Source organism: Sceloporus occidentalis, unplaced genomic scaffold (assembly GCF_023333645.1).
Source record: "Sceloporus occidentalis isolate IW3139 unplaced genomic scaffold, rSceOcc1.0.p SCAF_17, whole genome shotgun sequence".
Classification (NCBI taxonomy): Eukaryota; Metazoa; Chordata; class Lepidosauria; order Squamata; family Phrynosomatidae; genus Sceloporus; species Sceloporus occidentalis.
The window spans coordinates 16,106,955-16,179,043 of NW_028316997.1; the positions used below are offsets into that span (position 1 = coordinate 16,106,955).

At 42.1% G+C, this 72,089-nt stretch overlaps 1 protein-coding gene across 1 annotated transcript; it reads right to left on the bottom strand.

Annotated features, from left to right (window-relative positions):
* Positions 1-38,301: 38,301 nt before the first annotated feature.
* LOC149302901 (LHFPL tetraspan subfamily member 3 protein) lies at positions 38,302-58,223 on the bottom strand. Its single transcript, XM_089482098.1, has 2 exons — positions 57,821-58,223; positions 38,302-38,576 (listed from the first exon to the last, which is right to left on the bottom strand). The coding sequence occupies exons 1-2, from the start codon at positions 58,221-58,223 to the stop codon at positions 38,302-38,304; spliced, it is 678 nt and encodes a 225-aa protein (XP_089338224.1).
* Positions 58,224-72,089: the final 13,866 nt, after the last annotated feature.

Genomic DNA, 72,089 nt, shown 5'->3' on the forward strand with positions numbered 1-72,089 from the left:
GAAAATGTTTCACATTGCATACCCCATGTTATGTTTCCATGTTACATCACATTTAATGTACTCAGTTTTATGGCATTTGAGTATTGACTGTAGCACATATCTGGGACAGTAACCCTAAACATGCTTTAGTGGCATAAGTTGTTTTAAGCATTTTTTTGTTATTTTAAGTTGTTCAATGGGCTGACTGAGGACCACAATTCTGTTTGGTGACAGCAGCCTCTATGCTTCACAACCTATGCCTAGATTATCACAAGGCTGTTTGATGCCATCTAGTGTTTGTTTGTGTAAGTACATAGAACATAAGTTGTGAAGTCAAATGCGCTACCGTTGTGCCACAAGGTCAAATAACATAAGTTGTGGTGGGGTAAAGGTGATAGGAAAACCCCTCCACTTAACCTTAAGAGGGAAGAAGGAAGGGGCAATATTAAACATTTATCTGCAACCACCAGACTTGCTGTTCCCACAGAAATCTTGTAGTGCTGCCGCCGCTGCAAGGTATTCTCGGTAGGTCTGTTGGTGAAATTCTTTATATATCATACTGATTCTTGGCTTGGTCTGGCAGGACTATACCCTGTTGAGTCAATCAGGAAGTATAAAAACCTTTTATGTTTTTTACAAAAAAAATCTCAAATATCAAGATTTTGCACTATGGCATTTATTTGCAATGTAAGTCTTACCTGGTGTCACATATGGGTTGGTCCTAGGTTTTATTGGGATTAATAATTTAGAGGAAGCCATGCACATATAAGTGCACCCCTATCATGTACTATAAAGATGTTTTACAGCAGACTTAAATATAGCCTTAAGAGGGCGTGTCTGACCGCCGAGGAAGATGGCCGCATGATTTGACTGCTCCGCCGCCGCTCGCACATTTTTATTGCATTATTGCTCCGAATCTGCCATGGGCCGCTCACGGAAGGTTGCCACCGACCCCTCCACCCCGGGTGAGCGTTCCCGGTCGACCTCGGCGTCCTTGAGGGAATATTTCCGGACCCCTGCGGACTTGGCCTCGCAGGCCCCGGACGACCATGAGGCTGCATCGCCTGCCAGTTCCTCCTCTGTGGATGACTCGGCCTCTGCGGCTCGACCGCTCTCTTCATCTCATCCTCCGGAGGTTCTGCAGCTCTTCTCCTCCGCACCCTGGAAGTCAGACTTCTCCTTGCTCATCACGGAGTTAAAACAGGTGGTGCGTGATGAAGTTTCGGCTCTTCGCTCTGACTTGTCTTCGCTGGCACAGAGGGTCCTGGCCCTAGAGGACTCCTCTTCCCGCCATCTCCGCGCCACGACAAATGCTCAGCAGGCGAGTGACCGCCACACGGCTTACCTGCGAGAGCTTCGTCGTCGTGTAGAGGACCTAGACAACCGGGGCCGCCGGCAGAATATCCGTGTCCGCGGGGTGCCTGAGTCGGACACCCCTGAAGACATCCTGGCGATACTTACCGAGCTGTTCAACGGTCTCCTGAACCGGTCGCCTGATACTCCAGTGCCGATAGACAGGGCACACCGTGCTCTTCGTCCTAGAGGCGGACCAGGAGCGCTGCCGAGGGATATCATTTGCCACCTTTCTGACTTTCGCCTGAAGGAAGCCATAATGGCTAAAGCACGGGACCTTGGCACCTGGCCGCTGCAAGGTCACCAGATATCCTTCTTTCAGGACCTGTCGGACCTTACCCTGCAGGCGCGGCGGGCCCTGGCACCGTTGACGTCCGAATTACGGAGGCTCCAGATCCCGTACCGTTGGGGTCATCCCTTCGCCCTCGTGATCAGGTTTGACAACCGGTCCCTTACCATCAGACACCATCACGACGTCCCTACTGTTCTCCAACACCTTGGCATGCCAGACCTGCAGATCTCGGACTGGGTCGACTTGGATGCGGCCCTCGGTGCGACCTTGCTCCCCCGACCGCGACCTCAACGGCCTCCTCGCCCTGATCCCACACGACGGAACTCCCCTCGCGGTGCTCCCGCTCCCATTCCCATCTCTCGCCGCCTGGGCGCCATAGAGGAATAGGTGGTCGTGAGTAACTCTGTTTATTTGTAAACGCTGCGACCTTATACATCACGCTGCATACCTCGCACCGCGACTACAAGTGTTCCGGACGGATCCGCTGCTGTTATCATGGTTACTCTCTCACCTGCGTAACTACTCTTCACTGGACTGCCGTTCGCTGCTGGCCGTTACTGCTAGTTAGCATGTTAGTTATGTGTACGCTCTCCATTACGTACTTTGTTTTGCGGAGTTTCGTGCCGGCCTGGCGTTCTATGTTGTTTCGCTGGTATGCGGTCTGTGCTGTTTCCCTGGTATACCCTTATATTATTTTTTTTTTTTTTTTTTTTTTTTTTTTTTTTTTTTTGTTTTTGTTTTTGTTTGTTTGTTTTTTGTGTGGCATTTGGGTCTCTATCTTGCCACCTGGTGGCTGCTGCCGTGCATGGTTTCTCTTGCGCGCCGCCCCGCTGCTGCGACGCTTGCTCTTTGTGGCGGACCACACTCACTTCTGCACCATCACACTTCTACACCTCTGTCCCATCATTATACTTTTGCACGCATAGGTGTTTTTTTTTTTTTTTTTTTTTTTTTTTTTGTGTTTTGTGGCATCTGAATCTCCATCTTGCCGCCGCGTGGCTGCGGCCCACGCTCACTTCTGCACCATCACATTTCTCTGCATCTGGCCCATCATTATACTTTTTCGCACATGGGTTTGGGGATTATTTATTTATTTATTTATTTATTTTTATTTAATTTTTTTTTGTTTTATAGCGACCCACGTTCACTGATACACCACCACACTTTTCCGCATTCGTCACATTACTATGTCTCTTCACATATGGGTGTCGCTGTTCGTTATATGGCCTTATTGTATTGTTGTGTTCTTGGGGTTTTTTTTTTTTTTTTTTTTTTTTTTTTCTCTTCTTTTATTTGTGTTGCCTGGTTTTGTGTATGCTGTCTTGGTTGGAGGTACTCGGGGCTCTGCGGTCTCTTCAGCACATTACACCTCCTGTTTGATTGTATTTCACCCATGGGCTGTTGTACTTCTCCGCGTCTGTCTCATCCTACGGACGCATGGTTTCTTCCTACGTATGGGTTTGGTTTTATCGGCGGTAGCGGCATGGCCGCACTTCTGCACTCTTACACGCTACTTCACACCCGTCTGTTTGCCGCTATCCGTTTGTATTCTATTGTATATTGTGCTTCTACTATCTACTGCTGTGTGTATCACAACGGATGCATGGTTTATTCCTGTATATGGGGTTTTACCTTCTTACTTGTACCAGCGTGGACACGCTTGTGTATCATTCCTCACTACTTCACACCCGTCTGTTTGCCGATATCCGTTTGTATTCTCTGGTATACTGTGCTTCTATTATCTAACGGTGTGTGTATCGCAACTGGCGCATGGTTTCTTCCTATTTATGGGGGGTTTTGCCTTCCTATTTGTGCCAGTGTGGATACGCTTGTGCACTGTTACACACTACTTCACACCTCGTCTGTTTGCCGGTATCTGTTTGTACTCTCTGGTGTATTGCGCTTCTACTATCTACCGATGTGTGTATCACGGCGGGCGCATGGTTTATTTCTATCTCTGGGGGTTTTGCCTTCCTACCTGTAACAGCATGGACTCACTTGTGCACCATTACCACTTACTTCACACTCGTCTGTTTGCCGATGTCCGTTGGTGTTCTCTAGTATATTGTGCTTCTGCTATCTACCGATGTGTGTATCACAACGGACGCATGGTTTATTCCTATATATGGGGTTTTCCCTTCCTACTTGTAACAGCGTGGACACCCTTGTGCACCATTCTGTGCTACTTCACACCCGTCTGTTTGCAGTTATCCGTTTGTATTCTATGGTATATTGTGTTTCTCCTATCTAACGGTGTGTGTATCACAACAGACGCATGGTTTATTCCTCTAAATGGGGTTTTGCCTTCTTACTTGTAGCAGCGTGGACACGCCTGTGCACCATTCCACACAACTTCACACAGCCCCCCCTTTTTTTTTTTTTTTTTTTTTTTTTCTCTTTCTTTTCGCCTTTCTCACTTTTGTGATGTTTGGTCGTCTTTTGTTGGAGCGCCCTTTCACTGTTGCTGCTCTCCTATTTTGATTTTTTCTCACTCTGTGTTCTTTTGCACTGCGAGCGGCGGCTCGCGCTTGACTGTTTCTTCTTACGGTTCTTGTTTGTCCTTGATTGCGGCTCTACCCAATCGGTTGTGGTAGACCCTTCCCCTACACAGTGACGCCATTGGTTGCCAGGCAGTGGTCCCTGGCAGGCGTAGTTTGTGTCTACTTTGTCCCTTTCCTCTCCCTTTCCCCCTCGTTGCTGTTCCCTTCCTCTCCCTACGGGCCTTGTCCTCATTCTTCTCCCTCTCCCTTCTTTTAGCCCCTCCTCCTCTCCCCCCCCTTATTTATTTATTTATTTATTTATTTATTTTTTTTTTTTTTCTTTCCCTCCTTCTCTCTCTCTCTCTTCTTTTCGTACTTCCTCTCTTCTTTTTCTTGCTTTGCTCCTCTTTCCGCTATGTCGACTCCGGCGCCTGGCGAGCTGACTCTTCTCTCTATTAACGCCCGTGGTCTGAACACTCCTGAGAAACGTTCCACCCTTTTTCGGGAGCTCAAAAAGCAACGAGCTGATATCGCGTTTGTGCAGGAAACTCACTTTTTTGGGCCTAAGGCTCCCAGGCTTCACAACCGGCTCTTTCCTACCGTGTATCTGAGTAACAACCCTCTCGCTAAAACTAAAGGGGTGGCGATGCTTTTTTCCAGTCGGATTCCTTTCCAGGAACTGGATTCTCGGGTGGATCCGGAGGGGCGGTTCTTGTTCGTGAAAGGCACGATTTTGCAACAGGTCTACACCTTTGCCAACGTTTATCTGCCTAATCGGGGGCAACATCTCGCCCTGCGTGCCGTTCTTCGTGAGCTTGATGGCTTTCAGGAGGGGTTGCTGATCCTTGGGGGAGACTTTAATGTGGCTTTGCACCCTGCCTTTGACACCTCCACGGGCTGCACGAGGACTCCTCGTCATGTCACGAAGAGAATTGCCTCTCTTCTCACAGATCGCAAACTGGTTGACTGTTGGAGGGCTCTCCACCCTGCCGACCGTGATTATACCTTTTTCTCCACGCCCCATCGCTCCTACTCCCGTATTGATTACTTTTTCCTCCCCTGTCACTTCGCACCACTTTTGCGCCGGTCCACTATCGGGATCTCTACTTGGTCCGATCACGCTCCCCTCTCCATCTCCTTAGCTTCTCCTCTGACCCGTCCCTCCATGCGTTCCTGGCGCCTTAACGAGTCCATTCTCTCTGATGCGGCGTTTTGCGCTGACACTTCTCAGGTCCTTGAAAATTTCTTTAAGGACAACCTGACCCCCGAGACCCCCAGGCTGACTGTCTGGGAGGCTCACAAATGTGTGGTCAGGGGACACTTCATTAGTGCCTGCTCTCTGCGAAGGCGCTGCGAGACGGAGCGGGTAGAGGGACTCTACCAGCAAATAGCTCTGGCTGAACAGGCACACAAATCCTCTCTGTCTAGTGTTGATCTTCAGCTCCTTTTATCCCTGCGCAGCGACCTGGCCACTCTTCTCAACTCTAACATGCAGCGCTCCTTTCTGAAATCCAGGGCCTTGTTCTATGAACATGCCAATAAGACGGGTAAATACTTGGCCCGTGCGCTTCGTGTGGGTCGGAGATCCACGTATGTCTCCAAACTCCGCTCTCCTGATGGCCTCTCCCGCTCTCTGCCCTCGGATATCACCAACTGCTTTCGGGATTACTATGAGGGGTTGTACAGCCTCCGATCTGCTGCGCCCTCCCAGCCCCCGCTGGGGGTCTCGCCAGACCTTCATTCATATCTAGATAGGACGATCGGTAGGAAATTGACAGTTGACGAGGCTGCCCTTCTTGACGCTCCGATCTCTTTACCGGAGGTTGTCCTGGCCCTTAAATCCTCTAAGTCTGGGAAATGTCCCGGCCCTGATGGGCTCTCCTTGAGATACGACTCGGTGTTCCGTGAGCTTTTGGGTCCCCACTTTGTAGAGGCTTTCAACTCCATCTTGGATGGTGGTCGCATCCACGAACACACTCTGGCGGCTTCGATAGCCCTGGTGCCCAAGGAGGGTAAGGATCCTGAGCTGTGTGGCAGCTATCGTCCCATTTCTTTGCTGAATGTGGACCTGAAGCTTTTCGCGAAGATTCTGGCCAATCGGTTGAAGCCTTTAATGTCTTTTTTGGTCCATCCTGACCAAACTGGCTTCGTGCCTGGCCGGGAGGCTCGAGACAGCACTATCAGGGCCTTGAGCCTTATGCACTATGCAAAGCATACCTCCGCTCCGACTCTGCTGTTATCCACCGACGCGGAAAAGGCCTTCGATAGGGTGGACTGGTCCTTCTTGCTGTCCACCCTGTCCCATATGGGTTTTGGCCCTGGCCTGCTCGCCTGGATAGGGTCTTTGTATACCACTCCTTCGGCTCGTGTCCGTGTCAATGGTTCCCTCTCCGATCCCTTCTATATCCGGAATGGGACTCGACAGGGATGCCCGCTTTCCCCGCTTCTCTTCGTGCTTGCTCTGGAGCCGTTCCTTCAGGCCGTCAGGATGAACCCGGATATCAGCGGGCTTCAGGTTGGGAGGACTCATCATAAGGTTCTTGGCTACGCTGACGACCTTTTGTTTGTTGTCACCCGGCCCACCATCACCCTCCCCAATCTTCTCCGGGAATTTTCGGTCTATGGTAAGCTTACCAACTTCAAAATCAATGCCTCCAAATCAGAGATCCTCAACATAAATTTGCCCCCTGCTGTTGCTTCTCCTCTGAAATCCTCGTTTCCCTTCTCTTGGTGCTGCCCCAAGCTTAAATACCTGGGTGTGTGGCTATCTCCCGACTTCACCCAGCTCTTTTCGTATAACTTCGTGCCTCTGCTGACTGTTATTCAAGCTGATCTCCGGTCGTGGAAGCGGCTAACAATCTCCTGGGTTGGCAGGATAAATACGATTAAAATGAATGTCATGCCCCGTGTTTTATATCTCTTTCAGACCCTCCCTATTGCTATCCCGTCTTCCTTCTTCGCTTCCCTCCGAACGGCTTTCATGCGGTTTGTGTGGAACTCGCGGACCCCCCGGATCCGCTTCACTACTCTGATTTTGCCTAAGCCCCTGGGTGGGCTGGCCTTGCCTTGTCCGCGCTCTTATTATAGGGCCTGCCACCTGCTCCGAGTGTTGGAGTGGTATCACCTCCCGGGCCATAAGCAATGGGTTGAGGTTGAGTCTACCCTGCTGGGTTTTCCTGCGAGGGTTCTGCCCTGGCTTTCCATTCCGACGGCTCGTTGTGCGGCGCTGCCCCACCCTTTTATTCATGCTACCTGGAAGGAGTGGCTTTCCATTCTATGGAAGTCCCGGCTGTCTTCTATCCCCTCCCCATTGACTCCTGTTCGGGATAATCCTGATTTTCCACCTGGGGTGGGTGCCACCCTCTTCCCCTCGTCTCCTCCTGCGCGGAGGTCTGACATGCGCTATTTTGTGACTGCAGGGGGTCTTAAGCCGTTGGGTCAGCTTGCTACCCGCTCGCCTCCCTCTTTCACTGATGTCTTCCACTATGCACAGCTGCACAGCTTCTTTCGCTCCTTGACTCCTCAGCACAATGTGTTGCGTGCCCTCACGCGGTTTGAGGACCTTTGCGCTGCGCCCTCACTTCCTGCCCACGGTATCTCGCGTCTCTATGGCCTGCTCCTTGAGGCCTCCTACCCTGACCACCCCCCGTTTATGGGGCGGTGGGAGTCTGAGCTTCAGATTGTTCTCTCTTCTGAGCAATGGGGGAAAATCTGTGACCTTACCCGCCACTGCTCCAGGAGTAACAGGGATCAAGAGATGGCTTATAAATTGCTTGCCCGTTGGTACCGGCCCCCCTCTGTCACGTCCAGATATCATCCTGACATTCCGAACAAGTGCTGGAGGTGTGATGCTGCCCCGGGCTCTCTTCTGCACTTGTGGTGGCACTGTCCCCGCATCGTTCCTTTCTGGGAATCTATTCATCGCCAGCTGGCTCATTTTACTGATAGAGAAATCCCATTTACGCCTGAATTTTTTCTTCTCCATCACATTCCGTACTCGGCGTCCTGGTTCCGGAAGTCGGTTGTCCGTCACCTCCTCACGGCTGCTAAGGCGTTGGTCCCCCTGCACTGGGGTGATCCTGCTCCCCCTACTACCAAGGAGTGGATCCTTCGGGTGGAACAGATACGGGTGTTGGAGGAGTTGTCCCTTTTGGCCACGGGGGCTGCTGAGAGGTATCAGAAAATGTGGTTCTATTGGCTGGACTTTATGTCTGGCCCCCTGGTTCGCTCTCTGCTTACCTGAATCCGCTACGTTTGCTGTCTCGCCACTTCTCCTGGATTCCCCCTCCTTTTCTTTCCTCTTTCTTTCTCTCCCCTTTTCCTAACCCCCTCCCTTTTTTTATTTTATTTTTTTTTTTTTTTTCCCCTCCTTCCCACTCCTTATCCTTCCTACCCCTCCCCTCTGTGTCACTGTTGCTCCGTGATCAGGTTTCCCGGTCTCGTGGTGCCACGACCATTGCTCTCCTCTTCTGAGTCCTTTCCTATGTGCTACTGGGTTCCTTCTTTCTCACGCGCTTGACCAGCTGGTCCTGGACCTTGTCTCATGGTCCGCTTGTTTTGTTTCCACGACCCTGCGGATGCTGCCTTCATTTTCCTACTTTCGCCCATCTGCCTCACACACGTTACACTACTACATGGTGTCCACCTGCTCTGCTGTTCTGGAACCTGTGTTAACGTTCGCCTGTGTGCTTTTGGGTTCATTCATGCTGTACCCTCTTTTTGAGGGACATGTGCCTGGTCCCTTGTTTTGTTAGTTTTACATATGTCATTCTGTGTGATATTGCTCTTGCATTTCATCGTGGCCCGTCTTTTGTTCTGTGACGGCATGCTGGGTACCACTCCTGTAACCTACTGTGATGCTACCTGTGTCCCCCCCCCCCCTTTTTTACTTTCTGTATCCCTCCCTCGACTGTTTGAAAAACAATAAAATTTGATTTACCCTAAATATAGCCTTAAAATAGCATACATTAACATTTATCTCTGCTACCCCAGCTGCTGCTTGGTCTTAAAACTGGGGTAGCAGAGATATCCTGCAATTTAAGAGTGAAGTAGGCACTGTATAGAGCCTGCTGAATAATGTTGCACTGCTGGCACATATTTTCTTTATAGAAGCAGTCTGATCAAAGGGCAGGCTCTGCATTGCTTAGAGACCAGAAGCTTCCTTCGAGGGCTGGGTTACCAGTAGAGGCGGCTGCGCAGCAGTATCATGTCACACAAGGTCAGCCCCACCAACTAATATGGAAGGTGCCAGGTGAGTTCTTTGGTTTGCATCAAACACTAGGTTAGCTGTCAAATGTTAGCATACTGGTGACGTCTGTGTGATAGAAAAGTTGGCTTCCCCCCTTATGTTCACTTCCATGACTTTTCACTACTCTTCTAGAACAGTTTATTTTTCAGCTTTTTAAACAATTTTAGCATAACATTTGTTCAACTCATGCTGTACATGATGAATGTGAATAGCAGGGCTAATGTATGCCTGCACACCCCAATCCATACACTGGCATATATACTAGTATAGGAAATCTGTTTATTAATACACAATATTTGTAAGAAGAAAGAGAAAAAATAGGGTGGGAGTACCAGAGGGCTTTCTAACTGACTACTTATCATTAGGTACGAACTATACATTATATTTCACTAGTACTTATATGGAGCCTTTTTCCCCAGTAGGACTCAAAGCGCTTTTAGCGCTGTCATACAGAGCCTCTGTTGGGCTACCACAGGGGTTTCGCATTGGAAGGGTTAACCTAGCCAGATATGTTTTACAACCAACAGCTCACCCTCTTAAGCCACTCAGACTGACTTACACCTTGTACCAGAGGCGTATCTAGGGTATGGCACCTATGGCTCGTGCCATAGGCGCCATTTGAAAGGGGGGAGCCAGTGAGCGGCTTTCAAATGCTGTCTTTTTTTTTTTATGCGGAGGGGAGAGAGGGGTGTCTAGTGATAAGGGAGAGAGAGGGGTTAGAAAGTGATAAGGGAGGGAGAGGGGTTAGAAAGTGATAAAGGAAGGAGAGGGGGTAGATATAAGTAAAGAGTGAATTAATGTGTGGATGCATTGAGTGAATGAGGAAGAACATGAGTTAATATGTGAATGTATTGTCTGAATGAGGGAGAGCATGAGTTGTCTGAATGAGGGAGAGCATGAGTTAATATGGGGATGAGTTGTCTGAATGAGGGAGAGCATGAGGTAATATGTGGATGAATTGTCTGAATGAGGGAGAGCATGAGTTAATATGGGGATGAGTTGTCTGAATGAGGGAGAGCATGAGTTGTTTGAATGAGGGAGAACATGAGTTAATGTGTGGATGAGTTGTATGAATGAGAGAGAGCATGAGTTTATGTGTGGATGAGTTGTCTGAATTGTCTGAATTAAAGTGTGAATTAGTGAGTGACTGTAAAAATGTTTGATGTATAATTGTGGAAGGGCAAAGATGGCACTAGCAGGAGGTTTGAGCCTTGGGGACCAAGATGGCACAGGCAGGGTGCATATGGGACAAAGATGGCACAGGCCGGACTGTTTGGGAACAAGGTTGACTTGTGCTGGGCTATTTGGGGACAAAGATGGCAAATCTTATGTGTGTTATCTGGGTGCTGGTCAGGTTCTATGTGGGCAGTGTGGACGCCAGGGCTGGCTTTGGGGTGTGCAACCTGTGATCTATGCCTGTACTTTAGGGGGTTTTAAATATACCTTTAATGCCGTGTTTTTATGTGAATTCCAATTGATCTATACCTGCAAAGCTGGGTTTTTTGTTATTCTGTAGATCCATATCTGCTATTCTATGTTTCCATACATTATTTATGTATACCTGCAAATACAGGGTTAATATGTCTTATTCAGTTGATTAATACCTGCAATGTGGTTTCCATGTATTTATTTGATCTATACCTGCGATGCTACGTTTCATATATTATTATTGTATGTCTGATTCTGTTTATTTGATATATACCTTCAGTACTGAGCTCACAGGGGCTGATAAATGGGTTTTAGATATTTGGACAGGGGCGCAATTTCAGTGCTTGCCATAGGCGCTATTTTCAGTAGATACGCCTCTGCCTTGTACATACCAGAGCACTGCCATAAATTAATTCAGGTTCAGCCTCAGTGACCATCAGTGGTAACTCCCCTATGATATGGAATTTAGGGTGATGGTCTTCTATGTTTGGGTCATCTTGAGGACACATTCGGATCTGTCATTCTTAACAAATGTTAAGATGTAGTTTGATATGTGTGCGATACTAAGCGCTAGGCCTGGGATGTCTCTCTGTGACACTGGAGGGGCAGAACATCTTACCAGGGGATAAAATTAAATGTTTTTTGGAAAATCAGAGAACCTCTCCTGGAACTTTCTATGGATTTAGAACATCATTGAAAACCCTCAAACTCAACAAGGACATTGAGATTCCCGCAGATGACCTCTATGGTTTTTGTATAATTAAAATTTTCTATGTTCCTCCTTGCTTTATTTTTACATACTGTACCGTATACTGTGTGTCTAAATTATCAATTTTTTCATATCATCTTTGGACATAAGCACTATGACATTCATCAAATTAAACTACTTATTAATCCAGCTTCCGTCTTTGTGCTGTAACCGAACTCTGCCTTCTGAGAAAGCCAGAATAAACTACGTTATTTAATTGTTTTCCTTAAATTGAGTGTTATACATTTTTTACCAGTTCAGTCTGGTACTGGGCGTTACCGAAGCGTCCATAAACTAGTCCAGCTTAAAACATAACTTGGTGGTGACAGTGTATTACCAGTCTGATGTGGTTTTTGTGGTGTGTTTAAGGGTTAAGTGAGTGAAACCCTATGTGTCCAGTTATCCGATAGCTAACTGTGACAAGTGCATAGGCAGTTGAATAATAGAAGTTATTATTATATGTATCAACTGTAAAAACAAAACAAAACAAAAAACAACTTTGGCACTCCCATGATTTGGGGGTCTCATGCTGACATACCACATATGTTGTGTCTATGAGTTAAGGAGAAGTGTGCCACATAGAAAGGTAAGTAGGGTGTCTTTGAAATACTTTGAGTAGTTTTACCTGCAAAAGCATGAGGTGTACCTTCCTAGTTCAACTGTAAAATGAAACAGTTAAAACCACATTGCATTCTCATGATGTTTCTCTTGTAACATACCACATGTGGTATTTACGTGCTCAGGGAAGCGGGAAATTATTTTTGTGTTTTCAATGTTCATCTCAAAACATCCCTTATGTGAAAAGAAAGAAAAAAAACAAACTTTAAAATGTCTCCATTAAATTAATGGTTGCAATTGGTTACATAGAAACGTAACATTTTTAAGGGAATATATACACTGTATGGCCAAAAGTATTGGGACATCTGACCAACATGAACTTATGCATTCTAAATACATATGGTCCTTCCTTTGCAGCTAAGGCAGCTGCCACTCTTCTGGGAAGGCTTTCCACAAGATTTTTAAGTGTTACTGTGCACATTTTTCCCCCATTCATCCAGTAGAGCATTTGTGAGGTCAGGCACTGATGTTGGATGAGAAGGCCTGGCTTGTAATTGCCATTCCAGTTCATCACAAAGGCGTTCAATTGTGTGGAGGTCAGGGCTCTGTGAAGGGCAGTCAAGTTTTTTTATACTGTTTACAAGAACTGGCTTATGATCTATATTGAATCATAAGCCAGTCTAAAGAATCTTTAAAAAAACTTTACTTGTAGCCACTATGGAACTAAAAAGCAGAAATATAATCTTTAGGTAAATGTGATGGATTGTATAAACCCTTCTCCCATACAAGGCACCAAGGGTTTAAAGCCTCCAAGTGGCAGGAAGACTGTCTGCAGTGCACAGGTAGGAGCTGCACTGGTGGATCATGGAGACATGGGTTTAAAAGTGCTTTGGTTTTGAAGCTGAGATAGATGCCAGTGTGAGAAGTCTCCAGGTTGGTACTGGATGCTACATGATGCATTTCCAATAGAACACCAGTGGGTGTGAGTTTTACAGCCTTCCATGTTTGAAAATAATTGTTTTTTTTATTTGCTGTTCATTAACAAGCTGTGAGAATGGACTTAATAGTAAATGTCTTATGGACGAATGTGGGTTTGGCAGATAAGGACCACCCCCTCCCCTGTCATTATCCCTAGAGTGCCCCTCCTTTGTGTCACACCTCTCTTTTCCTACCTATGTAGCCCAGCTATAGATCAAATCAACAAAACATGGAAAACATAGTACTGCAGGTATAGATCAACTGAAAAATCACATGCAAACTCTGCCACTCAACATTCCAGTATAATTAGAAATAATACTCCTCCTACCCTCCTTTTACCGTTGCTTGTTCAGTGTGCAACAGCCTTACATGACCATTTCACCTCTAGTTCCCTGCACCTTCTGGCTCTAACTGAAACCTGGCTAACCTCTTCTAACAATGCTTCTCCCCTTGCTTTCTCCTAAGGAGGCCCCCACCTCACTTGCACTCGCAGAGCCAATGAAAGAAAGTGTGGTGGTGTAGGCTTCCTAACCTCCTCAACTTATACTTTTCAACCTGCTCCCTCTGCTACATCACTCTCATCAAGGTCTATGCTATCTGAGTATTTAATCCCACCTCCTTACACAATGCTGTTTTATACTCCCCCCTTGGCCCTGATAACTTTTTTCTTGACCACCACTCCCCAGGGCTTCCCCTCTTTCTCTTCCTTCTGTCATCCTTGGAGAATTCAAGATCCCAGTTGACATCCCATTAAGTCCCATGGCTTCAAATGTATTTCCATTACCTCCCCTTTTGAGCTCACACAACATATTAACTCCCCTACTCATGATTATGGTTACATCCTGGACCTTATATTTTCTAGCATATGCTCTCTCACTATTCTCTCTAATTTCTGTTTCCCCCTCTCTAACCACCACTTCCTATCCTGCTTAATTTGCCTCTTACTCATTCCATTGCCCCCCCCAACATCCTCGTCTAACCAGAGACCTTATCTCTATTATCTCTCTCCTATATCAAACATGTCATACCCTAACAATGCTACCTCTCTCTATAACTCCACACTCACATCTGCTCTAGGGGATGCAGCCCCAGCTGCTGCTGGATCTTCACATTTTCCAACCCTGGCAAACAACTGTAACCCAACACCTTCAATGTTGAACGCAGTTGGCATAAGTCTCATTCCTCCTACTTTGCTCCCACCCTTGCTAAGAAAAGCTACTTTACCTCCCTCATATCTTCCCTGTCTCATAACCCTAAACACTTCTTCAGTAAATTAAATTCCCTTCTTGCATTCCCTATTACAACTATCCCTTCCACTAACCTTAATGCCTCTGACTTTGCCACATCATGTAAGGCCAGCAACCCTGCCTTTGGTAGGTACTATACCTAACCATTAGACCAGTAGGTGGCTTTAGGGTTGCGGGACTTAGTCTCCCCATTGACATTCGCTATATGCCTGCCTCTGCCTCACCTGAGGCTTCCTAGGTTATCATCCCTTCCTGGGCATGCGTTCTAAGGGAGTTAAGTAATGTAATAGACAGACCCCTATTTCTAATATTCAAGGACTCTATAGTGACAGGGTCTGTTCCCCAGGACTGGCGCATAGCAAATGTTGTGCCAATATTCAAAAAGGGGGCAAAAAGTGACCCGGGGAATTATAGGCCTGTTAGTTTAACTTCTGTTGTGTGTAAACTGTTTGAGGGTTTCCTAAGAGATGCTATTTTGGAGTATCTCAATGAAAATAAATGTATGACTCCATATCAGCATGGGTTTACAAGGGATCGGTCCTGTCAAACTAACCTGATCAGCTTTTATGAGGAGGTGAGCTCAAGACTGGATCGGGGTGAATCGCTGGATGTCGTATATCTTGATTTTTCCAAAGCATTTGATACGGTGCCACATAAAAGGCTCGTACATAAAATGAGAATGCTTGGGCTGGGGGAGAATGTGTGTATGTGGGTAAGTAACTGGCTCAGTGATAGGAAACAGAGGGTGGTTATTAATGGTACATACTCTGAGTGGGTGACTGTTGCTAGTGGGGTACCACAGGGGTCAGTTTTGGGTCCTATTATTTTTAATATATTTATTAATGACCTTGTAGAGGGATTGCATAGTAAAGTATCAATCTTTGCAGACGATACCAAGCTCTGTAACGTGGTTAACACAATAGAGGACAGCGCACGATTACAAATGGATCTGCGTAGGTTGGAGGCTTGGGCTGGGATGTGGCAGATGAGGTTCAACACAGATAAATGTAAGGTTATGCACATGGGGAAGAAAAATCCAGGCTGGGAATATGTATTAAATGGGAAAACACTGGGGACGACTGACATGGAAAAGGACTTAGGAGTTTTAGTTAACAGTAAATTTACCTGTAGCGACCAGTGTCAGGCAGCTGCTGCTAAGGCAAATAAAATCATGGGGTGCATCAAAAGGGGCATAGATGCCCACGACAAGGAAATAATTCTACCCCTGTACAAGTCACTAGTCAGACCACACATGGAATACTGTGTACAGTACTGGGCACCAGTGTACAAGAAAGATATAGTGGAGCTGGAGAGGGTTCAAAGACGGGCAACCAGAGTAATAAGGGGAATGGGAGGACTACAGTACCCAGAAAGATTATCAGAATTGGGGTTATTTAGTTTGGAAAAAAGACGGCTTAGGGGGGACTTAATAACTATGTATAAATATATAAGGGGGCAGTACAGAGATCACTCCCAGGACCTATTTATACCCAGGACTGTATCTATAACAAGGGGACATCCTCTACGGTTGGAGGAAAGAAGGTTTCTGCACCAGCACAGACGGGGGTTCTTTACAGTAAGAGCGGTGAGATTATGGAACTCTCTGCCAGAGGAAGTGGTAATGGTAAACTCAATAAAAGAGTTCAAAAGGAGCCTGGACGTGTTTCTTGAAAGCAATAATATTACAAGTTATGGATATTAGATTAATAGGGACAGAACGTTGATCCAGGGATTTATTCTGATTGCCATATTTGGAGTCGGGAAGGAATTTTCCCCCTGGTATGGGGCAATTGGCATCTGCTTCATAAGGGTTTTTTGCCTTCCTCTGGATCAACACAGTAGGGACACAATATGTATATAGGTTGAACTTGATGGACTTTGGTCTTTTTTCAACCTTATGAACTATGTTACTATGTTACTAGTGAGTGCATTTTTCTAGCCCTATTTGCATCCATCTTACTTGATATTTCTGCTTGTTATTTTGGATTTGACCCTTGGCGTGGACTTTGAGACTGAACTAGCTTTGCCTCTTTGTAATGCATTGGATTTTGATCACCAGGATTTTGACCAGTTTGGCATGGACTTTGACTCTTCTCCTGGTTCATCCCCGGGTACATTGCTACAAACCCCACCTGCAACCTGCATATACCTGCCTGGTCTGCAGACCCCTTGGTGCCTCACCCAGCACCTGGGCCCCTGACAATACATAAAATCCAAACTATCATATATTATATATCTACACAGTCTCCCCCGCCTTTGCTCTCCCTCTAACTATGCGCCCTCCCCCTAACTATGCACCCTCCCATTCACGTAACCTTTCTTCCTTCTCTACATTAAACCAATTCTCTTCTGTCACTGATGGGAGGTTCATGCTCTACTACTTTCCTCTTGTCCAACCACACGTCCCCTCTACCTGATCCTTTCTCATCTTACCCAGTGTTTTTTATCTACTCTTGTTCATATCTACAACCTCTCCCTCTCTACTGGACGTGTCCCATCCTCCTCCAAGCATGCTACTATAACTCCTATCCTGAAAAAGCCCTCTGTGGGCCAGACTGATCTGACCAATTACCGTTATCTCTATACTTCCTCTCGCCTCTAAGCTTCTTGAAAGACTTTTTTATACTCAACTAAGATTCTTGATTCCAACGCCTTACTTGACCCTCTTCAATCTGGTTTCCACCCTCAACATTCTACCGAGACCGCCCTTATTAAAGTTACTAATGACCTACTCACTGATAAATCCAAAGGCCGCTACTATGCTAATCCTACTGGACATTAGTGCTGCTTTCGATGCTGTGGACCACCATGTTAAACCCTTCATGATTTGGTCTCCTTCACACTGGTGTCTCCCAGTTCACATCCTACCTTTCTGATCAGACCTTCAGCATCTCGTTTTCCAGTAACACATCCTCTCCCTCTCAGTTGGGGTACCCTAAGGCTACCCCTTCTGTTCTTTAGACTACCTCACTTGGCAAACTAATCTCATCCTTTGGCTTTCAATACCACCTGTATGCTGATGACACCCAGGTCTCTCTCCCTCTGTCTGAGATCTATCTCTGCCTGGACATCTGCTGCTAGACCTTTATCTCTCCAAAACTGAGCTCCTCATTTTCCCTTGCTCCAATGCTAACATTTCCTTGTTTCCCTTAATGTTAATGGTGCAATCATCTCCCTGTCCCCTCACATTGCTGTAACCCCTCTACAATCCAGCACAGCTGCAAGACTTATGTTCCTCCCCCATTGCTTTACCAACACCTCTACCCTCTGTCAGTCTCATCACTGACACAAGGACATAAAGAAACCTGATGTTACTGTATGTTAAATTAGCTATTCATAATTGTGTTTGAGACAAAAGACACAAAAGCAGTGGCCATACAGAAAGATGAAATTAAGAAATGTTCTAGACACCAAATACGTATAATAAAAGTGAAAATGTGTTACTAAAATATAGATATTTTCCCACTATTAACGTAAAGTACTTTCAGATCACTGATCCACTTTAATGTTGTGAGGACTTACCTGCAGCGTTCCAGTCGCCGGCCGTCTGTCGAGGGTACGTCGGAGGTATCGGGTGCTTTTGACAAGCCCTCTACCGCACAGGTCCTCAGACCACGTGGCAGACCGTCATCTTGGCAAGTATGTGCACAGGAGAGACTTATACATTCTGCCTCTTATGACCTCAGGTAACCCCTCTTGACCTGCTACCGCCTAGTTCTCAGCCTACGTTAACTCAGAACTTTTACTTTACTTCTACCTAATCCTTGTCTCCTGATGTGGCTAACAAAAGTATCGTCCAATCTGACCCAGCTTCATCTGACCTTGCTTCTCTCATCTATATGTCTGGATTTGTCACCTCGTGTTACAGTTTTTAGCCTCTATGCTGGCCCTACTCGGGGTCTGTCTTTACAGTGTCATTACAGATGTAAAGCTATGAGTTATAAACCTAAAACATTTCTTTAAACAGGATTACAATTTGGTAACCTGTTAGATTCATACGTATTTCACACTCCTCTAGCACACAATTTTAGAAGATATGCCAGATGTCATATATGTGCATGTGGGTTGGGAAATAAGAATATTCCATACTATTGTGTGTCCATTTATCAAATCATATAATATACAGTTTATTATATACAGTACACAATTTACTCATCCAAAACATAACAGGTGTTTGTTTTATTACTGATACTGTTTTTACAAACACTACTAACAGTTTATTTCTGGTGTAGTAAATCTCAGGGTCTGCCACGTGAATACCATTTTGTGGCGCAGTGTGAGTTTAATAAGTACAATACATTTCTTACTCAAAAGTATGCTACTTTCATCTTGGGATGATACATCAGTAAATTCAACATAACAATCTAGGCTGGTGTTGACCTAATGTCATCTGTAAGATGCTGGCTCATCTAAACTATATATAGCTTTTAGACAGGTTTCTTACAGCTTTCAGTACATAGCAGATACGTAATAATTTATAAACCACACATTTCTATTTTATGTATTTTTACATTACATTTTCAATCCTGCCTGCCCACCCTCCATTGCCATTCCTCAAATGATCTAATGAGATATTATGTAATACCATAGTGAAGTGAAACTAGATCTACTTCAAAATATCCACACTGACAATGCTGAACAATGTATGCAATGAATCTTTTAGTGTGCGCATCTTCAATAAGGGCATGTTAGATTCACAACATATAAACCACATAGCAAGCTCAAGAATTCTCACACATTAAAATATGAGATGCTGTATCAATTCTTCATTCTACCATACCTTTATTAATGCCTATTTCACATTAAGAGTAAGCAAACATTTTTTATTCTGAGGATTACTATTCTGCTATAGGAGAGACTGACAGAAGAAGAATAGTCTCCTTCTGAGCAGAAAATATTAACATATCCTACTTCAAAATACAGTTATTTTTACTTTATGCAAGGACAGAGATTCCATATGTCAAAAGTAATTATGCACCTTAAAAAAACAACATATGTGGACTGATGTTGGCTTTAAGTACACTTTATAATCATATTGAAACCTTAATAACTAGAAATGGTTCATCACTTGTGATATTTTATACAGACATTTCCTCTCTTTAGAAGCAGTCTTTATACAATCTGTAGCTTTCACACACATTCTGGTGACAGAAACATGATGAAGAGGGAATATTTGGTGTGAAAGCCTTTTTCTTAAAAGTAAATTTTTTTTGGTAACATGAAGAATACATTGTTTTCATTTGTGATCTATACAAATCCCATTTAAATGTATCAAGTACCAAGGGAGATGACATTGAAACTACGGTATGAACAAACTGATTCAATATTTCCCAGACCTGATAACGGAAAGCTATAAAGGACTTATTTTTGGTGATAACCCAGAGCATACAGCTTCAAGGTGTTTCGTAAGAATGATTTTTGTGATGTATATATTTAAATAGTCGAAGCAATGTATAAAACTACATTAAAAAGGAAGATCTACTAAATCTATCATGTTTCTTTCCTAATACTGTGGATGAGAAATGATTATTATATCATAGTTTTAGTGAACTGACATTGTGTGTAAAACCTTTGACTAAATTGAATGGATACATGATGCATTTTGAAAAAATATTTTATACCATCAATGGTACATGATAATATTAAGGATATTTTTGTATGTATCTATGGACCTAATAATATAACCAACACTAACTTTACGTGTTCTGTTCTTTACGAGCTATTATACATATATAATTTTGCCAGAATCCTTTAAAAAAATTAAATATGAAATTAACCTATTTATTACACATCAAACACAACGTAATAAAGACCCACTAGTTTGAGGTACCCATGAATATAATTATAGTAATACAAAATAGTTCTGTTGAGATGGCATACATGTCAGTTGGAAAAGCATTATTTGTGTCTTCTTAACTCATTTTACAAGTTAACTTTAAAAACACTGCCACAGTTCAGAATTGTCTTTGTACATTGAAGTCTTCTTAACACTTAATGATGATGTACAAAAATGTTTGTATCCGGTATACTTGCTTTTCTGAATATTAACTCAGCAGAGCTGTAAAAATAGAGAAAAGAAAGTTAGCTGTAGACAAAATGAATAGAAACACTGTGACACATTAAACAAAGTCATGCTTTAACTTAAGTTCAGATCGGTTAGATAGACACCTTTTTATTTAATTTATTAATTATCTGGTAAGCGACCAGGATTTTAAGGATTGGCTGAGAACAATCAAAATTCAGCTTTCATTTTATCTATGCTTCTTTTTATTCTTCTGTATTTTTCTGCCACTCAATACGCATTTTCTTTCTTAAAAATTGGGGCTTTTTTTCTACTATTTAAAGGACCAGAACCTTTGCATACCTATTCAAACTCAATGTGCTTGTTATACAAAATCTATTATACTACAAATAAATACTTAAAACACATATGGCAAATCACACTGAACTGATTATTCTAAGATAACACAAAGTGCAACAAAAATATTGTTTTCACAAACAGGTAAGTTTGAAATTCACACATGCCAAGTACCATCAGCCATTTACTGTTAGTTCTACAGTGCCTTCCAAAAGTATCCACCCGATTGGTATTTTTCCTATTAGGTTGCATTACAACCTGGAATTAAAATGGATTTTTATTTGGATTTCATGTAATGGACATACACAAAATAGTCCAAATTGGTGAAGTAAAATGAAGAAAATAACTTTTTTTTTTTTTACAAAATTCTAAAAAATAAGAAAAAAGTGGTGCATGCATATGTATTCACCGCTTTGCTATGAAGACCCTAACTAAGACCTGGTGCAACCAATTACCTTCAAACGTCACATAATTAGTTAAATACATTCTGCAACTGTGTGCAATCTAAGTGTCACATGATCTGCCACATAACCTCAGTATATATATATATATATATATATATATATACACCGTATTTGCTCGATTATAAGACGAGGTTTTTTTCAGAGCAAATGCTCTGAAAAATACCCCTCGTCTTCTAATCGGGGTCGTCTTCTAATCAGACCTCAAATAGAGTCTGATTAGGAGACTAAGATCCAGATCCCCCGCACCGCTGCAGGGGACCTGGATCCTCCTGTCTCACCCCCCCCCCCCCCATCATACACACTTACCGGTGCTTCCTGCTGTATTGCCGGGGCAGCGGGTTGACGTCTACGCGATCCGCGTAGACAACGTCCGCTGCAGCCGGAAGGAGGTGTGGCTAGCAGCGGGGGTTGTCTGCGTCCGTCGCGTAGACCTTCCCCGACTGTCAGAGATCTCTGATCTCTGACAGCCGGGGAAAGTATACGCGACGGACGCATACAAACCCCCGCTGCCAACTCCACCTCCTTCCGGCTGCAGCAGAAGGCGACGTCAACCCGCTGCCCCGGCTGGAAGCACCGGTAAGAGAGGGCTGAGAGGGGAGAGAGGGGAGAGAGGAGAGAGGAGAGGAGAGGGGAGGGGAGGGGGGGAGAGAGTGTGTGTGTGTGTGTTAGTTAAATGGGGGCATAGGGCATTTCTGGAGTGGCGTTAAGGGGGCATTTAATAGAGCACTCTGCCTCCTGAAATGCCTTATACCTCCCTATATGCCACTCTGCCCCATAATATGCCTTTTAACCCCCTAAATGCCAGAGTGGCATATAGGGGTATAAGGCATTTCTGGAGGCAGAGTGCTCTATACAATGCCTTTTAACTCCCTTAATGCCACTCTGCCTCCTGGAATGCCTTATACCTCCCTATATGCCACTCTGCCCCATAATATGCATTTTAACCCCCTAAATGCCAGAATGGGATATAGGGGTATAAGGCATTTCTGGAGGCAGAGTGGCATATAGGGGGTCAAAAGGCATACCATGGGGCACAGTGGCATATAGAGGGTTAAAAGGCATATCATGGGCCACAGTGCCATATTGGTGTGGCAAGCCTGGGGGCAGATGTGCGTAACTGGGGGACAGGCTGGAAAATACAAGAAATAAAAACAAAAAAAATATTTTTCTCAATCATAGCTTTTATTAAAAAAAATAGTTTACATGAATTAACATTTACTGGTAAAACTTTTTTCCTTTAGGGTCGTCTTATATTCAGGCTTTTTCTTTTTTCCTAAGTTAATATTCAGATTTTGGGGGGTCGTCTTATAATCAGGGTCGTCTTATAATCGAGCAAATACGGTATATATATACACACATACATACACCTGTTCTGAAAGGCCTCAGAGTCTGCAACACCATGAAGCTCTCCGAACAGGTCGGGGACAAAGTTGTGGTTATAAAAAAAAAATATTCAAAATTTTGAACATTCCACTGGAGCAACATTAAATCCATTATTAAAAAAAATAGAAAGAATATGGCACCACAACAAACCTGCCAAGAGAGGGCCGCCCATCAAAACTCACGGACCAGGCAAGGAGACCAACGATAACCCTGATGGAGTTATTATATTATATGATGAGCAGGCTGTTGTCCTCATCACATCAAAACATCAGACAATGTAAGACAATGTATAACAGAACTCTGGGCATTGGGTTGCATATTTTCTGATTGATGTATTGTCATAATATGGAGCTTGCCAATGAAAGAAATTTGTGCAACGATAAATACAGCTAATATATAACTTAACTACAATGCATATAAAGACGTGAGAAGACATTCATAAAATGTAGGGATCTAGTCACCAAACTTAATTGTGTGTCCTTGTAAGTTGGCTAGAAATACTAGTTTGTCCAACTCGTGTGAGTTTGCTACTCCAAAAGTCCAACTTGCAGATTCAATAAAGACAATTCGCATTTCGACTTGCAAAGAATAATGTATACACTCGCCTCCTAGTAGACTGTAGGTAAAAAGCAGGCAACTCACAGATTCATTAACCTGCAAGTTGCAAATTTGGAACTTTAATGGTGTCCACATACTTTAGACTTAGAGATAAAAGGGTAGGGAAGCCCCCCAGGTCCGAATGAAGGGGGGAGAGGCATGAGATCGGGTGCCCATCTGTGCCCCTCTAAAGGGACTTTAATGCCTTTTGACCCGAACAGCCCTGTTTGCAGAAATGAGGAAGTGAAGCTTAAGGGCTTTAACATTAATTTAAACCCCCACCCCACTAGGAATGGAAGGGGATAAGTAAAGGGCAAGCACAGTGTGGGGTCCCTGCCTCCTAATTAAAATATTTAATTTTAGATATTTAATCCCCTGTACCTCTGAGTACACTCTATACACCCTAAAGTAGATTTGCTGCCCAGCGTGCACTGGGTAGTCCCCCATTGCAATATAGATATATATATAGATACACAAACACTATATATAGTCTGGGGCTAGCTCAACATGCAACATCAGCCAGACTGCCTACCCACATCCCGCAATGGGTGGACTTTGGGTAGCCAGAGCCTGAAAATTCCCAGGTATGAATATATCTTATTCCTAATTTGTAGTTTTACCCATGTGCTATGATTTTGTCAAAATGCTTCTAAGAGGAATTTTACTATTGAAAATAATATTCCTGTATTTTATGATTGTTTAGGTGGCCACTATGTATTTGTGAATATTAGCCAAGTACTGTAGTTAGCATAAAGGGTTAGGATATATATTATATGTCATATTTTATATCTGATTTAGGTCTTGGTAACCTTTTGACTTCTTACCAAACTGGGCATTCAGTTAAAATTGGCCTAATATCAAATAACCCCTTAACATCATTATAGGCATGCTATTAAATCCACAAAAAAGGTTTCAATATGAAAAAGTGATAATTCTAGGGACCCCAATGATTTTACCATGATACATTAGAGATTCACAGAGATCTCTATAAAAGTTGCACTGGATGCAGTGCAAAAAATAGTAAAAAAAAGAGAATTGGAAAATCACAACAACAAAAAACCCCCTAAAACAATAAAAACATATAGATATAGGTTATTACTTTAGGGGAGGTTGTTGAACATACATTGAGCACAATTGTGTTCATTTCTATTTCTGCATAATTTTTTACATATTAGCATTGATAATTGTACATTATAAATGTATTTATACTGTTTCAAAAGAAGACCCTACTTGTCCTGAAAAAAAACAACGTATAGTTTGTGTGGGTAGAGCAAACATGCTAAACAGGAATCACTGTTTAATAAAACATATGCTAAAAGTAGCTCTGGACTTTAGGGTATGGAAATCCCTTGACCTTGAAGGGATAAGCTTTATTTTATAACCTAAACAATCAATTTTGTCTCCATTGGGTAAAAAATAACCTTCTTGACAGATGGATTCTTTTCAATATATTATTATTACCCTGGCAATATGTAGCTGGCTCAACTATTTATGCCGTGTTTTTTCCACCTCTTTTTTGTGAAGCCTTTTCCCAAAACTGTACTGTACGGTTTGTCGCTGTTCCATAAGGGTTTTTCATGAACTTGTGATCAAAGTTGTAATGCATTACCAATGTTTAAGAAATATGTATTGTTGTGCTTAAGAGCTGACCTTTTTATATATGTTAAACATTTATAGCATTTATTTGAAATTCTATACACCTGAAAAACCATAACATATACAATAAGGTCTAAAAGTCTGAGTCTACCATCACCAAGTGGTTTTAGTTGATAATTTATTCAAAGTAGTATAATACTGTAATCGGTTTATACTTGATTATTGAGGAATATGTTATTTAACAGTGAGACAAATCAATTCTTATCTCTTTGTTAAATATTTATGTAAAATATCCTATTCACACAACCGTGACACAATATATTTCCTTCAAAGGGTAATCCTAGCACACATCAATTGTATTTGTCTTTTAACAATTAACACCTGATATTAATTATATTAGTATGGTCCTTCTAGTGCTTCTACTAGTGATTTTGTTTAAAGAAAGACATACCATATCAGTTGAAATACCTTCAGTAAACTTGTCAAAGGAGCTTAGTGAAACAATTTACTGAAAACTCTCCTACTCCTAGTATCAAATTGCAGCTAAAGTGAATATTTCTTAAAGTTTCAGATTTTCCGAAACTAAAAATTGTAATTCAAAGGAAGACCAGGTGGACTTAAAGTAACCACACTATCAGAGGTAAGTATATCAAGCGATATCATTACAGAATAGAATAGCCTCTCCGTACACAATTCATGGCCAGATGAACCAGAAACGAGGTCCTGCCCCAATAAGCAAAAGTACAGTCAAAAGACAACTGGCAAAGTACAGCTTCTGTGGGAAATAGAGAACCACTTCTAAACTTTTAAAATATGGAAATCTCACAGTATTACTGGAAAAACGTCCTGCTTACTGATAAAACAAAATGTGACTTTTGTTCATGTAAGGAGATGGCATCATGAGAGGCCCACATCACAGGCCCACAACCCATAAAGAAATATTGAGATGTGTGGATGTTTTGCCTATTCTGGAGTTGGTGACTTGCACCTGATCCACTTCGACCAAAGAGAAGTGTCACTCCATTTTGTAGAGGCGTGCCATCCCTTCTGGCGTACAATTTTGTGGCAGAAAATCCAGTTTCCAACATGACAACAATATTGCATCTGCCAGGCATATCTGAAATCCAAGGAACAGGAAGAAGTACTACCCTATTAAATATTTTTGGGAACCTTTGAAAAGTGAAAACACACTGAAACATCTTTAAATGATACACTAAAGGAGTGTTGAAATAATGTGGATTGCTAAATTCTACACAAACTCGTATAATCAATTCATTTTTTATTTTTCCAAGTGCACTAACAAATTATTTTGTACTTTTTTGAAAAAGAATATACAGCACTTCTAAAACAACAATACATATTTGTTTTTCTAAAACAATGGACATTTGGACCATATTGTAAATAGCATGGTATGTAATTGGAATGCACTCTCGGTTAACACCATTTTTAATGTTAACATCTGCATCCAATTTCTTCTCCAGAGAAAAACATCCTGTTTAGTAGCTTGTATATCATTGCATTAAGTCAGTGCTTCTATTTCAATAATTGATGATATGCAAAGTAAAATACTGAATGCATCCTGCATGTGAGGAATCATAGAAACATAGAATCTGACTGCAGATAAGAACCATTCGGCCCATCTAGTCTGCCCACTTTTCCTGATGTAAGACTCATGTCTAAATCCTTAGTCTTGCCTTAGATTCAGGATACCTTTTTGCCTACTCCATGCAAAAATCACACTATTCTGTAACTGACTTCTCAACCTAGTTAGTTTTTTATTATTTTTTTAATGTATAATATATACAGCAGTACACATACCAAAAACTGTAATCACAACAGAAAACATCTAAATAAAACTATGGAAATATGTCTTTATTCCCAATCTAAACAATCATGTGGACAAAACTAGAGTAAATCTATTGCTGGAGTAAGCCCCAAACTCCACCTACACTAATTAACAAAGGAGAACACCATGTTCTCAATTTGAGCTTACACAGGAAAAAACCCAAAACAAAATAAAAAATGGGTAAATTCTTCACCAATTCTTCACCTAACTTATAGTGTGCTTGTAATTGAAAATAAGCATAAAGTTTGGAGGTCGCTTTTACTGGACATAAAACGCATAGCCTAAGGAAGGGCAAATGACGCAACACATGGATTGCCTAAACATCACATTTTGGCAGCAAGAAGCCATGCAACAAGTTAAGACAAAAGCACAAATAGAAATGCCCACCTAAGTAACGGCCAACCTAAGTAACATGCGCACACACTAAGCAGCTTTACGCTGTACATACCTTATAATTATTAGGCATTTCCATCATCTGTAGAGAAGGGAAAATATGCTGGTTAAGGAAATTGTCAAAATATAAATAAACAACAAGATAATGGGAAACTAGATTTAAAATATGAGCAGAACTATGATTGTGTGCAAATGTTGGAAAAGATGTCTTTGTATTATACTGCAATTTCCTGCAACTAAGTATAGTCAGTTGCCATATATGTAGTAAATTATTTATGAACTAAAACCTGAAAACATTTAGTATAATAAAAATATTGAATCAATACTATATAAAGATTTTTAAATAGCTAGGACATGATTAGGCTGTCTAACATTAAAATGAGAAACTAAAAGCAGAACTCCAATACCTAACATCTACCACTTGGTGTCATGTTCTAGGCCTAAAGTGGCAGGTCCAGCGAGCGGTGGTTCATCCGCCGCATGAAAGAGGGCCAATCACTCTCTTGAGAGATCAGGCTCCCTGTAGCACCACTGTTCAATAGGAACTTTCAAAGAGAGATCTCCCCAACAGGAGCTTAGCAGTAAGGACGTTGGCCCCACCCTGGTCAATGCTAACACTATCACTATGCACTAATGGTACCCAAGCACTACCTCTTATGCTATTTCCTCACCTAACCACTAGAGATAATGACTAAATTATTTTGCTAATTATTTATGTACTAGTTGTTTTTTTATTTTTGGTTTAGTTATTTTCCTAGTAATGTCAAGTTGTTTTTTTTGATTGATTGATTGGTTTAGTTTGCAGCGTATTGCTTAAACTTTTACTGAAAATGGAGAGTAGGACATATGGTGCAGATGAAGGCTATGAGTATTATGTAGACTATGATTCAGACTCAAGAAAAATTCTAATTCACATTGTTCCATTGGCTAAATAAATAAAAACAGGTAAAAAAAAATAAAAGTTGTTTCCGCCTCACTGCATTAATTAAAAAAAAATAGGTTGTGCTATTTGTAATTGCCTTCAATGTGAGTTTGCTGGAAATACATACAGTGCTGAGAAAAATGATTTGCCCTCTTCTCGATTCCGTCTCTTTTGCATATTTGCCACCCTGTTGATGTTTTAAATACAACTAATTTTAATATCAGACATTTTTAATATAAGATAGCCCAAGTAAACATAAAATTCAGTTTTTAAATGATGATATCATGTATAGAGGGAAATAACTATCCATTCCTAACTGACCCTATGTGAAAAAGTATTTTCTAAGTTACTAAGTCAACCAAATGTAATTAATAATTGGGTTCAATTTCACTAGACATAGCAGGCATGATTACTGCCATTTTTGGAAGCCACATTTTTTTCCTTTTTGGTCAGTCTGTGCATATGCCTTATCTTTGAACCTGGCCACTCCAATTTACTCCATCAAACCATTTTTTTTTTTTTTAAGTAGGGTATTTGAAATGCTTTTATTGTAACTCTTTCAATGTCAGGATTCTTTGGGTGACATCACTGCATAATTATTTGTAAATTTTACCACATTTTTTATTTCACCCCCCCATATTTTAATTTTTTAAATATTTTACTAATCACATTGTGATTAGAAAGCTGAGCTCAGGAGGGTCTGGAGAGACCCTCTTGGAAACGTGTATTTTTTAAAGGACGCCACCATCTTGCAGTCTCTTGAAGTGGCGATTGTGACTGCTCTCCAGAGTCACAGTGCATCCTGGGGTGGGTGTTCGGGGTGGGCCTGTGATGTGGGCCTCTCATGATGCCATCTCCTTACATCGACACCAACCACTGCCTCCTAAACTCTTTTAAAATGAACATCCATCGATATACGGGGCGTTGACAGCCCAGGGAGGGGCCAGACATGGCTCCTGATGCCGACCTCAGTGTTGCTGAATGCCTCAGCATCAAGGCATTACAGCAGCATAATTTAAGCTAAGAAAGTCGCAGATATAACCTGGCGGGAATTTAGCTCAAAATGACGGCGCTTTCAGTGACGTCTTCTTCACCATTTGGAGGATTGGGTAGATTATGTCACCAGAAGCATTTTGGCGGATGTTCCCGCTGGGTTATGCCCAGGGAGATGTGGATGAAGATAGAATATAAAAGATAGAAGAGGAAAAATATGCTGAAGTGGTCGGCAGAGAAGGTAGGGAAACATTTAGCGAGCATAAGAGAGCGTGAACGAGATAGAAAGTGTGAATGAAAGTAAACCCCCCCTTGAATTATTGGCTAAACCAAATGGGTAGAGAAAAATTTGTTTGCCAAAAACAAACCAAGAAATATATCAGTCATTTTTGGCCATTTGCACATGTCTAAAAATTGTCCTGGCCTTCAACACTTTAGTTAACAGCTTTCCTATACTTTAAAACTACAAGGTGGAAGAAATAGTAACCACAATATCTCAATGTAAAGTATGGTAGCTCATTTTTATTCTTGTAAATGCACACACAAACTGCCCACGACCAGGCACAGGCAGAACAGGCTATTAAGCGTATTTAGACATGTAGAGTTAAACATCAAAGTTTATCTTAGTGTCAGACAAATTCTGGCAGCTATTTTGGCAACTATTTACATGTTCAGGACAAAGGCATTTTTACACTCACGAACAATAGCATTTTACAACATTTTTGCTATGTCCGTGTTTAACTGTAATTTCCCTCTTTCATTAAGTGTACCCACACAAATGATATATACATATTATTTTTTAGGACAAGTAGGGCTTTCTTTCTAAACAATATTAACCATATAAAAACCATCATATAGCATAAAATATATTAACTTTTAATTTTGAGAAAAGCATTGTTTTACTTATAAATCATAAACAGGTAATGCAACTGAGAAATAAAATATATTCACATACCTTTCTGTTTGGACACATGCCAAAGATTTTTATTTATTTTGGCAGTTATAGGGCAAATATTACAAGATGCACACATTTTTATTCAAATTGTAAATTTTTTCAAATTTGGACATATTGTGTGCAACCATTTCCTCAGCAACATTATCCAAAATAAGCGATATTTTTTTATTTCAAAACAAACTTATGTCTAGGGTTGCCACCATTTCCTCAAGAAAATACCAGCCATAGTTGTGGGGTTGGTGGGGGTGGCGCTAGAAAAGGGCAGGGCCACAAAGGGTGGAGCCATAATGCAACACATTAGAAATAGTGAAGGTTTGCCTGGAAGACTGTAACACAACCTGACCGCCTGTGACACTGACTCTCACACTTCTGGAGACATCAGTTTTGCAGAAGCAGAGACCATGCAGACAGAAGAGGTGGGAGAAGTAAGTAATAAGAGGGGAGGAGGGGAGTCAGTATGTGAGAAAGTGTCCTGCTGCAGGGACATAGAAAACAGGAGACAACTGTGTGTGTGTGGGGGGGGGCACAAATGGTTTTAATGTTCATTTGTGGCACGTGAACTGGTTAAGGGGTTGGTTAGCCTTCTGGCTTTAGGGGTGGACGGCTTTGTTAAAAAATACTTTATTTATATGGAAGTGAGACTCTGTGTTTGGGCCAAGAGTTTTGTTAACAATTATTGTTCAAACAATAACAAATTGTATGTGAAACTAAATTAAAGTCCACGACCTGAGAATCTGCCCAATCGCAGGAACATCTGCTAATTGCTGTTGCTGTTGATCCAAACGAGGGCAAAAAAAATCCAGTTTGTAGCTCTTGTCAATTTTGCATCAAACTAGGGAAAAAAATCCTTCTTGACCCCAGAATGGCAGTCACATCGATCCTTGGATGAAGAAGCTATAAAAATGATATCCCTGAACATTATGTTTTTGTCTGTACAGACTCTGATAAAACTACCTCTGCAGGCAGAGAGTTCCACATCCTTATAGTCCTTACGATAATAATCAGCGCTGCGGAATCTGTTGGCGCATTATAAATAAAGTATAATAATAATAATAATAAAAACCCCTTTCCTTTGCCTTAGACTAAATCACCTGTCCTCCAGTCTAAATGTGTGACCACGTGTCCTATGCATAGTCCTGTTTATGAATAGATTTCCAGACAATGGTTTGTATTGGCCCGAATTTATTTATATAATGCTATCATATCCCCTCTGAGGCACCATTTTTTCTAAACTAAACCGATTTAAATTAGTTAACCTTACTTCATAACTAAAGTGTTCCATTCCTTTTATTAATTTTGTAGCCTGCCTCTGTACCTTTTCCAGTGCTATAATATCCTTCTTTAGAATAGGTGCCCAAAACTGCACAGCATATTCAAGGTGTGGCCTTACCATTGATTTATAAAGGGGCAAAATTATATTTTTATCCCGCAAATTGATGCCCCTTTTTATACATGACAATACCTTAGTGGCCTGAGTAACTGCTGACTGACATCGCACATTGTTGCCTAGTTTGTTGTCTATAGCAATTCCCAAATCCTTCTCATTTGTTGTTATCCCTAATTCACTACCGTTTAGGGTGTAGGTTGCTTGTGCATTCCTTACCCCGAAGTGCATTCCCTACCCCGAAGTGCATAATTTTGCATTTATCTACATTAAATTTCATCTGCCATTTGTGTGCCCAGTCCCCCAGTCTATCTAAATCCCTCTGCAGCAAAGTAATATCCTGCTCATCACATTGTATTACTTTACAGAGTCTAGTGTCATCTGCAAACACAGAAACATGACTTTCAACGCTTATTTCAAGATCATTTATAAATATGTTGAATAAAATTGGTCCCGGAACAGAACCCTAAGGGGCACACTTTTGTCCAGCTTGAAACATTACCATTTATGAGTTGATCCTGCCAGAATCTAAAGCTTGACCCTAAGGTTTAAACAGCAACTGAGCTATCTCACCTCCGCTTATTTAACCCCTTAATGACAATTGCCGGTCCTGGCACGGCACGGAAAAGCATGTGCTTTACGACAATTGACGTGCCAGGACCGGCACGTCTTTAAACGGGTGCAGAAAGCGATCTACTATCGCTTTCTGCACCCAAAAAGCGTTGCTGAATGCCTCGACCTCGAGGCATTCAGCAACGCCGCGATCGGCACGAAGGGGCCATCTCTGGCCCCTCCACGGGGCGTCAACATCCGCCATACTTTGTATGGCGGCGGACGCCCGTTTTAAAAGCGTTTAGGAGGCGATCGACGATCGCCTCCTAAACTTAAATGGTGTCGCTGGAATGCCTCGATCAGGAGGCATCCAGCGACACCAAACACTAACCTTTTGATGGGCTGTGACCGCTCCGGAGAGCGGTCACAGCCGCAGCTGCCGGCAATCTTCGCCATCAAGGAAGATGGCCGCCGTCCTGTAACAGGAACCACAAATTTTAAAAGTTCGCTAGATGGTCCAGACCATCTAGAGAACTTTGGCTCCACTTGCAGGTTGAATACAGGTACTGCATTCACCATGCAAGTCAATGGAGCCCAGCTTTCTAATCACAGTGTGATTAGTAAAAATAAATTAAAAAATAAAATAAAATTAATAATAATTAGAAAAAAATAGTAAAAAAACAGTAAAATGTAAAAATCATTTCCCACTGATGTCACTATCAGGGGAACCTCCAAGTTGAAAAAAAATGTTAAATTTTTTTTTAAAAAAAATAATAATAAAAAAAAAAATATATATATAAAAAATATATTTTTGTGAGCAAGTCCTAAAATTAGCATATTAGCTTAAAACAATTCTCGCATGGAAAGAGTTAAAATACTGGCATATTAAATGCCCGTGGGGTGTCTACTTTAAAAAAATTTATGATTTGATGGGGTAAATTGAATGGGCCAGGTTCAACAACGTCCCAATTAACACGGGGGGAAGGATGGCCACACATCTAATTTCCAATTAGAAAAATGCACACGTACCAAATGTGGCCTTTTAGTTCCCCCAAAAAATGACACACCCATGCATGTGGGGTATCACTGCACTCAGGAGATGTTGCTGAACACATTATGGGGTGTCGTGTGACAGCGGCATATACCAGGAGCTGTAAATTCATACATAAAGTAGGTGTGTGTGGGAAAAATACACACACAAAAATATTACTGCAAACTTTGAAAAAATGCTGGTGGTAAAATATGTGCATGCAAAGAGTTAAAATACCAGCATTTAAAATACCCTGTGGTGTCTAGTTTTGAAAAATATATGGTTTTGTTGGGCACACTGAAATGGCCTGGCTCAAAGATGTACCAAATAGGGCATGGGCAGTGGATCCCAAATGCCAAAGTTCAACATTGAAAAAAGCGCATGCCCCAAATGTGGCCCTTTTGCCCCAAAACAGCCAGGCAAAATCATTCATGTGAGGTATCGCTGTACTCAGGAGATGTTGCTGAACACATATTGGGGTGTTTTGTGATAGTGACATATACGAGAACATTTTAATTCATACCTGAATTAAAATGTGTGTGGAAAACCAAATGCAAAAAAATGACTACCACAAAGTTTGACAAAGACTGGTGGTAGATATGGTGCATGGAAAGAGTTAAAATACTAGCATTTGAAATACCCTGGGGTGTCTAGTTTTCAAAAATATATGGGTTTATTGGGCACACTGAAATGGCCCGGCTCAAAGATGTACCAAATAGGGCATGGGCAGTGGATCCCCAAATGCCAAAGTTCAACATTGAAAAATGCGCATGCCCCAAATGTGGGCCTTTTGCCCCCAAACAGCCAGGCAAAATCATTCATGTGGGGTATCGCTGCGCTCAGGAGATGTTGCTGAACACATATTGGGGTGTTTTGTGATAGTGACATAAACTAGAACATTTTAATTCATACCTGAAGTAAAATGTGTATGACAAAACAAATGCAAAAAAATGACTACCATAAAGTTTGACAAAGACTGGTGGTAGATATGGTGCATGGAAAGAGTTAAAATACTAGCATTTGGAATACCCTGGGCTGTCTAGTTTTCAAAAATATATGACTTGATGGGGTAAATTGCATTGGCCGGGTTCAAAGATACCCGAAATGGCACATGGGGGGAAGAATTACCAGATTTGGAAAAAATGGCTTTGAAATAGCAAAACGCTACCTGTACTTATTGCCCCATAATGGGTAGAAAAAAGCAAAAAAACATAAAAACATTGGGTATTTCTAAACTCAGGACAAATAGTAGAATCTATTTAGCAGGTTTTTTCATTACCTTTTATAGATGAGTAAAAGATTTTTCAACTAAAAGTTAGAAACAGTCATTTTTTTCTAAATTTTTCACCATATTTTATAATTTTTTTAATACTAAATAATATGATACAATCAAAACAATGTCATCTAAAGAAAGCCCTTCTTGTCCTGAAAAAAACAATATCTAATGTGTGTGGGTTCAGTAAACGGGAAAGAAGAAAATTACAGCTAAACACAAGCAGCGCAGAAATGTTAAAAAGGCCATTGTCACAAAGGGTACAAAAAGTAAAATCAGCCTTTGTCTCGAAGGGGTTAAACACGGTGAGTGTATATATGTATATATGTGTATATATGTATATATATATATATATATATATATATATATATATAGTCACTGGTCACTTTTATTAGGTACACCTGTTCAATTGCTTCTTAACACACATAGCTAATCAGCCAATCACATGGCAGCAATTTAATGCATTTCGGCATGTAGACGTGGTCAAGACAACTTCCTGAAGTTTAAATCGAGCATCAGAATGGGGAAGAAAGGGGATTCAAGTGACTTTGAATGTGGCATGGTTGTTGGTGCCAGACAGGCTGGTCTGAGTATTTCAGAAACTGCTGATCCTCTGGGATTTTCAAGCACAACCATCTCTAAGGTTTACAGAGAATGGTCCGAAAAAGAGAAAATATCCAGTGAGCGGCAGTTGTGTGGACGTAAATGCCTGTCAAAGGAGAACATGGCATTAACTGCATCTCACGTGAATGTCCTAATGTTGATTAGTATACCCTTGCAATCTACTTATTGTTTATTTGTTTTCAAGTGCACATATGGCTTTCTTTTATATGCATAGTCCAACAAACATTGTCACATCATGTGATATTATAATAATATCACATGATCAATATGCTACAAAAGCTTTCCCTGTACATGGGAAACAAAATTATAAATAAAGACTAAGTTGTTTTATTTTTTTAATACAAAAAACCCAAACCACTTAGTAAATGTGCCATATGCTTTATGGCCAAAGTTATGTGGACACCTGACCATCGTGCATTTGAGCTTGTTGGATATCCTATATATCCCTTTCCAAAACTATGGGCATTAATACGGAGTTGCCCACTCCCCACTCCTTCCACTCTTCTGGGAAGGATTTCCACAAGATTTGGGAAATTTTTGCCCATTCATCCAGTAGAGCATTTGTGAGGTCAGTCACTGATGTTGGACTTGAAGACCTGGCTCGCTATCAGCATTTCAATTCATCCCAATGCTGTTGTGACAGGGCCAGGTTAACTAAGTTGGCCTGGACCTCCTGTCCCCGGGCAGACACAGACATTTTCGTGGAATTCTGAGTCGGGTTGTTTGGGGGCAGTTTGCACAAAGTGTTTCGTTGTGTGAGTGTGTTTTGGAGATCTTTGTTGGGGATTTGTGTGCGGTTAAGCCGGGTCATCGAGCGCGTCTGTGTCCTGTTTCTGATCCCATGGCCTGGTAATATTTTATAGGATGTTTTTAGGATAAGTTATAGCCGGACTGAATGTGGCTGTAGCCTCACTACAGGGGGATAACACAGGCGGGATTGTATCCCTTAATCCCCTCACTTTATCCATTCCCTGTGTACTCCCCGAGTCGATGGGATTTGGAGTTGGGTTCTGTCTAGTAAAGGAATGTTGATAGAATTAAGGATCTATATAAATTCTATGTTTTTGTAATAAAAGTGGTTCTCGTTTTACTGCATTAAATGTGGTCGGACTGTTCCTTGGATAGTAGGAGCTATCCGTATGAGGGTACTGACTGGTGATTCTTCAGTCCTCAAACAGGGGTACCCAGCCTTGAGTACGGTGACCCTGTAACAGGTGTTCAATGGGGTTAATGTTAGTGCTCTGTGTAGGCCACTCGAGTTTCTCGACACCAAACTCGTCAAACCATGTCTTTATGGATCTTGCTTTGTACACAGTCATGCTGGAACAGAAAAGGGCATTCCTCAGACCAGTGCCACAAAGTTGGAACCATACAATTGTCTAAGATGTCTTTGTATGGTGTCACATTAACATTACTATTAACTGGAACTAAGGGACATAGCCCAAGCACTGAAAAACAGCCCCAGCCCATTATCCCTCCTCTTCCACCAAACTTTACAGTAGGCACTATGTGTTCTGGTAGGTAGCATTCTCCTGGCCTTCATATGGCATTGCACATAGTAACCTTTGGCTTGTGTGTAGCTGATCGTCCGTGGAAACCGGCTACACCTAAACTCATACATGACAGCAGGGATCAGACATTTTTCATGCATGCCATTCAGCTGATCTAAGTATATATATATATATATATATATATATATATATATATATATATATATATATATATATATATATAAAAATGGCATAGTTTGGATGGCATATTAAACTGCCTACTCTATACACTGATTGTTGCCTTTATATTTGGCCCTGAAATATGCCAACACAAACTATAGCTTAATCTCCACATACTTTCGGCTACACATACTCCACATACTAATCGGATGATTAGTAGAGGAGCCAGTAGTCTTTTTGCTAAAGAGTTTGAAAGGAAATTTTGACACATACACATATTAATATTTAATTATAACAATTAAACTGGTCTGGATATGACATCTAACAGCATTTTGAGTTTGTTCTTTGTCACTCCATCTGTTACAATGTTTGTTGACACAAAGTGATTAGAGTGAAACATAAAAAGCCTATATATTAATTTGCATCAAATACTGTTTGTATTGCCCAGCTGTGAATTATGTACCACCGTCTGGGAGGAAAATGCTTGAGTAGCCAAAGGAAAAGCTGTTAGGAGCATTACCATATTGAAGATTTACCTATTCTAAATACCTGATGAAAATCACATTCTTGCATTCAAGCATATCAAATCATTTTTAACATGTTTATAATGAGAATGTACTCACATGGAAGGAAATAAAAAACATAATACCAGCCGAGGTCATCCATTCAGATTGAATAAAGGATTTTTCACTTAAAACAATGAAATAGGTTCTTGACAGTAAGAACAATAAATATGTGGAATTCACTACTGTTGAATTCAATAGATGTTTTTAAAAATGGGCTGGGTGGTTTCACAAATAAGAATATACAGGGGTATAATCAGTTATAGGATTAGTTACATCTTGTCGATCCAGTGAAAAATCAGATTTTGTTTTGGAGTCAAGAAGGATTCCCCCTCAGAAATAGAAATCACTTTTATATGATTTTTTGCCTTCTTCTGTATCTACAGCAAGATTAAACTTGGACTTGTGTATCTTTTCAACCTAAATTACCATAATATGTTACTATGAGTGTCCCTTTATTGTTTTAGCAGGTAAATGAACAATTCTTCAGTCTTATACTGCAGCATATAATAAAGCAAGCATTAAGGAAAAATAAAAACTATTTTTTCTGCTGTTTACATTCTTCTTCTTTGCAGTGTCCCCATCAGCTCCTACTGCTTCCGAAAAGTGTGGACAGAACCAGAATGCCCTTGACCTTCAACATTTTGTGACATTACTCACTAAATTACCCATGGAGGGGATGTGATCTGAATTTAAATCATACCTTTGTCATTATCTGTCATTTCCAACACCAAAGCCTGGGCTAATGGATTGATCCATAGCTCTGCCCTTGAAATTTGGCAAGATTGAGAACATAACGGTGGCAAGTGCAATAGGGCTATATATTAGTTCTTGGATTAATAGCTACTATATTTTTCCATATTCTTACTTCATACGTTGGGACCTTTATATGAAGCTTCTTTCAATAATGGCCTATTGGGCAACAGTATACGTATTACTGCATAATTCTACTGTATAAATGAAGAAAATGACTGTGTAGTTAAAGATGACAAAATAAAAAATAAATAAAACCTGTTTAAAGCCCAAATTTTATTAGGAATTAACGAGAATAGAAGGATTTATATTATCCAAAGACCATGGATATGCAACATTTGTATCAGATAAAGTAAACATCCCATTTGTATAAATCATTCCATCAATTTGGAATGAGGTTCCCTTTTCATAGACAAACTGATATTGTATTGTGCTAGCTTTTCCTGTATTTTAATGTATTTTCCTAGCTAAAAATCACAAAGGAAATCGTCTCAGTTTCTTCTTCTATTTCTTCCTTTTATGTCACTAAACATAACCTTAGCAATGTCCTGAGATGGTTGTGGGGGCTCTGGTAACATTCAGCCAATGGCTAAGTTTAAAAAAGTTGCCTAATTATAAAGCAACACATGTAGAGCTACCCAAAACACAAGCTAATAAAAAAAGAAGTCCTACCTTTACTTTCCAGCTTGAGTTGCTCAGCCATTAAGCTGTCCAATCTGTTACCAAGAACAAAGGCTAGAAATGAGAGGATGAGGGCATCCAGAATCCCAATGATTGCCAGAATGTATGCCCAGCGCACCGAACATGCACCCAGAGAGTACTTGTCTGTCTTTTCACCACACATACGCCGAACCTCATCTGCATCCCAACCATCAGGGAAGATCATACATCCTAGTACAAGACAGGCAGCTGCAGGAAAAGAAAATGGACAATGTATAAAACGCTCAGATGACATATAAATATATATATAATATAATATATATAAAAAAATAAATTGTTAGCGGAGCAAATAAACGCGTCAAATACGGTAGTTAAAATACTCATTATAGGAATTGCATTTCAGTGTACAATCATGGACAGATCATCCACTAAATCATGATTTAAGCATGCAATTTTATACAAAATGAGAAAGCATGAGATCTATGACCATTTACAGAGAGTTCTCTTTGGCCCAGGATCTGCTGCCAGACACAAATTAAGGGCATTTATGGTGAGCAGAAAAGTGACAAAAGCAATCCATAGTCAAAATGTAGCAGTCCATAAATAAAACACCATAGCACCTAATAAGGCAGCTTATACATTAACACACACAGGGGAGAGAGATAGAAGAGAAAGGGGGATGGCAGATCTATAATAAAAATTAGGGCTGAAACAACGAATCGATAAAATCGATAATAATCGATAACGGAAATCGTTGTCGACGATTTCCGTTATCGATTAATCGAGTGATCGATTCGTTGTTGGAGCACTCGGCTCCTTTTACTTACCTCCGCGAGCGTTCCCCGCTTCCGCTACACGCGCCTTCTTTTAGTTGCGGTTCGCTCTGTGCGAGTGGCTCGCTCTGTGCGAGTGGCTCCGTTCGCACAGAGCGGTTCGCTCTGTGCGAGTGGCTCCATTCGCACAGAGCGGTTCGCGGGGGTGGGGGTGGGGTTTCAGGGGATGCAGGGCAGAGTGGGGGTGGGGGGGGCAGGCCAGGGTAGGAGACTGAGTGCAGGGCAGGGTGGGGGTGGGGATGCAGGGCAGGGTGTGAGTGTGGGGGCAGGGCAGGAGACTGGGTGCAGGGCAGAGTGGGGGTGGGGGTGCAGGGCAGAGTTGGAGACTGGGTGCAGGGCAGAGTGTGAGTGTGGGTGCAGAGCAGAGTGGGTGCAGGGTGTGAGTGTGGGGGCAGGGCAGAATGTGGGGGCAGGGCTGGGTGCAGGGCAGAGTTGGAGACTTGGTGCAGGGGCACAGTGCAAAGTGCCAGGGCTGGGTGCAAAGTGCCAGGGCTGGGTGCAAAGTGCTGGGTGCAAAGTGCCAGGGCTGGGTGCAAAGTGCCGGGTGAAAAGTGCCGGGTGCAAAGTGCCAGGGCTGGGTGCAAAGTGCCAGGGCTGGGTGCAAAGTGCCAGGGCTGGGTGCAAAGTTCTGGGTGCAAAGTGCCAGGGCTGGGTGCAAAGTGCTGGGTGCAAAGTGCCAGGGCTGGGTGCAAAGTGCCGGGTGCAAAGTGCTGGGTGCAAAGTGCCAGGGCTGGGTGCAAAGTGCCAGGGCTGGGTGCAAAGTTCTGGGTGCAAAGTGCCAGGGCTGAGTGCAAAGTGCTGGGTGCAAAGTGCCAGGGCTGGGGCAAAGTGCCGGGTGCAAAGTGCCAGGGGTGGGGCAAAGTGCTGGGTGCAAAGTGCCAGGGCTGGGTGCAAAGTGCCGGGTGCAAAGTGCTGGGTGCAAAGTTTCTTGAACAGTAATAGTCCACCTCTTTATAGAATGTTTGGGGTTATTTTGTTTCATAAATATTATGTTTGGGTTTTTGTACTTTGAAAATATTGTTTTTTTATTACATCATAACAAAATAAGAATGTTAATGTAAATTTTAAGTTGTTTTTTAACATCCAGTTCATTAAATTATTTTAAATAAACAAAAAATTTGCATATTGTTTTTTTTATCCGATTAATTGATTAATCGAAAAAATAATCGGCCAACTAATCGATTATTAAAATAATCGTTAGTTGCAGCCCTAATAAAAATCTTCATCTTGGTATAAATCATATTTTACTCAGCAGGTACAATTTAACTGAATCAAATTTCCTGATACATTATATACTTCTTGGTTTGAATTTCCATTTAAGATGCTACTACTACTCTTAAATAAATAAAAAGAAATTAGTACAGTATAAGCACTTCCCATTAAGAGAGCACACATACACTATATGGACAAAACTTTTATGACATTGCATTCTAAATACATAGACACTGATATATAGTTGGTCACTCTTTGCAGCTATAACAGCGTCCACTCTCGGAGGAAGGCATTCCACAAGATTTCCACAGTAGAGCATTTATGAGGTCAGGCACTGATGTTGGACGAGAAGGCGTGGCTTGCAGTCTCCGAGTTCATCCAAAAGGTGTTTGATGAGGTTGAGATAAGGCCCTTTTCTGGGCCAGCCAAATTCTTCCACACAAAACTCATCCAACCATGTCTTTATGGGACTTGCTTTGTGCACTGGGGCACAGTGGTGCTTCCCCAAACTGTCCCCACAAAGTTGGAAGCATAGCATTGTCCAAAATGTCTTGGTATGCTGAAGCATTAAGATTTCCCTTCAATGGAAGTAAGGGGCCTAGCCAAACCCCTGAAAAACAGCCCCATACAATTACCCCTCATCCACCAAACTTTATAGTTGGCACAATGCAGTCAAGCAGGTAACGTTCTCCTGGCATCCGCCAAACCCAGACTCGCCCATCATACTGCCAAACAGAGAATCGTGATATGTCACTCCACAGAAAATGTTTCCTTTGCTCCAGAGTCCAGTGGCGGTGCACTTTACACCACTCGATCGGACACTTGGCATTGTACGTGGTGATGTAAGGTTTGAATGCAACTGCTTAGCCATGGAAACCAATTCCATGAAGCTCCAGCTACACAGCTGCTGATATTAATGGCAGTGGAAATTTGATACTCCTCAGCTATGAAATCAGCAGAGCTGCAGCACATGGTGACCCACTCAGTGACTTTACGCGGTCTTCCACGTGGAGCTGCTGCTGCTGCTAAATGCTTCCACTTTCCAGGAATACAACTTACATCTAGCAGGGATGAATTTTCACGAACTGACTTTTTGCAAAGGTGGCATCCTATCACAGCACAACGTTTGAATTCTCTGAGCTCTTCAGAATGACCCATTATTTTCATAAATGTCTGTAAATGCAGACGGCATGGTTGAGTTTTTACAATTGTGGAAATGGGCCAATTGAAACTATTTGGGTGTGTCCCAATACTTCTGTGTATTTATACAGTATATACAGGAAAAAAAAAACAGGAGGTGTAGGTTTATTTGTATTTATACTTTTTAAATTCATGTATTCATTAAAAACAATCTGTATTCCATCATATACAGTTTGTAATTCAGTAGCATAGTAGTTTTGCAGTTTAGTTAAAATACTGTGCTTCAGGCAGTATAATTCTAAGAAACAAGACAAACCCTCATTATGTTAACGTTACAAGACCAAATAAATACATTTAAAACATTTCAAAACTTTTTCAGTGATTTAATGCTAGGTCATCTATGACTGTATTCTGCATTTCCAGTTTCGTACACCATCTAAAAATCTCAGACCAAAGAGATTATTTCCATCTGCCAAGTATTAGTTTTGTAAATTACTTAATTATTTTAACTTCACCTGCCTGGGATTAAGGGGGGGGGGGGGTATGTGTGAAATAATATTTGTCATTGGCAAAGAGGGAAAATATTTATCCAAAGTAGTTTATCTTCCTAAAATAATCCAATTAAGATTTCATGTGTTGATCATATATAACGTAAAATATTTTCTTAATTTGAAGAAATAAAACTGTACATGAACAATTTAGTTAGCAATTGTTTCCACTGAGTTTGATGCAGCCAGTGGTTTCACCATCAGTCTTTGCAGAGATTCTTACTGTATTCCCTTAAAAAACTAAACAAGAACATATTTAACATTATTAAAAAAACAAAACATTTTCTAGCTGGTTTATTTGTGAAAATGAAATGAGGCCCTTAGGACCTAGGGTACTGTCTCATTTGAGTATTCTGGAGTCTTTATGCCTTAAAAAAAGGAGGTTTGTTGTATGATTGTAAGTGTTATGGTCAGGTTTGAACTCAGATGAGCATGTGATAGTGACATGTTCTCTACTTTCTTGATTCTCTACTGAAAATGAAATGGAGCATGTTAACATTTGTGATGTTTCTCCACAAGGTTCCTAACTCCATCTTTTCAATCCGATAGAGCCTTCACATTAAATGTTGTTAATAGCATGGATCTGTACTCTATTACCTTAAGTATTCAAGCATGCTATAATTACAAAATTAGATGCCAACAGAATACTCACTTAAGTAATGAAAGATTCTGCCAAGCACAACAAAGTGGCATGTTATGTAAAACTTTTTTTTTGGTACCTCTGTTGCCCATTAAATTCTAGAGGAAATGCCAATGCTATCAACCTGTTAGAAACATTGTAACCCACATTATAGTTAGAACAGTCATTTATATTATAGGGCTTAGGCAATCATCACAAATTTTGAAAGGCTATAGCATAACGTGGATCTCCCTAACTCAAGGTTTCCGTAGTAGTAAACCGTATACAAACTGGGCCACAGGGTTATTATAACTGCGTGTGCCTTTACACAGTGAATATCTATCTATCTATATATATACATACATACATGTCATTGAAATTATGTGCTCAAAAGTCTATTTTTCCTTTTCTCTCCGCCTTCTTTCCTTTTTCTCTATTTCCCTTCTCTACCCCTCTGTCCCCACCTCCTCTCTTTCCTGCTCTTTCTCTCCCATTTTTCTCTTTCACTCTCTTTGTCTTCCATCCCTCTGCCAGGCTCCATGTTTTGCATGCTTACACAATAGTGTGCATTCAGTTCCCTGTATGTCTGTGGTGTAGTAGCTTCTCGGTTCTTTAGATTTAACCTGCCCCATCCTGTTCTCCTGTTTTCCTTAACTACTATATGGTAAGCACCTTGGTTTTTTGTTCCTGGTTTAGTTTTTCGAATTTTGCTTTTTAGTTTAGGTTAGTGTTGCCTGATGTGAAGTACTTCTAAGTGGTGGTAAGCTTACATTCTATGGCCATATAATTTACTAAACCATCATATGTTTTGAATTGTTAGATCATGGTGCTAGTTCTATCTTTTGTTTGGTGCTTTCTTGTAACCCTGATCTTTTCTTTTATTTGCCATGCCTCCGGAAGACATGGTCGGATGGGTTTGTTGTGGATGAACTTGACTGGCCCACCACAGAGCCCTGACCATCAACACCTTTGGGATGAACTGGAACGGAGATTGTGAGCCAGGCCTTCTCGTTCAATATCAGTGCCTGACCTCACAAATACAGATGAATGGACAAACATTCCCACAGAAAACACTCAAAAAGTGGAAGCTGTTATAGCTGCAAAAGGGGGAGCAACTGCATATTAATGTCTACATATTTAGAATGCAATGTCATAAAAATCCCTGTTGGTGTTATTGTCAGGTGTCCCAATACTTGTATCCATACTCTGTGTGTGATATATATATATTTCTCTCATTTTTTTCCCTATTTTTCTTTTTCCCCCCTCTTTTCATTCTCTTCTTTTACTCTTTCTTTTTACTCCCCCTTTCTTTGTCTATTCTCTTTCTTTGCGTGTCACATCTCTCCTCATCACACGTCGCTTCCATCCCACCTATCATTTGGCACACCTCACTACCATCCTATATGTCTCCCATCACAAATCAATCTCGTTACACCTTTCAATCATCACACATCACAAACCATCACACATCATAATTCAGAGACAAAGGCGGACATGAGGGTCACGTCCGCCTACTCATGTAAAGAATAAGTTAGGCAGAAGGGGGGGGCAAAAAGGAAGGAGACTACTCCGCAAAAAGGAATAGCGGAGTAGTAGTGGGAAGCCACAGTAAGACAGAAACCTTGGGAGCATCATGGCACCATCGGGAAGTGGCGGGCAGCAGAAGACACAGTATGCAGATGCAAACAGTGGAGGACAGCACTGAGACCTGGGCATGTTTTCAGCGATGGCAGAGTAAGCTTCCTACTTCCTCTCATATGATGCCTATATCAGCCTGTGACAAGCTCCTTTTTAGTCACATGTTGCAGTCAGCTAGTGGAAGCTGAATGGATCTCTGCTTGTACTGAAAATGCAGGAATCATGGTTACTGTGTGAGGGCCCCCAGCTACAGGAAGATATATACTCTGGGTGTTTACGGCAGTCAGTGTGTATGCAGGTGTGTGTGTAGGTACGTGGGGATGTCTTTGTAAGTATTCATGAGGTTGTACTTCTTGTTAGTGTGATGTTATGCACTGCTTGTTATGTCTCGTTTATCCATTGTACATTGCTGCGGAATATGATGGCGCTATATAAAACAATAATATGTCTATGTGTGTTTATGCATGTATGTGCACACACTGATACACAGACACACACAAAGGCATAATGCATATATTATTTTTATACTATCTTGCCTGATGGCTGGTTGGTTACGGGCAGACATTCAGTAAGCTGTCATGCAGTTTTATAGGGGAAAACCAAAAACAAAACAAAACTTGTTTTGGATGGTGCCCCCACAAGCTTTGTCTGTGGCCTCTGTCCTCTTGAATATGATTCCTGGACATCATACTGTCTGACACTTTCCAGACCCAGGCTAATACACAATGTGTATGTATAGGACGAATATATTTTATATATATATATATATATATATATATATATATATATATATATAGACAAAAGATATAGACTGGAAGCAGTTGCAATATGCCCGGGGGGCTAAAAAAACAAAAAGTATATACAGCAAATAAAGTTGATGCACTCAGTGAGAGGTGCCAATGTATTATGCGCATACGGAGTCGTTTAAGCCCCACCTTAACAGGGCTATTATAGAAATATATATAATCATACACACATATATGCCCAATTTATTTGTGGTAATGTGTCTCACCAACAATGATACCATTACGTTCTATGCCTCGCTGAGGGTTTAGACTTTTATTCTACACATCAGAGCTTGAGACAGCAGTAAAAATATCACATTTGAGAAAAAATGTAAAAGAACCATTTCACAGCATGTGGCATTATGTAAATACATTGAACATAGGGTAGTTCTCAGCACATTATATTCAAGCAATCCCTCACACCTCATACAGCTCGAAGCCTCAAACCCAGAATCTCTGTGGTCATCTCATTAAGTAAAATCTTCCAAGCTAAGACTGCAGACGTCAAGCTCCTTAATAATCTCCTAGAGGGAACACCTGCAGTCCTAATTAGAGCTGCACTCGACGCACTTATGACAATGGATTGCTTGGCTGGCTTAGGAAAGCCTAATATTTAAACTTATTCTGGCTTTCAACTGTAAACTTCAGCAAAATCTGGTTAAATGACTGAAGAGTTTTGTTTTCCAGTATTACAGTAAATATAAATTGCATTACTTTAGGTTTTATTTATCTGGAATCCCCAATCCCTACATTTATTGCAGTGGAATGAGGATGTAAAACAGATACTAGCACACTGTATATACAAAAAATATCCTTCTTGCGACCTGTCATTTGGCTGCTTTCTGAAAAGCCCTAACTAGCTAATTTCTAGGTATGTAATTGAAGGCTGCTTCCAGCTAATCTAGAGCAATTGATTTGGATATATTTTGACTATAAATCCTAACATCTAGAACAAATGCAATACGACTGAACTAGGATTTCACAAGAGTTCATAATGTTAATTTTAACTGAGTGTAATCCAACAAAACAAGGAAAAGTCAAAAGGGTATATATTAATATTATTAAACTTTACAATAAAAAAGTAACTTAAAGGTACACTTCAGTCCTCACGTTCCCCAATAGTGGAGAGTAGTCTTATAATAAAAAGGGACAAATCAGAAGGGACACACTTGCATCATGTCCACTTTAATGAATATAATAGGTGTGTCACCTTTACATTTTTGTGTCGTTCCCTTAGTAAATGCATGGAAAGATTCTGTAGAATTTTCTCATAAGCATCCCACAGCTGCTTAGTTGTTGTTTTTTTTATCAGGTTGAACAATACATATTAAAGTGCCAGGAGACGGGACGCAAGGCTCCCAGAAGTTGTTCACTATTCTGCCTCTACTGGTTGCTTTGTGTAAATCCTTCTGTTTATTGGTTTAAATTGTTATGTATTGTTTTATTCCCTTCCTCCAGTTTATTGGGTGGAAGAAGCTAATAAAAGCCCCCGCAAATGAGCTATAATTACACTCTATTACTCTCCATAAGATTGTTACATCACAGAGGACCTGTGAAAGACATCAACAAGATGGCCAGGGACACCAGCTAAAGATCCCTGGTGTCCAGTCTGGTTTTACCCAGATGTGTCCATGATCATGTAGTGGAAAAAAATAACATCCACATGATTGTATAAATGAGCTCTAAAGTACACTGTGCTCTCTCATTCACACGTACGGAGATCAATATATAACAGCAAGGAGCTCCAATGATTTTTTAAATATATTTTAAAGTCATTTCAAAATCCTGTATTGGTACATTTCAATAATTTATGTGGATGTTATTATGGAGATGGGCTGTGTTTCAGAAGACCACAAAAATAGCAATGTGATGTTCTACATTTTCATTGCATAAAATACTTAATAAAGTCTCAATTTTAACAAATGCAAGCGGAATTATGCTAGATGATAATTACTCTTATCTTTTGGATTGACCAGTATTTATTACCACTTTCTGCTATGCATACTATAGTCTACTATACTATGCATTTAGTTCTACCAACATGAAGTTCAGTGAGTATTATATTGCTTTCCAAGAGATGACAACTGATGCACTATAAAGTGCACAGGAAAACTAGATCAGTCCACTCTGATATAGCCCCACACTGTATCATATAAAAAGTGAGACATTTTATAGAAACATGCCTACCTTGTTTCATTGAAGACTTAGAAATATTTATCAACAAGTTACATTAAGAGGGGTTTTAATCAATACAATGTAATGTATAACATATGTGGGTTTCAGCTTTAATTAAGTATACACTCTTGTATAGTAAAGTATGTTTCTGAGGTTGGTTATTAATTGGATCATATGGTTTCCCATTAACATGCAGCCAACATCCCTCTTTTCATTAGGAGCATTGAAGAATTAAGCTCTATGTATACACTTACCAACACTCCATACATCTTTGTATGTTTAAGCCTGGATAAAAAAGATTGAAAACAATGTACTTGAAAGCTTACATTTTCAGCTAAAAGGTCATACACACAAAAATATCAGATCCACGTCGCATTCAGCACACACAGTGCTGAATTAAGTTATTCTCATCTGCATTTTGATCACTAAAAGATATTTCGAATGAAAGAAATTAAAATTAAAATTGGAAAGCTTAAACTTCTCTTAGTGGTATGTTTGCTATAAAACCCATGTATAGTAAATTATGACACCCTATAGAAGTGTTCAATTTATGACCTCTATGGCTTAAGGCACATGCAAGGAAATAAATAATTCTAGCCTCAACAAAGCTAGACATATTTAAGTGTAATCTAAAAGTATAAATCTAAAACCTTATCCCTTTTCAAAAAATAGGTGCAAAATTAAAGGAGCCACTGCTTTGCCCATTCTTATTTTACGATGTGAGCCCTGTTATTCTTACTCAGGATTTCCATCTTTTTTTTTTTTTAAGATCGAGGCTGAGTGCAGCTTTATTACAGTCAAATGCCCTAAAGGACATGTCAACGCATCAAGTCTACAGAGTACGCAATGTCTCACCCTACCACGGAAATAATTCCACAAATCCTGCATAATAATAATCGATCACTTCCATTCACTAGTGGTGAACCGTCTTTCTTTATTCTAGATACTTTCCAAGGGACAGTTATGCAAACAGTGTTTTGGATTTCCATTTTATTCTTTCAGGTATCGTACAAACAAAATGAGGAAACATAATGTAAAATGATAAACCCAATGGTACATTAGAAGAACAGATGCTAAAATAACAAGACAGGTAAAATATGTTTTTGGCTCTTATTTTTATTTTGTTTGCAATTTTCTTTCTACTTTTCTATAATGTGTGCACTTATTTTCATCTTTATATTTATAATAATTTTTACCCAACTACACTCATGCATTGTCACGAACACGCAGGTTATGAATTTGATTGCATTCTAAATGAACGGCTTAACTTCCAAAGGTAATTGGATTCATTTTGGTAGGCCACTGAATGATTGAGCTTTACCGGCTCATGGAATGTGAATATTATCAGCATTTTGCAGAGTCTCTCTCTATTGGAATGATAAACAGAAGCAACGAAGGCCAGAAGAAAAAAAAAAAGATATTTGTTCTACTTGATTTTTTTATAATTATGAAATGGACATGGTACACAGGGGAGGATTTTGGGAAAGCCAGTCTACAGATTCCAGTTGAATAAAAGCACTTTTGATAAGGATCTGACACTAATGTTATTATCAGATTGTTTTAAGTTAACCTGTTAACCTACAGAGAGCTACCTGCAAGAGTAAAAACAGCAACATTACCTCTGTTAAACCTAGAGTATTTGGGGAAAACTCCTATATATGTTAATACTTAATTAATGTTTGCTTTCTGATGATGTTACACACACCAAATAAAATAAATGTGGCGTACGCTCGATGATTAGGATGGAAAGCCAACCGTATTTTCTTTCTAGGTCCGCTAATCATTATCTTTAGCTTATCTACCAAATTGTTTAAGTGCCAATGCTGTACTTATAAAAAAAAAATACTTAATCCACAAATGGCACCAACATCCTTACACAGGCCACATATTGTAAAAGATAGCAAAATGCATCATTTATGAAAATGTTTTTGCTTCATATATGGAGTGTTAGAGGTCCAGCCAGGAAAGGCAACACTCAGCATATTTTAAGCTATATGGTGAAAATTAATTTAGAAAAAAATTTACTGTTGGAAGAAGCTGCAGCCTCAGATCTGTAGTGCACGACCAGGGGAGGGCTGGCAGCCTAAGGCCTGGGGGGCAAGTCTAGTCAAGTGGCACTTTGCGCCACCGAATCAGCCCACCATCCATGCCCATCTTTTTCTGATTTTCTAACACATGTTGATGTAATGTGATGGGATTGGGAGTAATCAGTACACTTAAAAAAATCATAGACGGGATGTCTGAAACCACAATTTACTGCCACTAGTCCAAAATATGGAGATTGAAACAGAGTAAATAACACAAACCCTTTAATTTTCTTCTCACTGATTTCTGGGCCTAGAAAGTTTTGTCCTCTGAAGTGACTACAAATTCACGAGGGCCAGGAAACATAGGACCAAACACACACACCAGGACAGGCTCTGCCACACCGACACCCAAACACACACCAGGACAGGCTCTGCCACACCGACAGCCAAACACACACCAGGACAGGCTCTGCCACACCGACAGCCAAACACCCACACCAGGACAGGCTCTGCCACACCGACACCCAAACACACACCAGGACAGGCTCTGCCACACCAACACCCACACCAGAACAGGCTCTGCCACACCGACACCCAAACACACACCAGGACAGGCTCTGCCACACCGACAGCCAAACACACACACCAGGACAGGCTCTGCCACACCAACACCCACATCAGTACGGGTTAATCTACACAAAGCATAAAAAATGGGTTCCACACTGGTTTATTTTTGTCTGTTTCCCCCCTTGTGTATTGATGCCCCAGCTAGGCCAGCCTTTAGTTTTAATGTATTCCCCCCCACACCCTTGTGTATTGCCCCATGTGCATTTATGCCCCAAGACCCTTGTGTATTGATTTATTAATGTCCCCAGCCAGCCCCCCTGCCTTGTGTATTGATGCCCAATTTCGTACTGGTTAATGTACCCATGTGTATTGCCCCCAGCTACACCCCCCCTTTGTGTATTGATTTATGTGATGCCCAAACCACCCTGTTGTGTACTTAAACCCCCAGCCTCCCCCTTTTTGTATTTAATTGTTGTCCCAAGGCAGCCCTCCTTTGAATATGGGCCCCCTTCCACCTATCACAAGAATTATTTTTTTTTTTAATACTTTTTATGCTGCCTTCCTTCCCTGCAGGCTGTTCTCCTCCGACGTGCTCTTCTCCCTGTCACGAGGAGCTGTTCCGTGTGGCCCGCCCCCTTGAGCGGCACGTAGCGTCTTGAAAGCTTCAAGCGTCACTGAGGCACTGGGCGGCATGGTGCATACACACCGGCCTCTTAATGATTTTAAAACGGCTGGTGTGTCTTGCGGCCGCTTTAAAACGCTGCTGTATCGGCTGCAATGGCATCTTTGCGGGCCCATCACAGGTGGTGCAGGCTTTAACCCTGCATTAAAGACGGCCCTGGCGCGGCCGAATCTGTCAGTGGGTGGCCGCGCGGCTGTTTAATTTAGATTCAGTTTGGAAGAACACACCTCTTGCAAGGTTAGGAGATGGCAAGCAGGGAAAGAGGCAAATATGCAAAAGGAAGAAAATGAGAATTTAAAAAAAGGACACAACTATCATATGCATTAAAGTGCAAATGATGGCTGGAATTTCCCTTTAAGCTATACGTTTACATATAATTTAAATTATCCTTAAGATAACTTATTAAAATCTAACAATATGAATTCACAATGTCAATTTTAAGGCTTTACCTTAAAGGGGTCTTTAAATTTATCTGTAGTAATTATACTCACCTGGGTAGACTAAGGGCCCAACTCACTTTTCCCTATGAACATGAGCACAAAAATCTTTTTAATTACTGTACAGATAATTTTCAACAGTAGGTCTTTGCTTAATACAATTTTATTATTATAATTAATCATTCAGCATTTATTTTTTTCATATCCAGGCTCCACATTTTGTACAATATATGTTATATAGCATTTAATCATAAAGATACATTCACATTTAAAGGTTAGCAACTGCTAAAACTAAAATAATATTCCAACTGCTGACCATCTGCTTCATTACAATATTAAATAAATGCCAAGATAATCTGGCATTAAATAATTTAAGTTATAGATCAGAAATATGTTCTAACTTCTTTAAATAATTTTGAACATTTCTGCTGTTCCTTTCTTGCAGATGTCACATTCTTACTCCAGAATTCAGAATAATAATAATATGATTTAGAGATAGTCAGCAACATTGATTGCAATGTTATTTCTGCATTGAATAATTATCTTAGTAAATGTCCCTCTATTGCATGTCTGGTACAAATAGGTAATGAATAAATAAAAATAAAAAAAACTCTTATGTAAATGTTTTAACTTGGTGCTACTCACTTTATTAATACTTACTACATTAAAAAACATAATTTGAGCCAACAGGAATTACTAAACCATGCTCCTACTAAGTATGAGTAAAGCTCAATGTTTTAACTTACACTTAACAAGAGAAAGTTAGCTACAGTTATACAGCTGCAAGAAAAAGTAAACGAACCCTTTGGGATGAACTGGTTTTCTGCATTAATTGTTCATAAAATGTGATCTCATTCATACATCACAAGTATGTACAAACACAATATGTGGAAAAAATTAGCAAACCCTTGTATTTAATATCTGGTTGAACCTCCTTTGGCTGCAATAAAATCAAACAATCCCTTCGGGTAGCTGAACAGTTCTGTAAGGGAGAATGGTCTAAAATTCTTCAGGTCTGTTTAATCTCAGCCATATTCTTAGGATGTCTGGTGTGAGTGGCTCATCTTGAGGAAATTCCACAGCATCTCTAACGGGTTAAGGTCTGGACTGTGACTGGGCCACTCCAAAAGGCAGAATTTCTTTTTAAAGCCATTCTGTAGCAGTATTACTTCGATGCTTAGGGTCATTGTCCTGCTGCATCACCCAAATTCTAATGAGCTTCAGCTGGAGGACATTATCCTACATGATATCTTGATAAAATTGTGAATTTATTGTCCCCTCAATGAGAAAGCAGGGAAGCTCCAAATCATGATGATTCCTTGCCCGTACTTCACCATTGAGATTATTTTTTCATGTTGATATGCAGTTCCCTTTTTAGGCCATATGTTGTGCTGCATGTTCTTCCTGAGCAATTCAACCTTAGTTTCATCAGTCCACAAAACATTTTATTTTGGAGAGAAGTGGCTTTCTCTGTGGTGTCACGCCATGGGCTCCATGCCTGTTCAATGTTTGCTTATGGTAGACTCATGAACAGAGATGTTAACTAGGCCCAATGATTCCTTCAAACATTTAGCTGTTGCTCTAGGATTCTTTTTTGCCTCATTAAACATTTTGCGTTGTGCTTTTGGAGTCATCTGGGCTTCTCAACTAAGGAGAGCAGACACAGTGCTAAATCATCTCTCATGGATGGATGAATATGTAAACTCTTTGAGATTACTTTGTAACCCTTTTCAGCTTTATGCAAATCAGCAATTTCTGATTTTAGGTCTTCTGAGCTTTTTTGTGAGGCATGGTTCACATCAGCAGATGCTTCTTGAGAAAAAATGTTATTGTGTTTTTAATGTCAAAGTAGCTCTAAAACACACCTCCAATCTCTTTTAATTGATTGGACTCCATTTGGCTTTTGCTGAAGTTATTAGCCAAGGGGTTCACATACTTTTCCCAACCCACACTGTGAATGTTTGAATGACAAATTAAATATGGACAAGAATAATTCAATAATTTTTTTAGTTAAAACAGATTGTGTTTGTTCATTATTGTGACTTAGAGGAAGATGATATGATATTTCAATACAAATTTATATATAAATCCTGGAATTTCCATAGGGTTCACTTACTTTTTCCTGTCACTGTATGTTATGGTTCCCCAAGGTTTCATCAGATACATTCAGCTGTTTTCTTTACTAAACTATAAGGGGTGTTGAGGTGTGCATTAATTAGGCAATATCAATGAACAAGCCTATAGAGCAGGGGTGTCCAAGTTTTTTCTGCAGTGGGCCACTTAATCAGAATTGTATACGTGCGAGGGCCGCACTCATTTTTCACTGTGAGAAAATATGGCCTTTAATAAGATATGCAGATTAAAATAAAGTATAATGACACAAAATCTTTACTTTTCCTCTCACTGATTTCTGGGCCTACAAAGTTTTGTGACTACAAATTCAGGATTCTGGATAAATAAAAATGAAATAGTTCTATTTATTTTAGGGATTCACTTAAACGAAAATGACCGCCCCCCCCTCACCTTTAAAAATAATAAAAAAAAATCCCACACTTTTAATAAAAGTAAGTTACACACCAAAACTGTACAAAAAAATTATATATTATGATTGTTAACAGCAATACCCAGATTCCAGCATGTACTGGTTGGCTGGGCATGATAGGAGTGCTGTCAACAATCATATATAAATTAATAGTTATTGTATTTTTTGTCCAATTTTAGTGCGTTAACACACCACAATTGGAAAAAAAAAATCAACAATCTGACTTGGCATAATAGGAGTGTGATTGCTAAAAGCAAACAAACTCTTTTTATACCCAGGCAACCAGTAAATGCTGGAACCTAGGCATGATGGGACTGTGACTGCTGTTAGCAGATTGCTGTTAGCTATCACACTCCTATCATCCCAAGTCAGCCAGTACATGCTGGTAAAGGGTGGCTGCAAGTGCTGGCAGCATCAATACACAAGGGGGGCAGCTAGCCAGGTTTCAGCATGTACTGGCTGACTTGGCATGATAGGAGTGTGATTGCTAACAGATAACACACTCTTTTTATACCCAGACAACCAGTAAATGCTGGAACCTAGGCATGATGGGACTGTGATTGCTGTTAGCAGATTGCTGTTAGCAGTCACACTCCTATCATCCCAAGTCAGCCAGTACATGCTGGTACAGGGTGGCTGTAAGTGCAGACCCCATACTGCTGGCAGCATCAATACACAAGGGGGCAGCTAGCCAGGTTTCAGCATGTACTGGCTGACTTGGCATGATAGGAGTATGATTGCTAACAGCAATCACAGTCCCATCATGCCTAGGTTCCAGCACTTACACATCCATGCTATCACACACACAAATTCATTCATTCACAGATTCATTCCCTCAATCACGCATACTCATTCAAACACCCTCCCCCACCCCCTTACCTGCACTACAGCTCTCGATGCCGCTCACAGGGGCGTGGCCTCCCGCTTCCACTGTACAGGACAATAGACCCTCCCACAAGTAAGCAGCAGGGCTCTTGTGATCCTGGCTGCCGATCTCACGCGGGCCGCACCTCGAGGTCCCGCGGGCCGCACCTCGAGGTCCCGCGGGCCGCATTTGGCCCGTGGGCCGCATGTTGGACACCCCTGCTATAGAGTTTCTTCTGCAAAAAAACATGGATGCATTGGCAATCAAGATATTTTGCTGCATAATATCTGATAACCTAGTATCTTGGCATGTGTTGTATCCCTGATTAAACTGTAGCCTACACCTTGGTCTCAATTCGTTTGGCAATGAGCCACCCAAAATCTGGACAAAAAAGTTTATGAAAGTAAAAACTATTCCCACTAGTACACAATCAAGGAAGAAGAGCTAACTGCTCAATTATATGTACATGTTTGGTAACAATGAATGCTATTTTCAATATAAAATGATCATTTGTCTAATACAGATCAAAGCAGCCAACTGAGAATTAGGTTCGATGAAGCTAAACTAGCCATAAAACCGTACAAATTACAATCGTATTTATGTTACAACTGTTTTACATATGTGTATGAGTCGTAATTAAGTGTAAATAAAATTTAAAGGGATACTCCAATCTTCTAGTGAGTCCACTAAATGATCAATTCATATGAAAGTATTTTATAAGTACTTTTATATGCATTGTTCACATTTGGGTTCAAAACAGAAAGATATACTTACCTTAGAGAGAAGTTATGGCTGCAAAGCTGCAGTTTCCCACATCCTCAATGTTCTTATGTTTTGTGAAATGGATTGGTTGCTTGAAGCAGCCAATATGTAGCAGGAAAATACATCCATTGAAATTATTGGGAGTGCGTTCTGTCTTGTTAGACGCCTGCCGCACACTTTCACAGAGACCTTGCTGAACCTGACTGTAAGTAAGTATATCATGTGCAAGGATATGTGTTCAGGTGAATTCATTTTGTGCACAGAAAATAGCTGTTGGCAGGGAAAGAGGGAAATGCATTTGGGGGATTCTGCAGAATCCTCCCATATATGTACAAGAAGGGCATCATGTAAATTTGTCTGGACTTTATGCCAGCAGAAATCTGTCAATCTTAATTTGGGAAATTATCTCTATCTTAAATTTGCAACATGATAGGAAGATGTTCAATATAATCATCTTCATAGGGATTCCACCAATAAGATTAACAGACCTGTGCTGGCATGAAATCAAGACGAAAAGACCCTCGTAGCGAACAGTAAATATGATTTTTTTAAATAAACCTTTCCATTTGCTAGTTGTTTTAACTTTTAAGCGTGTTAAATGAGTTAATACCCGACTTTACATTTCTAGACATGGTTTTTGATCATGTTGAAAACTTGACTAAAATGCATCTATGTATGTACAGTCTGTCTACGGTCCCCATTGAATCACTTTAGCGCAGATGTTTCCAAAAGCTTTCATTGTGGCGACATCTAGTTTCTACACCTGCGGATTTGATTTCAAACAGATTATTAAATCACAAACCACGCATTATTCACCTCCATTAAAACTAAATAAGGTTTAGATGGGTTATTGCATCTAGTACTATTGGTAAACAGTGCTCAACAAATAAATGGTGCTTTTCATCACATGGGTTAAAAGTAGCGTTTCTCAACAACTACAAGTTAGTAGCGCTAGTAAAACAAATGTTTCCCCCCGTTACACAAAATAGCAACTCTTCACTATAAAAGAACATATTTTGGAAACCTAAACGGAATTTAAATTACCAAATTGCTTACATTATTTTTTTTACTTTATTTTGCTTTAACATGTTTACATATTGTGCAAAGCACTAAAAGGTTTTTCCATTACAAATAGTTATTTGTTTATGTTCAAAAATGGCACAATACAAATGTCAGACTTGGTACAACACACACACACTACATTTGAGACAGGAAAAGTAAAATAAAATTTAAAGGATGATGCAATCGATTCTTTTACACAGAGTATATACAAAAAGACAAATCACAAAAAGCAAGCGATTCATGTGTATGGGGCGGTAACAGAACCAAAATGTTAGCTTGCACATCACAGTTTCACAAAACAGGATTTCCAGGAGGCATCTCTACATAACACCTAACATAAATTTTATATGGGGCCTTTTCAGACAACTAAGAGCTTCTTATGTAACATCTGGTGACACCATTGGAGACTCGCCTTGTGTTAATGATGGGCACAAAGATCTACGAGCATTTGCCCACATTTGTCTAAGTGGGAAAACACAAGTTCCTCGCACTTCTTTGCTCCTTTACACTCAAGTAGGTCTGTCAGAATGGATGCACTTACCCCTACTCACACTATTTTCAGTAGACTGATCGGAATGGATCTTGACTGCCAGAGATAAAAATGCACATAGTATAGTATAGTCTACACTGAAGGACAAAAACAATGTACAAATCTGTCATTCTACTTGACAAACATTTGCCAACAAATTACTGATTTACTAAAAAACAGGAGATTTGCATATAGGACATGAGACTTTTACAAGGGTCCCACTTACTATACCTTTTTTGAGGAGAGCATTCCAAAAGCCAGTGCCCACATCACTATGCTTAACTAAGTAGCACACTTGTCCTACAATAGCTCATATCATGCCCCTCCCTGTTAATAATGTAAGAGGACAACTCTTTGGGAAAGTATACAATTATAAATACATTTAGTTCCAAAGTTATAAAACGCTGTAGTTCATTATATTCTATGAGAATATACATGGTTCTACCCCAGACTCCCAGCCACCTTGGTCCTAGATGGACCATGACCACACAGGACCTTTCCAACAGTGTATACTGTATGTGACTGTTGCATAGATACAATAAGCCCAAAGTCTTCATTATTACTAACAACAACTAGATATTGTGTTCCTTAATACAGTACATTTCAGCCTCAGAATGATTATAAAGTTAAATTTCTACAATTTTCAAATCTCTGGATCCATGTATACACCATGTACTGGTCAACCAAAAGAACACTTAACATACTAAAGACACTATCTACAAATTGGTTAACCAGAACAATGTCATATTAAAACGAAAATATCATGGGGGTCACCTACACAATAAGTCTTGAACTAGTGGAAAGTTTTTCCCTTTTTAATGATGTTGTAATCTTTCAGGTATCAGTAGTTCCCACCTTGCTAGATACAGGTTACCTGCACACCTTGAGAGAGTGGACAGCTGCAGGACTTCTTGAAGAACACGCCTGTTCTGTCAGGCTCCATTCAGAAGACCTATGGGCTCTACTGAAGGTGAAGCAGCAGGTGCAGGTGAGACCCCCTCTTGCCATCCTTAATTTAAATGGTTTTAAATCCCACCGTTCAGCCTCCCACCAGCCCGGCCCCAACTCACCAGAGGAGAGCTGCATCCAGGCGCAGATCTTGTACACCGTGGCCGTGTTACAGAAGAAGAATAGCACGAAGGACACTATACAGGAGATGATGAGCGTCATGGACAGGCCGATGAAGAAAGAGGCAGCTTTGAAAGCCCCCGAGGGGATAGAGGAGAAGTCCGTAAAGCTGCCGGTGCAGGTAAACTCCTTATTGAAGCCGCTGCCGATGCAGTAGTGGAAGAGCCCGAAGTAACCAGCCTGGGGGGTGTCCACCCCATCCCCAATCCAATAGGGTTGTATGAAGCACACGATGTTCACTATTGCGAACAAGATGGTGAAGATCGCCCACAGCACTCCGATGGCCCTCGAGTTTCTGATGTAATTTGCGTGGTATATCTTGGCCGCTTCCTGCGGGGACAACATCGCTAAGTCACCCTGTGGCATCTCTCCGCCGAATGAAAATGGAGCTTGGGGTTAAGGGCTGGTACAAAAAAAATTTAAAAAAATCACAGCACCGCTGAAGGGAAGGGGTCCGCTCCTGGGCTACGACGCGTCATTGAGGTGCACCGTTAACCCACTCCTCTGTTGGCTGGATGGCGCAGCTGGATTATACTGCCCGGCCGTCTCCTTACCGACCCTCGATGATCAGTGCGAGCCGCCGCAGCGCTGCATCTGAATGTGGCAGGAATGGAATGCACCACCGCTAGGGGCACAGGAGTTTGACACAATGCGGGCTCGATGGCTCGATAAAATTGAAAACAGGATGATACCAAGAAAAATGCGTACGCCCCTATGTACATCCCCCTATTAAGTCGTAAGGGTGGGCTCATCCAGCATGCGTGTGATGAGGAGGGGGCGCGGGAAGTGTGAGGTGTTAACTTGCGCTATGCCTAAATATAGCGGTGCTATGGTTTTATGGTGGCTGGGTGCAGTGCGGTGTTATCTCATATTAAGTGCTTCTGTTTGCATTTGAAAGAGACCCAGCTTAAGTCAGATACTCCCTATCCATGTATCATCTAAAATAATGATGAAGCTTGTTACTAAACCCACACCTGGCACCCAGAAACTAGATTTTGTGTCACTTAGGAACTGGTACCCAGTAATGAAAGATACCAGAAATCCAATCCAATGACAACAATGAATAGCTTAACTTGTTCAGGGGGGATAACTCTCGAAAGCTTCTCTTTTAAATAATATGTTAGTCCAATAAAAAAAGGTATCACCACATACAATTTTTTGACATTGTGTCTGTCACGCCAACTTGTGTAGTACCTACATGGACTTGCTACCCAGTAGAGATGGTATGGCCAATTTCAGTATGAGAGGGGTTAATTTGATTGTATAGGCATGTGGTGCCAAAAGGTCTTTTAAGATAATTTTTTTTTTTTTGAAGCTCGGACTTCAACCAGGGCCCTCTGCAAGGTGTGGAATCTTACAGTTGAGGTGCCTCTATGTCTACTTGATCCACCATATGCCTGTATCCCCCTCATAGATACTGGATTCTTTGATATGCTAAGTGACCACTAGCAGTCAGGAAAACCATTTCATATCCAGGTCATATCCAACACATACGTCAATAATAACCCATAGATTCATAATCATACCTCCTTTGTGCATATCTAGAACGGGGAAAGCGCACCCTACAAAAATTTAATAAAAATATGGCGGCACAACTTAAACTGTTCGGAAGGAATTGTGAAGTCTGTGATATTCAGTCATAAATAGCAAGTGTGACATATCTATGGACTTCATAATTTACAAGAAATTAATAAATGCATGAATTATTGCTGTGGCGAGCACAGGAGGGACGACAATGAAAATAAGTTATTTTGACTGATATGTTTACACAACATAAGGGGGAGGTCACTTATGGTTCCTATAGGTCAGTGATGGCGAACGCGTGGCACGCGTGCCGCTGTTGGCACGCCGAGCCGTCTCTGTGGGCACGCCGTGACTACAGTCATACACTGTAGTCACGGCGTCGGCTCCCGCGGACTACATCTCCCCAGAGAACACTGAAGCCACGCCCAGGGGCGGGCTGGGCAGGGGGGCAATTGCCCCCCAGGCCGCCCGAAATATAATCTAAACGGCCGCTGGGTGCTGATGCCGCCGGCCGGCGCTACTTTAATACACGAAGAGTGCGTTTTCGTGTTCGTTCCGAAGACACGCCGAAGAGAAGACAGCGGCGGTAAAATGTAGGCGAAGAGGAAGACACACACCACGAAGATCTTCGTGATTGTCTTCGTCTACCATTCCCGGAAGTGGAAATCCGCAGGTTTTCCGTCACGGGTTACAGGGCAGTGCGAATGAGCCTATTGGTCGCCTACAGGGACCTCCTCTGGCATCAACCAATTGGTTGATGCCAGAGGAAGACCCTGCAGGTGACCAATAGGCTCACTCGCACGATCTTTGTAACCCCTGACAGCGAACCTATGGATTTCCGCTCCCATTAACCCCTTCGATGCTGCGTTATCTAACACAGCATCGAAGGGGTTAACGGGAGCGGAAATCCATAGGTTAAAGGGCCGTGCAAGCGACCAATAGACTCACTTGCACGGCCCCTTAACCCTTTAACATTTAACTAATTGAACAGGGAGGGAGACAAGTGGCATCGGCGGGGTAAGTTGCAGCATTGAGGTTTTAAAACCCCAATGCTGCAACTTGCCCTGCAGATGCCACTGGTCTTTAACTAATTGAACAGGGAGGGAGACCAGTGGCACCTGCAGGGTAAGTTGCAGCATTGGGGTTTTAAAACCCCAATGCTGCAACTTACCCTGCAGATGCCACTGGTCTCCCTTCCTGTTCAATTAGTTAAATGTCCGTACGAGCGACATTATTGGTCGCTCGTACGGACATTTAACCCGGCACAGACTAACTAATTGAACAGGGAGGGAGACCAGTGGGATGTGCCGGGTAAGTTGCAGCACTGGGGTTTTAAAACCCCAGTGCTGCAACTTACCCTGCAGATGCCACTGGTCTCCCTTCCTGTTCAATTAGTTAAATGTCCGTACGAGCGACTTTATTGGTTGCTCGTACGGACATTTAACCCGGCACAGACTTACTAATTGAACAGGGAGGGAGACCAGTGGGATGTGCCGGGTAAGTTGCAGCATTGGGGTTTTAAAACCTCAATGCTGCAACTTACCCTGCCGATGCCACTGGTCTCCCTCCCTGTTCCATTAGTTACATGTCCATACGAGCAACTTTATTGTTTGCTCGTACGGACATTTAATTAATTGAACAGGGAGGGAGACCAGTGGGATGTGCCGGGTAAGTTGCAGCATTGGGGTTTTAAAAGTCTGCACGAGCGACCAACAGAGTGGCTCGTGCAGACTTTTAAAACCCCAATGCTGCAACTTACCCGGCACATCCCACTGGTCTCCCTGTTCTATCAGTTAAATGTCCGTACGAACGACTTTATTGGTCGCTCGTACGGACATTTAACTGATAGAACAGGGAGACCAGTGGGATGTGCCGGGTAAGTTACAGCACCAGGAGCCTAAAAGTCTGTACGAGCGACCAACAGAGTCGCTCGTACAGACTTTTAAAATCCCAATGCTGCAACTTACCCTGCAGATCCCACTGGTCTCCCTGTTCTATCAGTTAATAAATGATAGAACAGGGAGACCAGCGGGATCTGCCGAACAATTATGGCACCAGGAGTTTAACAGTCTGTACGAGCGACCCTATTGGTCGCCAGCAGGGGGCTCGTCTGCCATCAACCAATGGCAGACGAGCCCCCTGCTGACGACCAATAGAGTTGCTCATACGGACATTTAAACTCCTGGCGCCAGAGCGGCTTTAACCCCGTATTAACCCCTTAACCGGGGAAAACGAAGAAAACCCGAACACGAAGAATGTCCGCGAATATTCGCCCGAAGAGAAGACAGGACCAGGCGAATATTCACAGAATACGAAGTTTTTTTTTTTGCCGAAGACGAGCACGAAGACGAACACGAAGAGCCCCTTGGCGCCCAAGTCTAGTAATTAGCTTAAGCACAATGTGTTTGTCGACACTTGTTATTAGATACAAATCTGACAATGCAGAAAACCAAGAACAAGAAAACCAAACTTCTGGAAGACTCCACACAAGATATTTCCCTCTGATGCACACTACATAGTATAGAGAAACTGAATTACCAAAATCAATTCCTCCCCAACAAGGTTCCATCTAATTTTTCTTAGTTGGCGTGCGCAGAAAATTTCTCTTGTGCAAAAAGTTTCACAGAGCAAAAATTTTGGACATGTGTGCTCTCTAAAAAAGCTATGTGCGCGCGCACATGCGCACAGCTTAGAGGGAACACTGCTCCCTAACCACCACTCTAAGCTAACCATAAGTACCTGATACAAAAAACAAAAAGTGTTAAATATGGCCTGACGGATGTTCCACTGTCTTAATTTGGTTTTATCAGGGGATATGTACGTGAAGCTGCCTCTCTAGAATTTGGGAATACCCTACCCTACATTGCTATGTTCCAATAAGATGTGATTATGGTTCTTTAAAAAAAAAACCAAGTCAGTTAAATTGTATATCTTGCCATCAAACTAGAATGGATGCAACTAAGCAGTTCTGCAAAGTGTTTCGTATAGAAAAAAATGTTACATAACGCTGCTCTCTTGGCCCCTAAACACTTTTTTTTTACTTTTGTGGCTCTAGTATCAATAACCAGCGTGAATAGAAAACTGAATACAAAAAGTTCCAAGGACCTTTTCTGCAACAGAGAACTCCTGGTGATGTCCAAAGGCTTTCCTATATGAGAACTGAACACTTGACCTGTACATTCTGACAAATGGCAAGTTTAAAATATTTTGGCAAATTGACCAGTTCATACAAAGTCACCAAACCCCCCATGAAGCAGACAAAAACTAAGCAAAAAGCTCAGGATTTTAGCCTGAAATTCGCAAACCCATTACTCTCTCTGTGCTTCCCTACCTTCTCTGCTGACCACTTCTGCTTCCGCATCTTGTAACTTCTGTTTTTTATGTTCTATCTTCCTCCAAATGTTTGCGGATATAACCTGGTGCAAACTTCTACCAAAACATCCTGTCCCCTGATCCTCCAATGCGGGGAGAGAACGTCACCGAAAGTGTTGCGAGTTTGGTGAACTTCCCCCCAAATTGGCACTTTTGCTGATGTCCTCTCTTCGATCCACCAATCAGGGAGAGGATGTCAGCGAAAGTGCAGTAATTTGAGCAGAAGTTTACCTTAGGGCAAAATGACAGCTGCCATTTCGACGGAAGTTTGCCCCAGGTTATGTCTGCGAAGATGGGGCCGAAGATAGGAGATTAAAGATAGAGGAGAGAAGATGAAAGACAGAAGATGAAGAACAGGAAGATGCAGAAGTGGAAGTGGCCATCAGAGAACATAGGGAAACATTGTGGGTATTGGGCAAAAAATTATGTTGCAGATATAAAGCAAGATGTGAAGACTTCGAGTTGGAAGATGCTAATAATGAGAATGGACAGTGAATCCTGCGTCACCTTATTGACTTTGAAGGCTTGTTGAGCTAGGAGCTTATCACCTGTACATTCAGAATATTGTACTTGGTTGCCTGGGGAAATATTGGGATCTCATCTTGATACTTTTTTCTGGTTTTGTTTATTTAATTTAAATAAACTCTTTTCACAGAGACTTAGTTATTGCACACAGCTACAATATCTCACATCTGAGATAATGATGTCTAAAATTTGACTTATGATGAAAGCAATTTAAAAAAATGTATGTTAAAATGTATTTTGCTTTAATTCTGATAAATGTAACTGTGACGGCCCCGGGTTAATCGGTACCGTCTGTAATAATTATTGTTTGTGATACCTGCATTTCCCAGTATATGTTGTGATTATTTTGTGTGCTTTTGGTCCCCTTGTTTGCTACCCTGTCCAGGTGCCACATGTCCTGCCCCTCCCTCCTTACACAGACTACAGTAGAGACCCCCTACTGGGCTGAGGGCTAATGCTCAGTCATATGCAAAGGAGGGCAGGATGTAATTCCCTTGTGTCTATTGGACGCAATTCCCTTGTGTCTATTGGACGCAATTCCCTTGTGTGTCTATTGGACGTAACTCAATCCCTTGTACTGTTTAAATGCCCCTGTGTTCCCAAATAAAGGGAGTTCCTGTTTTACCTCACTACGAGTCCTGTCTTGTTATTGAGGTAAGCCTCGGTGCTGCCCTTATTAGGGCGGTAGGGTGCTGTATTGCTATACTTCGGTATACTACAGTACGGCCGAGGTTCCTGAAGAGCTGTGTTCTCTGCTATGATCGCGTATTGTCCTTTTCAGGACGATAGCCACCCTGTGTAGCTCAGTTTCGGCTAGCCACAGACAGCGAAGGGGTTAGTCTCTGGTGCCCCGGTGGCCATGGGGCGAAGGAAGCAACGTTCGGCGGGCGTACCCAGTCGGGGTACAGGTCGGTCCCGTCACATTGGTGGCAGCGGTGGGATGCTTCCTCAGTACAGAGACAGCCCAACCACTACTGGGACTAACAGGCTTGCTGACCACGGAGGTACAGCCACATCGGCGGCAGCTATGGCAGAAGAACTGAGCCGGTGTCGGGAACAGGCAACGAAGAAGTTCCGCAACAGATTACAGAGGAGGATGGCATTCTACGGAGCCACTCCATCTGCAGAAACAGTCTGTAGGACGGTAATGGAAATGGATCGGCAGTTCAAGGTGGACCTGGATCTACAGAGGAATGCGTCACGAGGAGCTGATGAGTATAAGTGGGAAGCTCCGTTATGGGACTTTGAGACTCGAGTTAAGGTCGCCCTGACGATACAGGGAGGGCCGATTCCAGAGGAAGTACGGCTGGAATGGAGAGCCCTGATTCGGCTAGAGCTGTGGGAAGATGCCATGGAAAACTGGTACAACTGCAGAAGCGAGAACCTGCCTACCCCAGAACAACGCTTCGGGGAGCTGTTTAAGCTGCGGCGTCGCCGGATGAGATGGCAGCCCACCGAGGAGGAAGTAGCCACACTGGAGAAGTTGGTGGCGAAGGAGCTCAAGCTCGGGGACCTATACCGAGCATTATATTGGGCTGCAGCCCAGCAGGAGTGGGGGTCCGGAAATCACTATTCTCCGGAAGGTGAGGACCTCTATGTCCCTGGCTTAGATTGGGAAGCTTTTGAAGCAGAAGACGACTTTGGTAGTTCGGAGAGCTATAGGTTCTGGGACCTGTACAAGGACCGCGAGGAAATGCTGCCGCTTTCCCAAGAACTGACCCTGGCAGCTGACTTAGAAGGGCTAGTCTACAGGGAATGGTGCCTGGAGATGGAATACTTAGGGCTGCTGGAAGGCGGCCTTTCCATGACACGGGAGTCGACAGATCCTGCAGTTCCAGCTGAAGCACTGACAACAGGGCAGAGGGACGCTGTTCTCTGCCCAGCACCATGCGCCCCTCCTACTCCGGCTGAAATGCTGGCAGCGGGGCAGAGTGCCGCTGGCCTCTGCCTGCCCCACGGTGAAGGGTCCCCGCCTGCTAGCAGGGACCCACCAGGGCAGAGCAACGCGATCCTCTGCCCAGCACCGCAAAATGCCAGACCGGCAGAAGAGCCGGCCACAGGGCAGAGTGCTTTTGGCCTCTGCTCATCCCCCAGCACGGTGTCCCGGCCGGCTAACGAGGACCAACCAGCAGAAGCGCTGGCACCTGTAGAGAGCATCGCTGACATCTGTCCTGCATCAGCAATCCTCGCTCAGGCTGAAGCACCGGCAATAGGGCAGAATGCTGCTGGTGTCTACCTGTCCCACAGCGAAGGGTCCCCACCTGCTAGCAGGGACCCACCATCGGAAGAGCTGGCGACAGGGCAGAGTGACGCTGTCCGCTGCCCAGCACTGTTCCCCACACCAGCAGAAGCGCTGGCAACTGGGCAGAAAGTTGCTGACCTCTGCCCTGCCCCGCCTACATCCCCATCATCTGGATTTCCCCAACAGCCGTCACCAATCATGGGAGGAAGGGCAACTGGCGTTCCTCCCCAGCGGCTGACAGATATCCAGGGAGATGCGGCAGCCGGCCCATCTTCCCAGCGGCAGAAGGAGCACCATGGAGGGGGTGCAGGCGGCATTCTTCCCCAGCGGCTGAGTGAGGACCCGGGAGATGGCGCAGCTGGTCAGTCTCCCCAGCAGCAGCTCACAGACCCGGGAGCGGAGGAACCGGTCCTCGCTCCCCAGCTGCTGATCCCAATGATGGGAGCTGAAGGTATCGTCCCTCCTCCCCAGCGGCTGGCAGATATCCCGGGAGATGCGGCAGCAGGCCCATCTCCCCAGCGGCAGAAGGAGCACCAGGGAGGGGGTGCAGGCGGCATTCCTCCCCAGCGGCTGAGTGAGGACCCGGGAGATGGCGCAGCTGGTCAGTCTCCCCAGCGGCAGCTCACAGACCCGGGAGCGGAGGAACCGGTCCTCGCTCCCCAGCGGCTGATCCCAATGATTGGAGCTGGGGGTATTGTCCCTCCTCCCCAGCGGCTGGCAGATATCCCGGGAGATGCGGCAGCCGGCCCATCTCCCCAGCGGCAGAAGGAGCACCAGGGAGGGGGTGCAGGCGGCATTCTTCCCCAGCGGCTGAGTGAGGACCCGGGAGATGGCGCAGCTGGTCAGTCTCCCCAGCAGCAGCTCACAGACCCGGGAGCGGAGGAACCGGTCCTCGCTCCCCAGCGGCTGATCCCAATGATGGGAGCTGAAGGTATCGTCCCTCCTCCCCAGCGGCTGGCAGATATCCCGGGAGATGCGGCAGCCGGCCCATCTCCCCAGCGGCAGAAGGAGAGCCAGGGAGGGGGTGCAGGCGGCATTCCTCCCCAGCGGCTGAGTGAGGACCCGGGAGATGGCGCAGCTGGTCAGTCTCCCCAGCGGCAGCCCACTATCCCGGGAGCAGAGGAACCTGCCCTCCCTCCTCAGCATCAGATGATAGCAAGGGACACCGTTCCCTCCCCCCAGCTGCAGGCCGGACCCGAAGATCCCTTAGCCCCAGCAGAAGCGCTGGCAACAGGGCAGAGCACCTCTGGCCTCTGCACAGCACCTACAACAGGGTTCCAGGGAGATAAGGCAGGCGGCATCCCTCCCCAGAGGCTGGGTACCCTCCAGGGAGAAGGGGCAGTCGGCACTTCTCTCCAGCGAATGGTATACGCACCGGGAGAGGCAGACGTTGGCCGGGTAAGCGCTACCTTTGTAGGAGCAATCGAGCTAGGGGACTGTCACAGAGGCCTCCATGCCATGGGTTTCTGGAGGGGCCTGAGTGCCAGCCTTCTCCCTACAGACTATGGGCCCGGGTGCAGAGCGCCACACTCCAAAGACTGGGGAGCAGAGACAACCTAATGCCCACCTATCTTTCCCGGACAGCCCCAAGCCGACCCGTTAGGGGTCTAGCCGGGTCTGCCGGACTATGGGGGGGGAGATGTGACGGCCCCGGGTTAATCGGTACCGTCTGTAATAATTATTGTTTGTGATACCTGCATTTCCCAGTATATGTTGTGATTATGGTGTGTGCTTTTGTTCCCCTTGTTTGCTACCCTGTCCAGGTGCCACATGTCCTGCCCCTCCCTCCTTACACAGACTACAGTAGAGACCCCCTACTGGGCTGAGGGCTAATGCTCAGTCATATGCAAAGGAGGGCAGGATGTAATTCCCTTGTGTCTATTGGACGCAATTCCCTTGTGTCTATTGGACGCAATTCCCTTGTGTGTCTATTGGACGTAACTCAATCCCTTGTACTGTTTAAATGCCCCTGTGTTCCCAAATAAAGGGAGTTCCTGTTTTACCTCACTACGAGTCCTGTCTTGTTATTGAGGTAAGCCTCGGTGCTGCCCTTATTAGGGCGGTAGGGTGCTGTATTGCTATACTTCGGTATACTACAGTACGGCCGAGGTTCCTGAAGAGCTGTGTTCTCTGCTATGATCGCGTATTGTCCTTTTCAGGACGATAGCCACCCTGTGTAGCTCAGTTTCGGCTAGCCACAGACAGCGAAGGGGTTAGTCTCTGGTGCCCCGGTGGCCATGGGGCGAAGGAAGCAACGTTCGGCGGGCGTACCCAGTCGGGGTACAGGTCGGTCCCGTCACAGTAACTAATATATGTTTTATTTTATATATACATACAAAAAATTAGCCAATGTTTTTAAAACCTGTTGTAAGATTTAATAAAGGAATCCTGCACACTTCGGAATAGGTATTCTTTTGGTATACATTGGTATAGATTGCAAATTATGCCACTTTGAATAACTCCAAACACATTGTTGCTTTAAAGGGGATGTCCAATAAATTTGTTAGTAAAACCAGATAAAAAATCCAAGGCCAAATCTCTGCCTTGATTCTTGCAGAAATTAGCATATTTGCCAGCTCATGGCATGAGTTATGCCACACCCTGACCCAGCTTGTGAAGTCATCATAGTCAACCTAGACTCTCATGTATTGATATTTTAGCCCATTCACCAAGAAGTCAGGTCCATATAAAATGTATAAAATATTGGCAAACACTATATATTTTATATTTTAAAAGAAAGCATACATTAAAGTAGGACGCAGGACCATACCCATTTGATTGAAAGTAATATTTTATGGTAGTGGCTTTTGGTTAAATTCAACAACAGATGCATGCACATTTATGTTTGTGTGCATTATTGCCACCACCGCCTGACAACTTTATTTTGTAAAGATATTTGGTATGCATTTTGCAGTTAGTAGATGTTTCATCCTTAACAAATATGATTTGTATTTTGGGAAGATTTTCTATCAGCAATTGTTAAATACAAAGCTACTTTTCATAAAGAACAAGACTTGCTACATCTGAGAAAAGGAAAAACAAAGAAAAATTGCTCAGTACAATTAATGCGTAAAAGCACTATCATTGTCAAAAGAATATTTAAACCGTACTATTCTTGATCCAGAACAATTGAACATAGCACACTTAGATCTGATATCTATTTAATATTCACAACATCATCCTTACAAATACTAACAATGATGTTTGTTATCTTTATTTAACTACCTTGTAACACTTCTATAGTTATGACCCACACACACTATTATGTAAAATTTACCAATGTTCTAACACATCGAAGACTATCACTAGTAAAGTATATCTGAACTCTATCACAAAATGTCTTAATTTGTCAGGACTTACCTGAGACTGCACCTTCTGCTTCCTCCTCTAAATAATGTTTGTGACATTATCAGTCTGTGCCCTGCAGCCTATATTAACCCTGCGCATTCCCTGGATGATGCCCTTCTCTGGCTTACTCTTGAGATTTGCCCAAGTAGTGGTCTGACATTATTATTATTATTAAGGTGCAAAAGAATCTCTCATGCTAAGGGAAATAAAAATAAAAATCTCAGGGGTTATGTGGACCTCAAGATACTAGTATGAAATTTTAGTTTGTGCTACTGCTGTTGGGAACACAAAATTCTGCAAAAAAAACCCAAACAAACAGTGGCTTGATTAGAAAACCAATGTTGCATCACTCAGCTGCCCAAAAATATAATATCGCTTATCTGCAGAGGACCAGACAAAACCGTGATGACATTCACAGGGAACTGCATGATGGGCTTAATAGTTCACACTTAATACATATTATACTGAGGAGCCCAGTTTAATCTCTGCAGAGGCGCCTCGCGGACCAAGTGGGCCCCCCATATCACTCATTACATCTAGTACTGTATTCCCACTGCAGTGCAGGAAATAAATACATTTCCCTGCAGTAAGTACGAAGCAAGTGGGGGCTCCTTGACACAAGAGATGCTGGGGCAAATGGCCTATTTGCATTTGCATTGTTAATCCTCCTCTAAAACTCCTCTGAGGTTCTTGCTTGTGGAAGCAGGGTCAAATTTGCCATGAGTAATTGATATTTTTCATGTAAGTCATTTGACCAGTCCGTTATGCAGGGCCAACTTGCATGAAGTATGCAAGTCGAGTGGTAGCACCCAAAAAGGGCCTCCTCCAGCACTCAAAACAGTAGTCAATTCACAATCTCTTACTTGTATATTGTATAAAGGTTGTAATTATAGTTCTATTTAAATGTTTGAGTCAACTTTTATCTATTTAAAGAAGAATTCTCCATTCTGTTATATTTATAACATAGATGCTTAGATCTACTAAATCTGAGTCATGCTATTGTCAATGACTGTGAGCTTCAAAGGAATTATTTCTATATAATGGAAATGTATTATTTCTATGGGATACTACAAATACATGAAAATGAATTAAAACCAAAGACTGGGTTTTGAATGTCAATTTCCTAGTCAGCTTTTAATTGTGAATATTTTATTTTGGTAACTGAAAACATAGAATACGTATATTGCCGAATTTTTTTTAATGTCTGCTTTAAAAAGCACAAGGGGTGAAGACTTCATGTCTGGAGAAGGCCCTAGCAGACCTCTTCAAACCCTAACCCACAAGCAAAATAATCTACTGTATTCGAAGGAATAGAAATAGGGCAATATAAAAACTGTCTTTTAGAATTTGCATGTCATCCATGAGATGTGCGCTGCTCTTTGCAGTATAGGGAGTCTTCTCTACATTTTAAAATGTCCTGAGCCTCTCACTGCTTACATGAACTGACACAGGTCTTTTATCCACACCATGGAGCACAGCATTGGGATACCAGATGGAACCATAAAACTCCAGAAAAGAGCTTACAGATAATAATGTTTTGTTCCAATTTTTAACTTTGCTATCATATTCCTAGATCGTTGGCTTACCATTCCTTACTGGCCTATCACAACTAGGGTTAGATAACCTGAGTTTGCCAGTTTTTTAAAATTGTATCCTTAAAATATATTTCCAGGAAAGTATCCCACAGACTTACTAGCCAAGGGAAGAGGCTCACTTGCACACTCCTTATTGATGTACCATACAACATATTATATCAAACTCTTTTACGTACCACAACTCTGCTGCTGCTCTCAGGCACAACCACCACCACCACAATCACTCAATATCCTCCCCTTTTACTATCCACTTTAGTACAAAACCACAGGCCACTGTCAGCCAAAATGATGTGCACACACACAATTTATAAGTTGATTGATTAATATACAATTAAAAGAAAAAAAAAGCTTATGTGTATGAATCCAGATAAATTGACATTTATTGTCAATGTCAATGGCAGCACTTACTAAGTGTTCTAAAAAGGCATAAATGACAAATGACAATTTAGTTAAAAAGTACCAGTTACTAGGCACTCAGCAAAGTTGCAATATTATCATCATCTTTTGTTTATATAGCGCTAATAATTTACACAGCCCTTCTTACAGTACGTAAGATAAAAAGGTAACTTTAAAACAATTTAAATATTTAACTCAGGCTCAGTAAAGCTTTACAGAATATTGAAAAGGAGCATGCCCTGCCTATCCACTCTGCAGCTGTATAGGACATAACAAGTAGTACATAACATAACAATTACAGAAACAAAAGTTAAGAGGTTAAGTTGTGCTAACTTACCATTCTTTTGTACTTTCAAGCATCTCTTCTTTGCCATTCATCATATTCGAGCTGTTACTTACTGACTCTTTCTACTCTTATTAACGACTTTGTGACCGGACTGTTTTTGTACCCTTTATGACAATGGCATGGTTTTAGCATTTGTGTAGTGTTTGTGTTTAGCTGTAATTTTCTCCTTTCCCATTTACTGTACACACAGATATTATATGTTTTTCAAGACTAGAAGGGCTTTCTATTTTAAAACTTTTTTCCCCCCAAAATTAGCAATAGTGACATTGTAACACTGATATCTGTCATAAATCCCTGAATCACTCCCGACATGTACATATTTTTCAAAAGAAGAAAATCCAAGCGCTTCCACCTTGCAACTGCTTTGGCAGCATCCTATATGGAGTCACTTCACGACCACCACTGCAGCAGCCTCCACAGAGAAGGGCCAGGCCCCCCTCCACCTCAGCCAAGGAGGGGAAGACCCTCCTCCACTCCACAGCCGCCACAACTGGAACAGCCAGGCAGGAGAGGGAGACCCCCTTCCCTGCTGCAGTCAGGTCCTGGAACAACAGCAGAAGATTCTGTGTTCAACTCTGGAACTGCAGGTCTTTAAAATGGGAGATTACGGCATACAAATTGGCGCCAAATTGAATTTCATGCCCCATGCTTCCGGTCCCTATCTAAATCTTTGAGTTTCCAATGTGCCTTGCCCTAGCTCTGATGGTCACCTATGCTTATAGTGCTTGTCCTCAGTGCGCATTATCCTCATCGGTCCTTACATGTTTGACCTTGGCTTGTTTTCTCGATTAAGTTGATTCTCCGGTATCCTGACCGTGGCAAGTTATCCATTGATCCTGATTCCTGGTATCCTGACCTTGGCT

Coding starts and splice junctions, on each gene's coding strand:
- LOC149302901 (XM_089482098.1), bottom strand. CDS start 58,223: ATGTTGTCCCCGCAGGAAGCGGCCAAGATATACCACGCAAATTACATC. Junction 38,577..57,820: donor CTGGATGCAGCTCTCCTCTG/GTGAGTTGGGGC, acceptor CTTTTCCTGCAG/CTGCCTGTCTTGTACTAGGA.